The sequence below is a fragment of the Ictidomys tridecemlineatus genome, unplaced genomic scaffold (genome assembly GCF_052094955.1).
Source record: "Ictidomys tridecemlineatus isolate mIctTri1 unplaced genomic scaffold, mIctTri1.hap1 Scaffold_348, whole genome shotgun sequence".
In the NCBI taxonomy this organism is placed as follows: Eukaryota; Metazoa; Chordata; class Mammalia; order Rodentia; family Sciuridae; genus Ictidomys; species Ictidomys tridecemlineatus.
In genome coordinates, this window is record NW_027522412.1 from 272,581 (window position 1) to 330,183 (window position 57,603).

Below are 57,603 nucleotides of genomic sequence, written 5' to 3' on the forward strand. Positions count from 1 at the left end.
TCCCAGCTACGTCACTCACCTGTTATGACCCCAGGCAGTCGCCTTCTCTCCAGATGTCTCAGATTCCACATCTGTAGAATGGATCTGCTATTCTGACACTCTCTACTTTGCAAAGTTATCTACCTTGGGGATATAAAAAGCTGTATCAGACACAGGGGCAAAGGTTTAAGTAAAATAAAGCCCAATTATAGAAGGTATGGTTGAGGCTGGTAAGATTCTTCCTTTTGGGGAGGGTTCCCAGGGTGTTTAACCACTGAGCCACATCCCTCAGCCTTTTTGTATTTTGAGACAGGGTCTTGCTAAGTTGCTCATGGCCTCACTAAATTGTTGAGGTTGGCTTTCAACCTGCGATCCTCCTGCTTTAGCCTCCCAAGCTCCTGGGATTACAGACATGTGCCACTGCACCCAGCAAGGCAGGTAAGATTCTTATTTGTCCTATAAGCAGTGGGAAATCATCTTAGCTTTTTAAGGAAGAAAATAACAAAAACCATGGTACAAAAGATGATGGCAGCAAATGACAAAGAATGAATAAATCTTAGTTCTCAATTCATGAAATATTGTAATGTTATCCCTGTTTCCCAGATGGTGAAACTGTTGAGAGATTAAATAATTCATCCAAAGTCACATGGCTGTGAAGGAAAAAAGAATCTTGAGCTTTGACTGGACAGATCCATGTAATGAGATGGATATGGGCTTGCTTCTTGATGCCCTTCCTCCTCAGTTTCTATTCAGGTGTCCAGTCCTTCTCCGCAGTCCCAGAGCCTGTGGGGAAGCGGCCTCTTGGAGAGGGGTAAGGAGCTCAGGCCCGAGCTCATCAGCATGGTCCATCCTTCTGTCACTTAATGGCTCAGGAATGAATATGTCACTCAATTAGGGCCCATGAATACAAACAGAGGCTTGCTGGGGGCTGCTGGGAAGTTTTCCTTCTTGTGTTTCTAAGATAAGTCCTGAAAAGAATCTTCTGTCTCCTCAAAATGGGACAGGGAAACGACAGCCCTGGAAATGGTTGCCAGCATTCTCACAACTATGAGGGAAGCCAGCTTCAGTAAGACACCAACACTGTGAAGGGCGAACAGCAGAGAGATGGAAAGAGACTGGGGAGAATGAATGAGTCCATCCTGTTAGTCCAGGTAACTGTCATGGGGGTCCTGTTGCCTAAACATGTCTGTAGGCTCTGTAGTGTCTGTCTCAGGCTCCTCATCTGAAAGTCACTCTGTCACACACCTTGGAAAACAAAAAGATAAAAAGCCTAATCCAGAAAAATCCTCACACGATACTCTTGCTGGCAAAGCCAGAGGAAACAAGAGAGACTATGGACAGAAGCAGACAGGCCAAGCTCCGCCTACTCAGCCTGCAATCCTCCTGGGCTGCATGTCCATCTGTGCACACATCACCTGTCGTGTCTCCGATCTCCAATGTCTACAAAATGCAGGACTCATGGTTCTCTTCTTTGGCTGCTCAGCCCTCTTACATATTTGGAATCCCACCTGGGTAAATATCTGATGAATACATTTCAAAAAAATCAAATAGAAGACAAATAGCAGTCTCTTCAAAATTCACGCAGTGGGTCAAGGTAACAAACACTGTTCTGTTAAAAAGGATCAAACACTTTATTCATCTATACATAACACTTATAAAAAGCAAGCAAAATCAGGATGTTTTCCTCAGCCATCCTTTCCACATTTTGTGCAGTTTTAGTGAACTGTAAATCACTGAATTCTTCAAGCCTGAAAGAGAAGAGAGGGTGAGAAAATGGAGGCTGTTGGGATGGATGTGCAGAGAGGTTCAGGGATGTTCTATGGAAGATTTTTCTAGAAGTGGGGCAGTGATGGGCAGACGGGGATGCTCCGAAGCTCAGGGAGTGAAAGGTTACCAAAGGTTATCGTGACTGGTAAGGGGGAAGTGATTCTGGTCTAGGTATCTATCTGTTGAAACAGTGATATGGATGCCAATAAAACCTGAGTCCTTGGGATAAGTGAAGTTTTGAGTTATGAGTGTGTTGTCAGCCTTTGGATTTGGTAGATCTCTTAAAAAGGAGAAAGACACAGATAAGAGCCTGTATGCAGCCAGCAGAGTAGTGCATGCCTGTAATCCCAGAACTTGTGAAGCGGAGGCAGGAGGATCCCAAGTTCAAGGCCAGCCTCAGCAATTTAGTGAAACCCTGTCTCAAAATAAAAAATAAGGGCTGGGAATGTAGCTCAGTGGTATGGCATTGGCCTAGGATGAATGATGTCCTAGGTTCAGTTCCTAGCACTGAAAAATAAAAATAAAATTAAAAGGCTCAGTGGTAAAGTGCCCCTGAGTTCAATCCCTAGTTATATATAGGAAAAAAAAAAAGTCTGTGATTGGGCATCCTTGCTCCTTCCCCCTCTCAGGCTTATATTCCAAGCACCTCAGCTTGCTGCTTTTGTGTCCCTGTGTATGCTGCCTACCTGCTGTTCCCACCACTTTCTGCCTAGTAGACTTGATACTTGCTTGAGGATTCCTACTCCAAGAAATGCCAAGATGGTCTCATGCACCTGTGCTTGCTCACCTCCCGAGTGGCACTTACCCCATTGTATAGTGCCTATCAAAGGACTTACCCGTCCCTCTGGCTAGATTGTGAGCTCCTTGAGGATGGGGACCTTGTCCGATAAATTTCTGCATCCCCATTGTATAGTACAACACTCTGAAGCACATAGTAGGTGCTCAATAAATGCTTTTGAAATGTCAGAACAAATGCACCTTATTCAGATAGGTAACCCTCTAGCACCCCTAGGTGACCCTCTAGCACCCCTAGCTGACCCTCTAGCACTCCTTGATGACTTAATCATAACTACATGATGAGACAGAAGAGCTGCTCTGGGGGGCGCTCAGGGCAAAGACATAAAATGGGATAAAATAAGTGGGAATGCTATTTGTCTGTCAGATCTGATAGGCTCCTACTCCAGGATGTTACCATGGACTTGACTTCCTTCATGTGGAGAGTGATATCATTCAGGGTGTATGTGGCCCAAAGAACCCAATAGTCTTTTTCACTTTTAGATGTACACAATGACCGTGCTGTGAGTCTGGAATGCACATCCCCAGCACTGTGCTTGTGAGCATGCTGACAAGGTAACAGGATTCATTCCAGACATGCCCGGTATTGGGGTTTGAGTGATCTCTTTAAAATACCTGGCTCTGCCTCCTGTATACTGCCTAGTCTGCTTAGAATCCGACATGTTTTTGAACTACATCTCCAGCTCTTTAAACAATTAAAAAACCATTTTTTTTCTTTTTTTTTTTGGAGTCAGGGTCTTGCTAAGTTCTTGAGGCTGGCCTCAAACTTGCGATCCTCTAGCCTTAGCCTCACAAGTCACTGGGATTACAGGCACATGGTGCTGTACCTGGCTCACTGAGAACCTTTGAAGGAGTTACTGTGGGCAGTGAAAGGGAGAAAGCCACAGGTACAGGTAAAATTATTAACAACTCTGGCTCCTGTGGCCTGGCCCATCTACCAGGTGACTACTTGTGAACTGACATAGGCCGACAAGAAGCTCACAGCTCCTTTCTCTGCTTCCACCCTTTTTAATTTTCTCCCTGGAGCAACCATTCTGGTAAACCTCACCCACTTGAGAACAGAGGCCGGTAACTTATTACATAAGGCGCTTTTTAAAATTACAGCCAGAACTAACCAGGAACTGGAGCAGAATGCAGGGAGTTAGCTGCACACTGCAAAGTTCAATGCAGCAACCCCAGGGCGCTGAGTCACGGCTCGAGGCAGATGCACAGACCATGATAATTCCCAGCTCACCTTCAGGAAGCTTAGTCACAGACTCCTTGGAGTTCAAACATTTAAGGTAAATACACAAAGCGGAGGAACGTCACCATGCAGCCATCTTCTGCTACTGGTGGACAGAAACCTCCTCGACTAAACACATTCTCTTCTGGGCTCTGCCAAACAGAGATTCTCAGAAGGACTGTAGCAGGGAAAGGGGTTATAAACAGTACTGGAACAGAAGTCCAGAGACCTGGGTTCTAGGCCCGGCTGGGCCAAGCTGCGTGGTGCGTGACGCTCGCTTGTTGGTCAATTACCTCTTCTGTAAAATGTTAGGGGCTCTAAAAAGGGGCCCGTAGGAAGCTTGGACCTCAGTTAGAACTCTCTGAAACTGCAGGGAAGTGCGCCATGTATGTGTTACATGTGCTTCTATGAGAGGGTTCAGAGTTTTAGACAGATTTGCAAAGGGATCCAACATTTGCAAAGGGTCAAAACCCAGCAGATTAGAAAAAAGGCCCTTTCTGCCTTAATGTTTTCATTTCAACAAAAGTGTTGGACTTAAACTCCCTGTATTTGAAATAGACTGAAATTTCCTAACAAAACACAAAAAAACTGCTAACCATAAAGAACAAAGTTGATAAACCGGACTAAGCAAAATTAAGAATTTCTTTTCACCAAAAGTTATCATTAATAGGGTGAAGTAATAATCCTCAGATTACCTATATAACATATATAGGACATGTAGGCTGTAGCTCGGTGGTACAACAAGTATTTGGCATGTGAGGCCCTGGGTTCAATCTCCAGCACCAGTAAACAAATAAATAAAGGACTTTTATCAAGACTATGTAGAAAATTCAGGAAGAAAAAGGCACACAACTCAATAGAAAAATGGGCCAAAGACTAGGCTAGATATTTCTCAAAAGAGGATATCCAAATAAGCATACAAAAAATGCCAAGGGCTGGGGTTATAGCTCAATGGGACAGCACCTGCCTATCTCATATGCGGCACTGGGTTTGACCTCAGCACCACATAAAAATAAATAAATAAAGGTATTGTGTCCTCCTACAAGTAAAATATATATACATATTAGAAACAAACAATGCTCAACTTCCTTCGTCATCAGAAAAATGTAAATTAAACCCCAAGATGGCACCAATACCTAGTTACTGGAAAGAACATACACTATCAAGTTCTAGCCAGTGGGTGCTGCAACAGGAACTCTGCTAGTGGGACTGTAAAGCTGGACAACTATTTGTTATTTATTAACACTGAACCTTCACATGCTCTGAGACCTAGAAATTCTCCTGGAGTATACTCCTGACCAAAATGCATGCGCATGCTCACTAGAAGATCAGTACAAAAGCATGCACAGCTGCACTATCTGACATAGTCCTAGACTGCAAACCGCCCAAGTGTCCATCAACAATAGGGTGGATGCACCGGGAAGACTGCAATGGGAATGAATGGACTCCTGCCACTCCCAACCACATGATGCGCCTGATGTTCTGAGGACTAATGAGAAATGAAGATGCAAAAGAGCACATATTCTCATAAAGCTCCAGAATGGGCAAAACAGAACCATGGCATTGAGAGTCAGGCTGGTGCAGAGCCTTGGGAAGCAGCGCCTGTGGGGGGGAGTGGGAGAGTCCTTGGGCACTCATGCTGCTGTGCACACTGGGCAAGCTGTTGGGGGTGTTGGCATGGATGGCGGGTGGTCTCTGACCTCACAGAGCTTACAATCCACAGGATCCTACTGAGCATGCATTAAGCTTGTTCTTTGTTTCTGCTTTCTTTCTAGAGAAAAGGGTAGTGATTTAGAAATTCTATGACTCCCCAGAACACTTTTAGATGGTCTCTGAGAGAAGAGAGCCTGGTGAGAGAGAAACTTGGCTCTGTCTTCTGCTCCTTGCTCAAAATGGTGCAATGTCCCCTTAGAAGCATCCATCCTCTGCAGTGAGATGCTCAGGCTAGTCATTACGATATGGATTAGTGCTGCAGAAGGAAGTTTTGCCTGGGAAGAACACAGAAATCTCCATCAACATAGGGTTCCTGAGGCATCTCTTATGCTGAGGTCCAGCCTACTTCAGTGACCTGCAGCAAAGTTAATGAACACGGAAGGCCTCTGTGTGACCTTAAGTGGAAGGGTCCCTGACAGACAAAATTTCCAGAAAACACTATGAGCCAGAGATATGACTAGGATGACTGGTCTCTATATTCCTATAATTCTATATTTAGATTTTTTAGGGAGCAAATCAGGAAGCCCCTTACACTCTTCCCATTAATTTCCAACCATAGCCAGACATACCTACAAAGAAAATTTCTCCTGAGGCAAAAGTACAACTTTTTCTAAGAACTTTCAGCACGGCATAGTGAGTGGTGTGCACCTATAACCCCAGTGCCTGGGAGTGTGAGGCAGAGGTGTTACAAGTTCCAGGCCAGTCTTGGCAACTTAGCAAGACCCTGTCTCAAAATAAGATCAAAAGGGTGAGGGGTGTAGCTGAGTGGAGAGAGTGTCAAGGTTCAATATATAGTACTGAAAAAAAAAAAAGCATTGGAAGAAAAAACTTTCATGTTTTTGTTTAAATTCGAAGTGAAAAAAAATTGGGAGAAACACTTTAGTTTTAAGAAATCAGAGAGGAAATGGTGACATTCTATTGTGTTTCAGGAAAGGGCTGGAGAGGATCAACTGAGGCATTCCAGAATCTCTTCAGGAACAAGACCAAACCTGCCTTGTTAATTCACTTGAATCTTTTGAAGCTGAAGTGGTAAAGAGGTATCTGACCCAGAAGTTAGTCTGACTGTCCAAAGCCAGATGGAAAACAAAGCAAGACTTTGAGAATCAGGCTCAGAGCCTCCTCCAGCTCAGAGAGCAGCCTCTACCATCCAAACCAGAACCTGAGTTGGGTCTGACCCCTCCTCTCCCTCTCTTCCTGTATTTTTTCATCACCAACTTGAGAAGTGACACCATCTGCTGCCACCATGACAGGCAGAGAGGCAGGTATGAGGAGGCCACAGTCTTTTATAGTATTGAGCTGTCTGGCTTCAGCTGCTGACCTGTGACCTTGATGAGAAAGACACTAGTCTACTAACAGCCTGGTCTAGGAGAAGTTGATATTATTTTCTAAACAAGAAACTCCCAGGAAAAAGAGGGGGAAAAAAACAATAGTGCTTAGCTTTGGAAGCATTTCTGTTCTCACACTGGAACATAGGTGTATCCAATGTTCAGGAAATTTTAAAAGAACTATGAGAGAGTGTCAAGCTATATGAGAATACACTACCATGTCCTCTAACAGAATATACTAGATGCATAATCCTCTGAGCTGGTTACAGATACCTGATTTCCATTTCTTTCTAGGAAGAGTGACATTTATATAGCATCCTAGATGCCTTTTTAGGCCTCGGAACTCCCTGTGAGTTGGGTATTGGTATCCCTGTTTCATGGGAGACAGGATCGTTAACATACCAAGGTTAAACAATGAAGAAACGAAAAAATAGAACCTCAAACTAACGTCTTCTAACCCCAAGCTTAGCCCCTTTGGTTAGCTGTCTCCCCAGGCTTACCGGAATTCTAGCTAAGAGGAAATCTTCCTTTCTACCCCTGTAGGGGTAGAGGCTTGCGAGGGAAGGAAGATGGGGACTACCTTAACGTCTTAAGATTTTCACAACCTAGTAAGACAGGCATAATTATTTCTGTGAAATTAGAAATCAGAAAAACTAAGCAAGTGGTTCAAGTCACAGAAGTCAAGATGTGAACGCTAGTCTCCAGGGTTCACAAGTCCCTGTCCCTGGCATTGCACTCAGCACCTCATCATAGCCCATGACTGCCATAAACAGAAACCACAGTACTACGTAGGGAAACCCACAGAATTTGAAGAGGTGCTCGCCATTCTCCAGTTTCTGCAGCCTCAGTGCCAGGTTACATACTCTCTGTTGCTCTACTTCCACGGTGCAATGTGGCATCCTTAGAAGTGAAAGAGAAGCAAATAAGTGCTCAGGGGAAGCAGCGTCCACACCCCCCCACCCCCCCACCCCCCCCACCCCCCACCCCCCCACCCCCCCCCACCCCCCCACCCACACACCTGGGCTGCAGGCTCTGCAATCCACTGCCCCCTGCTGGCAATGAGAAAGAATAAGCAAAAGAGGCTGGATCAGTCTCATTCCAGGCTGGAGGTATAAGAGATCATGATGATGATGGCACTTTTATTAGAGGAAAAAAATCACGCTTATTGAAAAAAAAAAAAACCCAGAGCCTGTAATGGTGGCACATGCCTGTAACCTCAGCAACTCAGGAAGCTGAGGCAGGAGGATTTCAAGTATGAGGCTAGCCTCAGCAACTTAGTAAGACCCTGTCTCAAAATAAAAAAATAAAAAGGGCTGGGGATGTGGCTCAGTGGGTAAGCATTCCTGGGTTCAATCCCCAGTACCAAACAAATACACCAAGAAACAAAAAACTCCAAACAAAAAACACCACACAGAATAGTATGACAGATCTCCACATTTCCCCACTCACTATAACAACATATCGGCTCAAGACTAATCTTGTGTCATTCACTCCTTATTCACTTCTCTTTATCATGCTTTATTTTGAGGCCAGGGCCAGGCACTGTGATATTTCATCCACAGATATTTTAGTATGTTATCTCTGGAAGAAAATGGTCTTTAAAAACCCCATAACCACATTATTAACACAACTAAAAACGTAACAATAATAATTCTAATATTCCTTATAGAATAGAAAGCCAAGATCAAGAAAACAAATCGTCAAGCCTCGAGAAGGATCATGGCAAGGGAGTGGCGATCATGCAAAGCCTTAATTAACAGCCTGAATCACTCAAGCAAACAAAAGCACCTCACCTGTAGTCTTGCCAGGATAAACCAGCAAGAACATAGATTAAATGATGATCTTACTTTGAATTGCAAAGTTTTGCACCCGCAAGTGGTAGGAAGATCCTTACTTCAAATCTTTCTAGAAGTTCAGGAGGGCGATGCTATGTCCTGAGGCCCAAATGTTGAATGGGCCCCCAGGCAGCTGGGCTGGAAGACACTGAAAGACCACACCAATGCCCAGGAGATCACAAATGCAGGGGGAAGGTGCAGGTGGAAAGATCACTCCCTTTCTGGGGCTACTTCAGTCCTATTTGCACCTAAGATTACCAGTTTCTATTAATACATCTGTATTCTCTAGATTTCGAGCTCCTGGAAGGCAGAACAGTACTGTGTTTGCTTCTATATCCAGAGTAGCTAGCACGTGAGAGATGATCAACATGAAGGAGGAAAGCCAATCGTTCCTTGGGAAGAATGGGGAGAAGAGCAAGTTCTCACACAGTACTTGTGGGACTATGAATCAATATGGTCACTTTGGAGGGAAAACATGGCAATATCTAAGGATATGTTCAAATGTTTAAGGCCATAACACAAGAACAGGATGTAAATAAAAAACAACAACAATAACAATAAAAGGGAACATTCAGAGAGTAAAAAAAGAGCTGGAAGTGAAAAATGTAAGAGCAGGGCTGGGGATGTGGCTCAGTGGTAAGGAGTTTGTCTGGCATGTGGGAGGCCCAGGTTCCATCCCAGCATCACACACACAAACAAGAAGGCAGAACAAAAACTCAACAGAAAGATTGGAAACTAAAGTTGAGAAAATCTCACCAGAAATTAGCAAAAAAGCAAAGAGGTAACACACAGGAGACAAAAGAAAGAAAACTCTGCTGGGCACAATGACGCACAACTATGACCTCAGCAGCTTGTGAGGCTGAGGCAGGAGAACCACAAATTCCAGGCCAGCCTCAGCAACTTAGCAAGGCCTTGTCTCTAAAAAAAAAAAAAAAGATAAATAAAAAGGGCTGGGGATGTGGCTCAGTGGTAGAGTGCCCCTGGGTTCAATCCCTACGACTGCAAAAAAGAAAATTCAAGTACTAGTCTGGGAGTCCAATATCTGAAGAAAAGGAGTTCTAGAAAGAGAATAAAAACAGATGGGAGGAAATCATAGAAAGATTCAAAGAATTTTTTCTTGTATTCTTATATTCTGAAGTTTCTAAACTGAAAGGACAATGATTACCCAATACAACAGACAAAAACAGAGTTATATCAAAGCACATCACTGAGAGATTTAAAAGCCTTGGGAAAAAAATAAAGACCTAATGGTCTTCCAGAAAGAACATGCATGCATCAAGGATTAAGAATCAATGGCTTTGCACTTCAACAGCATCTCGCAGTGAGAACATATGGCAGCAATGATCTCAGAATTCTAAAGACTAGAATTTCTAATTCTAAAGAGAGATGATTTTTAATTGATATCCAACTTAAGTATTAATTGTGTGTGAGGGTAGATAAAGAAATTTTCAGCCATGCATAGCCCCCAACTTTGTATCCTACGCACCCTTTCTCAGGAAATCACTGGATCATGTGCTTCACTTCATCAAAATGGGTACGTACACTAATAAAGCGAAAGACACAGTGACACTGAATTCCCACAAAAGACAAAAGGACAGGTGGAGACACTCTCCACTGCAGGGGAGGAAAAGATATCATGTGGCTCATAACAATGTTAAATGCCAGCTGGGTGTGGTGGGGCACATCTGTAATCCCCGCTCTCAGGAGGCTGAGGCAGGAGGATCATGAGGTTGAGGTCAGCCTGGGTGACTTAAGGATGCCCTAAGCAACTCAGTGAGACCTTGTCTCAAAGTAAGAAATAAAAAGGGTTGGGGATGTGGTTCAGTGGTAAAGAGCCCCTTGGTATGATTCCTAGTACCCACCCCCATGAAAAAAAAGTTAAATGCTAAATGCTGACTTGGCGAAACTACAAGTATTTTAGGATGGAGACAACCAGAGAATAAGCATGGTGAGGGTGGATGCAGGAGTCGAATTCTGATCCCCCATAGTGAGACACCAACAGATTGGACCTGAAGATAAACACTGAAGGAGCAAGAGAAACTCATTATTCTCAGAAATGGTAATAAAACCAAAAATAACTCTAGAGACCTGGAATTATCTCTGAAGTGGGGGAAGAAGGGGCGGGAGTGCAGGGGACTGCTGTTTTACAATGTTCTGTATGTGGAACTGCGATAAATATAAAATCATAAGGAAAGAAGCCCTGCCAGGAAGGAGCTGTTGAAACATTTGACAGCACCTCAACTGGTGTGGCTTTTTTGGGCTACCAGATGACACTGCTCCTGGGCCTGTTTTTATGTTACTAAACATCTCAGTGTGTGACACTCAGAGTTCAGCCTTTCACCAATACTCAGGGAAAGTTAGTCGTATTTTGGTTTTAACCAGGAGCACTAAGGCCACTCAACCCAGCTGGTGTGTGAATTATGGCTTTTCTCTCCTTTCTTTTTCTGTAGGGTGCTGGGGATCAAGTCTGCAGTCTTATGCATGCTAGGCCAGCAGTCGCCCACGGAGCCACAATCCAGTCGCCGCCATATGTATTTCCTAAAGTTCTTACCAGCAGTAAAAATGCCTTTGGTACTCTGTCTTATACTGGAAGGTCTCACGATTGCTGAAAGCCCTGTGAGAAAAAAACAAACAGGACACCAAGAAAACCGAAAACAGATGTTAGTTATCTTAACAGTTTTAAAACCTGAAACTAAATATTCTTTCTAGTTATCTAGTAAAAGCAGCAAATCCAGCTCTTCTGCTGCCACAGAGTGGCAGTGAAAAGGGCATCAGGACTGAGGGTCAAGACCCTGGAGGGACCAGCTCTGGCACCGCCCAGCTCTGTGAGCTCGGAAAAATGACTGAACTGCTCTGGGCCCAGGCCAGCTCACCTTAAAACAAGAAACAGAGAGCAGGGAACCCTCAAAGGCCATTTTAGGAATTTCAGTCCACATAAGGTTTTTGGTTTTCAATTCCAAAATGTGAAAAGATCAAAATAAAACAAACAAACAAAAAAAACCCCAAGTTTTTTTTTTTGTGTGTGTGTGTGTAGTTTTTGTTTTTTTTAAATCTAGGAGAAAAATCTCCATCATGAAAACACATGTATTCAAGTGAGGAGCCACAGTACAAGTCTTCCATCCCTTCAAAGCAGCAGAGGTCAGACTGTTACTAGGACACGTTAAAACAAACAACAACAATGGGCCTCAGAACTTTGCAGCAGGGAACATAAAAATGTGTGCTCTGAAAACCTGGGCAGGTCCTGATGGAGAGCGAGAAGCCACCCAGGACAGCAGTGTTCAGCACTGTGATTGAGAATTACATCTAGCAGGGAGGCCTACACCTGGGAGGGGCTCACTAAAAGCTTAATAAATGATAAGAGGAGAAGGCACTCATTTGAGAGACATTCTCAATTTGTAATTATTTCTTTACTGGCCGACCTCGTAAATTACCTTTACCACCTCTGGGGAAGTGGATCTCTGTAGTTTCCGATTTTTTCTGACATTTGGGGAGGCCCTGGGGAAGATGCTGTGAAATGTGGGCCATGCCAGAAGGAACCTGCTGAACACAGACTGAGACACATCTAGTGGCTGGGGAGAGCAGTGTCCCAGCTGGTGTGATATTATGAAAACATTAAAAATGTCACCAGTCTCCTTCCTTCTTAGACCACCATGGAGAACACAGGCCCATCTTTTAAACAACTTCTAGAAGTTATGCTCTTGGAACGAAAAGCAGTGCGTCTTCTCCCTTTGACAGTGATTTGGGATATAGAAATCTGAAAAAAGGATTTCCACCACCTTATTTCAAGCCAATGAAAATGTAGATTGGGGGCTGGGGATGTGGCTCAAGTGGTAGCAAGCTCACCTGGCATGTGTGCGGACTGGGTTCGATCCTCAGCACCATATACAAAGAAAGATGTTGGGTCTACCGAGGACTAAAAAATAAATATTAAAAAGTTCTCTCTCTCTCTCTCCCTCTGTCTTTAAAAAAAAAAAAGGAAAAGAAAATGTAGATTGGGAAAAACCCCAAAGTGTTGGAGCTTTTCTTCTTCCCTGAGGCAATCTCTCTCTCAATCTCCTGGGGAAGAAGGAAGAAATAATACCTCTCCACTGCACACAAAGCCTGCTTTAACTGTAGCTAGCACGTCCTCGCTTCAAACACAAACATACCCAGCTGCACCACATCACCGCAGTCAGGATCATGAGCAAGTTGGAGTGAAGTTTCTTCCACATCTCTGTTTCTTCCTGGAGGATCCATAATGTGATTTATTCGTTGCTGTAAGGTTTTGGGCAATGTCATCAGCTGAGTGAATTGTCCTTCTGGGCTTTTATCTATCTGAGGTGGGGAGAAAGAGAGAGATGATGTCTATGGAAGTGCTTTGAATTCTATAAATATTCAGAGACACATGGCTTCTATTTAAAATAACAAAAGCAGGGATCTCATATTATGTGGGGCTCCCATGCATACATATGTAATTAAGTGTGTTTTTTTATTCTGTTAAAAATAAAGTAAAATCAAATCAAATCACACAAACAATAAGCACCCACACCTAACCTAGGCAGCATGCTAGGGAAACTCTCTTCTTTCTTAAACTCAATGTCTTCATGTTTAGAGTACCAAGTTCCTTCAAAAAGGATAATTCTTTTCCTATAATACTCCATTTTGACAAAAGAAAAGAAGAAAAGCCTCTTTTAAGGATGAGTTTCTGACTTTCAGTTAAAATTTCTATTTGTCTCTAGTAGTTACAAAAGGTGGGCTACAGGTAACAAATACCTATCAAACCAGGGCACTTAGATCATCTTCCCATGTTAAATGCAGCCTTGAGTTAACATCACTGGATCACACATTCAGTAATAGAGGGAAACATGTGAATTTGTGCTTCTTGTCCTTACAGCCTTTTACATACTACATTGGACTTCACAAATTGCAGGAATATACTGACAAGGAAGACTAATATTCACTTTTCATCCACTGGCACATAGTAGGTACTCAAAATATATTAGATGAATGAGGGAATGAATCAATATAACTTAGCTGTTGTCACTTGCTAAATAAGACTGAGCAATGTGAGTGGCTCTATTCCTAATGAGTTCTAAAGTACACTGTGAAAGATACATGAATAAAACATACAAAACTATGCATTAGACTCTTCCTGGAAACCACTGAATCAAAAGGTAGTCACAGGACTGTGACCAGACCAGCTTCACCGTTACACTTTACTGTGCTTCATGGAATCACATTTTTAAAAAGTCTACATGTAAACACTGCTTGCCTGCCAAGAGGAGAATCAGCAATGCTGCCGCAAGCAGCACAGCATGTAATTTTATTTAAAAAAAAATAATATATATATATATATATATATATATATATATATATATATATATATATATTCACTTGTAGATGGACACAATACCTTTATTTAATATACTGCTGAGGGATCGAACCCAGTGCCTCACACATGCCAGGCGAGCGCTCTATCACTAAGCCTCAAAATGCAGCCCCCACCACATTATTTTCTAAGTAGGAATTTCTGTTATATTCTTTTTTTTTTTAAAGAGAGAGCGAGAGAGCGAGAGAGCGAGAGAGAGAGAGAGAGAGGAGAGAGAGAGAGAGAGAGAGAGAATTTTTAATATTTATTTTTTAGTTCTCGGCGGACACAACATCTTTGTTGGTATGTGGTGCTGAGGATCGAACCCGGGCTGCACGCATGCCAGGCGAGCGCACTACCACTTGAGCCACATCCCCAGCCCTCTGTTATATTCTTTTAAAAAATGTTTGGGCCTTAACTTATTTAAGAGAATAGTTAAAAAACAAAAAACCTTGACAAATAAATGTATGAAATTTTAGATTCAGGTTTTCTAACTTTGATCAATTTTCTTAATAATTAGAATTCACTCATTCTATTATATTTTTCATTCAACAAACATTTATTTTATTATACTTTTTAAAAATATTTTTTTTAGTTGTAGATGGACACAATATCTTTTATTTATTTTTATGTGATGCTGAGGATTGAACCCATGAGATTTTTTAGCAAATCTGCCCAATCTGGACCTTACACAACTGGTGCCAGCGGCGGTCCTAGAAGGAGACTCCCAGCATGTAAGGCAAGTGCTCTACCACTGAGCTACAACCCTAACCCAACAAATATTTATTAAGTCTACATATATTAAATGCCTGAATTTTCTAGTTTTGTTTAAAAAAATATATGCAAAGAAGAAGGAAATACCATTAGTGGCTCCATTAAAGATACACAGGTGTTTTTTACAAAATCTAAATACCTCATATTTATTACTAGGATTGTTCTACATTCATAGGTTCCACCTTTATGTATCATTGGCTATACAGATGACAAAAAAATGTTCATATTTCTGTAGAATATCCTATAAATGATTTTTATAGATTCTTGTTTTGAAGCCATGTATTGAAATAGGTCAAAAGGATATTATATTTAAGTTATGCTTTGGCAATGAAATATAGATTCTAGGAATTTTAGAAATGCCAAAATGGCTTGAGTAATATGAGGAATTAGAAAATAGTGTTTGCCAATGCTTTCTCTTGAGGAAAAGAATGCACTGGAATTTTTATTTGAAATCGTATTTAAAGAAAAATTACTAGGTGACATGTTCAAGTAAATTAGTAAAATGATTATTTTTATTTTTAGATTCTCATTAAAGTGTGAAAGTGAAAGCAGTTAAATTGTGAAAGTCAAAATACATTTTAAAAGTAGATATAAAAAGGCTACATATTATATGATTCCATTTATATGAAGTGTCCATTATATGAAGAGTAGGCCAATCCATAGAGACAGAAAGTAGATTAATGGTTGCCTGGGGGAGATGAAAGCTGGGGATTACTAATGGGTATGGGTTTCTGTACAGAGTGATGGAAATGTCCTAAAATTAGACTGTAGTGATGGCTGCATAACTCTGTGAATATAATAAAGGCCAATGAATTGTGTACAACTATAATCCCAGTGACTCAGGAGGCTAAGGCAGGAAGATCTCAAGTTCTAGGCCATCCTGGACAACTTAGCAAGACCCTGTCTCAGAATAAAAAAATAAAAAAGGGTGGTGGGTATGGCTCAGTGGTACAGTGCCTCTGGATTCAATTTTATGTTACATAAAAAATACATCAATAAAACTCATATTTAAAAAAAAAGTAGACAGAGTCCTGTGATGGTAGACACTGTGGCCCACCACCCGGATCTGAGGTGGACCAAGGTACTGGGAAAGTCAGCCAAGTCCCCCTCCCGGAGTCCTTCTTAGAACTGTCTCCAGCCAAAGGGAGTTGCCTGTATCCAATAACTGGACAATGCCAGAGTACAAAGCCTAGCCTCTGGGTCAAGTTGGGACAACTCTGAGGGGCCCTCTGGCTCCCAAGCACCACCGCAGGACCAGAAGCCTTTTTTAGCAAATCTACCCAATCTGGACCTTACACAACTGGTGCCAGGGGTGGTCCTCGCAGGCAGACTCCAAGATGGAATTCTGGAGCTGCTATGGAGCAGAAGACCAAGTGGAAGTCTGTGAAGTTGACACTCTTTCTGTTGGCCAAAAGAGTAAAGAAAAAATAAAACATCACCCTGGGAGAGATGGTAGTGATTAGTACCAGCTGCAGCCCTCTAGGATGTGGTGGCTAATTTTGTGTTTCCTTGGGCTGGGCTGTAGCGTTCAGCTGCTGAGTTCAACACCAGTGTAGATGTTGAGTGGAAGGTATTTTTAAGATGCAAATAACATTTAAATCAGTCAACTTTGAGAGGGGTTGAATACCCTCTGTGATTATGGATAGTCCTCATCCAATCAGTTGAAGGACTTAAGAGAAAAGGCTAAAGTCTCTCTCCCAACCCCAGGAATTCTGCTTCTAGACTCAAGGCTGCAAGGCTGACTCCTCCCTGGGTCTCAAAACTCAAAACTTGCCAGACCTCATCAGGCACAGTAGCATATGCCTATAATTATGGTGACTTGAGAGGCTGAGGCCAGCCATCAACAATGTCAGGAGACCCTGTCTCAAAATAAAATAACAAAGGCTGGGGATGTAGCTAAGGGGCAGAGCATCCCTGGGTTCAATTCCCAGTAATGAAAAAAAGAAATCACTGGATCCCACAACTCATGAGCCAATCTCTTAAAATCAATCTCTCTCTCTCTCTCTCTCTACACACACACACACACACACACACACACACATTCATATTCTCTCTCTCTCTCTCTCTCTCTCTCTCTCTCTCTCTCTCTCGATCTCTCTCTCTCTCTGTTGGTTCTGTTTCTCTGGAGAATCCTGACAAACACAAGGATTGATGGACCACCATTATATCCCCATTAAGTGTGGCCCTTATAGGGGCTGGGGATGTGGCTCAAGCGGTAGCGTGATCACCTGGCATGCGTGTGGCCCGGGTTCGATCCTCAGCACCACATACCAACAAAGATGTTGTGTCCGCCGAGAACTAAAAAAAAATAAATATTAAAAATTCTCTCTTTCTCTCTCTCTCTCTCCCTCTCTCCCCTCTCTCACTCTCTCTTTAAAAAAAAAAAGTGTGGCCCTTATAAAACCAAATAGAGCCTGGTGGGTTTCAGCAGACTCTGTTACAAACTCAAGCAAGTAGGAACCCCAACAACATCTGCTGTGCCAGATGTGGTAAATCTTCTAAAAGCAGATCAATAAAACTATGGGAATGCCTTTGGGATCACAGACATAGTGAATGAGCGCACTTTTCTCCATCTCAATTAGGTCAGAGGATGAGAATCAGCTCTCCCTCATGGGACAGAAAATAGTACACTTTATGGTTTGCCTCACAGCTAGAAATCCCCCCCCCTCTGTTATACTTGAAGGAAGCTAGTTTATTTAGACATTCGGTATATCACCATGTTGATCTAGATCACTGACATAACGTGTCACCTGGTGAGCTATAAGGAACAGGTACACCGGAGGCCTTGGCAGATAGATTCATTCCAGAGGATCTGAGATACTGATGAAGATTCCCAGAGCCTACCACCTAGGTGAGATTTTTAGAGGTCAAATAATCTTTTTTTTTCTTTTTGGTATTGGGAATTGAACCCAGGGGCACTTAACCCAGAGCCACATCTCCAGCCCTTTTTATATTTTATTTAGAGATAGGGCCTCACTAATTTCCTGAGGCTGGCTTTGAACTCACCATCCTCCTGCCTCAGCTTTGTAAACCACTGGGATTACAGGTATGTGTCACCGTGCCTGGCAGGTCAAGTAGTCTTGATCCCTAAATGCTGGGACATCTTCTCTAGAGAAGAGATTAACTTATGGCATCTCATGTCTCTCACCATTAAGACAGAAGCACAGTGATGTGCTGGGCCTCCTTAGGTTCTAGAGGCAGAACAGAGAACAATGTTCAGACCCAATACCAAGAGAGAGGAGAGGATGACAGCTTTACCTTTCCTGTCCACAGAATCTAGCTAGTCCACTGCATGGGGCTCAGATTCATCAACATGGTGTACTGTGACAGAAATCATGGGGCTCACTTTAGAGAAAAGGAGGAGTGGAGGGACAGCAAGTGGGCACTGGATCACGGCTCCACTGTACTACCACCCAGTGGAACAATGGTTCTCAAAGGGGGACAATTTTTGCCCCACACAACAAATAATTTTCTGGCTTAAAATTTTAGCAGGTCGCATGAAAAGGTCTATGACAGATACCAAGGAACAGCTAAGGCACCAGCTTGGCAATGATACCCTGTGGGGATGGTGTAGTAGATGTCCCAAATTAATGACCACTGCATCATACCATTCCAATTGACAGAGACATAGGTCTGGGAACCGAGTGACCTGCTTAGCATCACCTCCAATGACCACCTGGGAATTAGTATGTCTCATCTTAAAACTCTAGATCTGTGGATTTAAAGGTCCCAGTTCTTAGAGGAGGATGGCTTCTCCCAAGACACAGCAAATATCTCACTAACTTAAAGTTAGGACTTCGATGGATCACTTTAGAATTCCGTGCTGAAAGTCCAGGAAATGAGGTACTTACATATCAACAGGAGTAAATGTCCCTGATCAGTAGGAGATAGGGTTGCACATACAGATCCCTTAGCATCCCTTGCCAAGATTTTTTTATATTTATTTTTTAGTTGTAGTTGGACACAATACCTTTTTATTTATTTATTTATTTATATTTTAAAAAGATATTTCCTTTTTGGGATGGGGTTGTGGCTCAGCAGTAGGGTGCTCGTCTAGCACGTGCAGGGTGCTGGGTTCGATCCTCAGCACCACACAAAAATAAAATAAAGATATAGTGTCCAACTGCAACTAAAACAAATTTTTATTTATTTTATAAATACCTTGGACACAAAACCAACTGAAAACTAGATCATACATCTGCTTCTGCAGATCACAGGGAGTTTGAATAAGCTTAGCTTTGTACTAAAGGAAATTCCAATCCTTTTCTTTTGCTCAGTTTTTAGAAAAGTTGGCATGTAGAAATATAACCCTTCACTGTCCTCTAGATGTCTCTCTGAAGAAATTCTACGGATACTGACATTTGGGGTCCTCTAATAAAATAGCCAAGTACTTGGAACATGATTCTATATGAAGCGCATCAGCTGGTATACCCTATCTGTCACAAGGAACTCTCAGTCTGCATTTTAGTGCCTCACTTTGTAAAAAGAGGCCAGAAAAAGCATCCAGATATTTGAGGAAGACCTCTAATATAATAGATGAGCGAATGAAAGGAACTAAGAAAGACAAATAAAGGGAGCAAGAAAAAAACTTCAAAATTATGATAAAGATCATTAAAGAATTGAGGAAGAGATGATGCATTAATAAAGCAAGAAAAAAGAATCTCAATGGGACCCGAAAATTCAGTAGAAAAGTTAAACAATCAATCTTGAAAGATTCTTCCAGAAAGCTGAACAGAAAAACCTGAGGAAACAGGAAAGAAAGGAAAAAAAAAATCAAAGCAGGAGTTCTACAAATAACAGGAATTCCCAAAAGAATAAACTAAGAAAGTGGGTATGAGGACATTATTTCAGAAACAATAGATTTCCTAAAACTAAACTTCATAATTTTCCAGATATAAAAGGCCCACCAAGTGCTCAAATAATAAATTTAAAACAGACGTGTACAAAAATAAAGGCAAGTCATCACAAAAGTTAAAAATAGTGGCTGAGTGTGGGGGCACATGCCTATAATCCCATGACTTGGGAGGCTGAGGCAGGGGGATCGCAAGCTCCAGGCCAGCCTTAGCAACTAAGTGAGGTCCTAAGCAACTTAGCAGGTCCCTGCCTCAAAATAATAAATAGCTCAGTGGTTCAAAGCCCCTGGGTTAAATCCCCAATACCAAAACAAATAAACAACAATAAAAGTCTGCAAAAAGGAAAATATCTTAACACTGTCAGAGAGATTAAAAGGGGTCATATACAAAGGATAGGCAATCTGAATACCACCAAATATTTAATGCAATACTGAAAGAAGAAATGAAGCTATGACTTAACCTTCTGAGGGAAAATGATTTCTACCCTAGAATTTGATATCTAGCCTATTACTGACTGAATGATCCATCAGTGAGAGAGATTTATCAGAGGTATCTGATCTCAAACACTTGCCGCTCTCACAATCTATGTGAAGAAGGAATTAACAGAACATGCTTCACCAGAATTATGAAGGAGGAAGACACAAGATCCAGAAGACAGAATAGCAAAGGACAGACTAACAAGGGAAATTCTCAGGGTGATCACAAAAAGAAGTTAGGTCCCTAATCCTAGAAAACAAGTAGCCTAGGAAGGGACAGAACAGAGGCCTCATGGAAGAATGTCCTCAAGGGGCTGGGGAGAAAACACTCAATGTACTTGATATAAGTAGATGAGTTTTATAGATCTCTGAGAGGTGGAGGATTTTTTTTTCTTTTTCCTGTGGTGGGATTGAACCTAGGGCCTTCCCCATGCTAGGCAAGCACAAGCACTCTACCAAATAAACCAAGCAAGCGGGAGGGGGGAGGCAATTAACTCCAGGAGAAACAAGTTGTACAGGAAAGGGAATTTCATAATACTGTATCTCAGCAATAAAAGAGAAGCTGTCAGAGCCCTGGGAGTGGTGCTCAGTGGCAGGGCACTTGCCTACAATGTGCAACATTTTGGGTTCCATCCCCAGCATGAGGGGATTGTCATAATGAAGTAAATGCTGAATATTAACTTAATGAATAGTTATAAAATAATTATAGTGGAACATGAGGGGGTGAGGTAAGAGGGGAAAAGTAAGAGTGAAACAGGAGAAAAATACTTGTGTGTGTTGATGGAGTAGTGTAAGAGTGAAAAAAAATCCTCGTTCTCACAGTAGGATGGCAAAAATAAAGTATAAAGCTGAAAACAGTCAAGAAAGAAGTCAAATCCTATTATTTAGAAGGGGGTGGTAAATATCACAGGAATCAGCTACAAAGCTGAAGAAGCTGCCTCTGGAGTAGGTAGAGAAAACAGGGAAGGGCAGAGCAGGGAACTGCTATTTTTTGTTACAAACCTCAAGGTACCACTTGGCTTTTAAACCAGGAGCAGATATTTTGATAAAAGTAAAAAATTTAAAAAGCAGAAAACAAAAATACTTTAACTTGAAGCAAGCATGGCAAAATCCGTTAAAATGAGCAATGATTGTTCTGGCATTTCACATTATCTGTTCTTTTCTTGTTTTAAAAAGAATTCCTGCCACACAGTGGTGGATAACTACAATTCAGCAACTCAGAGGGCTGGGGCAGGAGCATCACAAGGTCAATGGTAACCCAGTACCAAAAATAATAATAATTCCTGTTCCTTAAAGTTGTCTTTTCAGTTCAATTCCCAGTACCTCATGTAGCTGTTGCCTTAGGAGCGATGGAAGTTATTTCCCACCTACGGTTTACCTCCAGTCTGCCTTGCTGGGTTTTATACACCACTTGGGGATTCTCCTGTAGAATGCTGCTGTACAGCTCGCGGAAATGGGCCATGTTGGGCAGTACAATGTTCAACACTTTTGTCTTATCCTCTCCAATCACCATCCGAAAGTCACCTAGTTAAAACAGACAGAAAAATAAACTCCCATTTAGAATCCCCATTTGCATGTAGAACTGTAGCCCCCACACAGGGGGGCTGCTTCGGCCTGGCAGGATCTCTCACCCAGACACTTTGCTTCCTTAAAACTGTGAACAACTTACCCAAGGAAGAGAGGTACTTATTTAGAGCTTCTCAAATCACAAAGCCCTATAGACTAGTGAAAACACAGTTACCTAAGTACACAAGGTAATCATCAGGGAGAAGCTAGTTTCTTTTCTTTTTTTTTCCTAATGCAGAAGATTCTATACTTATAATCCTTTATCTTAAAAGCAATGCTCTGCTTGTGGCCATTCATGGAGACAGGAGCTGTGTATTAGCACTTGAGATTTGTCCTTGTCATTGCTCACTCATTGTGGATCTGTTTGCATTGGGGCTTCTGGGGAACTTTATGAATGTAATTAACCTTATTGCATTTGATGAGGGCAAGAGCAGTGAGTCTTAAAAATCCCAATAAGAAGAGGTTTATATTTAAGATGAAATTAAAGGCAGATATAATCTGAAAAGTTGCAAATGGTGAGAAATGAGGGTTATGTTTGCCTGTGACATGAAATGAGCTGAAACATCAATAACAAGCACAAAGAGCAACTTCTGAAACAAAATGCAAAGTGCCTGCCTCTGCTACTGACAATCATCAGAGAGACTCGGAGGAAAACAGAATGTTTGAGTGAATACCCAGTGGGCGAAGTGAATTCAAAAGAGGCTGGTAGGAGTTGGGGTGCAGCTCAGCGGTAGTGTGTGCTTAGCAATTGTGAGGCCCTGGGGTTCAATTCCCAGAACAAAAAAGAGAGAGAGAGAGAGAAAGAAAAAAAAAAGGAAACTGGACTCTCCCAGGTTAAGCACAGTGAGAAAAAATATGGCTGAAACCTTTCTTGGACAGAGAGCTAAGTGCCAGGGAGGTGGCAAGTAAGGGCAGATGCCCCAGATTCTGAGAAGCCCCTGGGACTAGTAGGATGGTATAATTTGTTATCCAAACTAGGTCATTTTAGAGGATGAAGAGAGCACTACAGACAATTACACCAGAACAAGTATTAACTGTCAAACCAGGGCACACTGGTTATCCTTGCCAATTTACTGTCTCTAGATGGGAGAAGAATTCAGAGACCTCTGCCTGCCACATGGATTTTTCTAGAGCCAACTGGTGTCTTATTTAAGGAAAAATAAAAATATAAAGAGGTCTGCCAATGGTCTGAATAGGATTTGTCCCCTCTGAAACTCATGTTGGAGTTTAATGTCTTTGGGGAGGTATTAAAAGGGAAGAAACTTGACTCTGGGGCTTAGAGGTGGGGCCTTTTAGAGATTAATGAGGATTAGATAGGTTGGTCAGGGTGGAGGCCCTGTGACTGAACACCGGCAGCCTCCCAGAAGACAGACATATGTAAGTTCCCTATCACTATGTGATGCCCTGCACCATGTGGGACTCTGCCAGCAGGGTCATCACCAGATGTGGTCTCTTGGCCTTGAACCAGAAGCATGACCTCAAATAAATCTCTCTTCTTTATAATTTATCCAGAGAGGCTGCATTTCAGTAAGAAATAAAATACACTGTTTTTTTAAGTTTCAAAGGTCCAACTTACACAATAATTTGGTAGAATGCAGCTGGGGATATAGGTTTCAGAAAACCAGAATTCTAAATACCCTGAGGAACTTGACCTTGGCATAGGCATTGACTCTTCAGGTGAAGGTGCAGAAGAGATCCCACCATAAGACACTGCCCAACTTTGAATGAATTTGTTATTTTGTTCCAATTTGACTGATTGATTATAGTGAGGGATAAAAAGCAGGGCCTCACTTCTGCTAGGCAAGTGCTGTATACCTGCTGCTACCCTATTTTAAAGGGACAGAGAGTACATAGTTAAAACCAAGGATCACTGCTAATGAGGGTGTTGAGAAACTGGTCCTTTTACATACTGCTGTTGACATCAGAAACTGCCAAAATCCTTGGAGGGCAATGAATCAAGAAACCCCAAGGCTGGTGAGCAAGCCTAGAGAAATAAGAGGTAATGTTTACTAAACATCTGGTACACATCAGGCACTGCTCCCCGGGCTGTTGTGCTGCCCCATTTCACCCATGTAGCTCTCCTCTCTGACAGACCATTCCTTCTCCAGTTAGTAGACAAGGCAACCGCCACAGAGATTAAGTACTTGCCTAAGACTTCCCAGGAAGTATGAACATATCAACAATAGGCTGAGGCTGGGCGCAGGGGCACACACCTGTAGTCCCAGTGGCTTGGGAGGCTGAGGCAGGTGTTCAAAGCCAGCCTCAGCAATCATGAGGTGCTAAGCAACTCAGTGAGACCCTCTCTCTAAAATTCAAAATAGGGCTGGGGATGTGGCTCAGTGGTCAAGTGACCCTGAATTAAATCCCTGGTAGCCCCTCCCCCTGAAAAAAATGGGCTGAGGACATAGCTCAGGGGTAGAGTGCTTGTCTGACATGGGTAAGACCCTGGGTTTGCTCTCCAGCACCACAAGAACAACAGAAACCCTGTTCGTTGAAGTGTTATTTGCACTGGAAGCAAGCCAAATGCACAATAGGGTAAATGGATAAGCTATGATGGTAAATCCATATCCTATCACGGAGCAACAGTGTACCACCATTAAAAATTACAGCCATCATATATAGCAACATGGAAAATGGTCGTATAATAATGTGGGTTGTATATAATGAGGGTTCAGAAGTACAACAAAAAAAATGCAAAAAAGAAAAACCATGAACAACTAGACAAAGGGATCTTATAAAGATGGGGGGTTACAGGGAAGCTCAGTGGCAGGGGGCCTGCCTCGCACGCACAGATGTGGGTCCATCCTCAGCACCATGCACACAAAAGAAGTTATTTTTGCTCTAATAAAATATACACTTATTCTGGGTTCTGGATATATGTTCTGTGCTATCTCTTAGCCTTAGCAAAGCTTCATAAAGTTGAAATGATTCCAGTTTTACAGATGAGGAGATTAAGGTTCAGAGATAAGGTGCCCAAGGTCCAAGTGTCTCTCAGTATCAGAGTAGTTAACATTTTAGGCAACCATTTCCTCTGACATTTTTCCTCACTTCTATAATGCTGATGTATTACTTCTAACATTTAAAAATAAATTCACAAGACATACAGGTGTGATGACAAATGTGAATGGAGATGTGGCTGGGTTAACTTCCAAATGTGCAAACCCTGATGCTTTTATTGAAAACTCCTATTAATCTTTGAAGGGATGAAATGTCATCAAACTCTAAATTTCACAGGGCTGCCCCTGAAATGAAAGATTACTTTGCACCACTGCTGAGTCCTAAATATCCATGTTAATCCTTTTCTTTCTATACTTTCCACACACACAAAGTTCTTAGAGTTTAGATAGTAGATGGATAAGCTATGATGGTAAATCCATATCCTATCATGGAGGAACAGTGTAACACCATTAAAAATTATAACCATCATATAAAACAACATGTACTCAATTGATTAAAATGTAAAAGCAAATGAATTCCAAACCTCTCCCTAAAGAACAACTGCATGCCATGACTATAGGACCTAGAGAACACCCTGGACTCTGAGAACAAGGACTAGGCTCGTTCAGTTCTGCAACCCTGGCCCCTCCTACACTGCCTGACACAGAGAAGGCACATGGATAAATGTCTGCTGAATTGAATTTCTCCAACTGCCGCACAGCAGAATCCCGAGCCCAGCCACAGGGGATGGTAGGTAAACGGGCTGATTACTTGTTTCTTCAGAACAAAGTGAATAAAATCATGGGCACAGTGTGAACCAGCATCTGATCATAAGAATCAATTTTCTTATCTTTAGAGATCTGTTTGCAACAGATTGAGAAAAACTGACTCTTAGCTTTTATTTTATCTTTATTGCTGGTTTTAACTCTTGAATGTTCTACCCAGAGAATTGCCAGAATAATTCAATAAGGCAAACAAAAGAATAATCTCTCTTTGGATTTGATGCTCAGAGATTTGTAAATCATCTATATCTCTGTGATCCAGGCATGCAACCAGCAGCCAGGGGCATAATTATGAACTTGAGGGTGGGAGAGGGGTGCACAGCACCAGGGAAAGATTCTTCCAAGGTTGGCAATGTCCCAGGGTGATTTGAGTCAAGTTATTTAGCTTTTCTGAGTCAATTTCCTTCTCTGTCAAATGGCTTTACAATCCTACTAATTCCACCACCTCACAGTTGCTTTCAGATTTACAGAGCTAATGTATTAGAGAATATTTTGTTAAGTAGTAAAGCAGATACTGCTGATAGTAAGATTTGTACATAGGATGGGCAAACTGGCACCGTGATGCACACCTGTAATCCCAGCAATTTAGGAGGCTGAGATAGGAGGACTCCAAGTTTGGGGCCAACTTGGGTAACTATGTGAGACACCATCCCCAAATAAAAAACGAAAAGGGCTGGAGATGTAGCTAGCTCAGTGGTAAAGAGCCTCTGGGTCCGGGGTTTAATCCCTGGTACCAAAACCAAAAAAGAAACACAGGATAGGCAAAGGATAGAAGAGAGAGGAAGCCCTGCATCTAAGATAACAATTATTGGTTAACTTTTCCTTTTTAAAAATTAGTCACAATATTGCTGTTTTAAAAATTAGTCACAATATTGCTGTTATTTCAGTTCACTGAACATCTGGGTGGCTACTAAGCCCCAAGAGCTGTGTTAGACACTGGAGATAACAATGATCTAGGCCCTACCTCAGGCAGCAAATGACACAATTTGTTCAGTGCAGGATTTTATGTGGTAGTTCAAGGACTGTAGCCCAAACTAGATAGTTTCTTTTTGCAGTTCTAAGGACTGAACCCACGGCCTTAAACATGATAGACAAGCATTCTACCACGGAACTAAATCCTCAGCTCTTTTAATTTTATATTTTGAGGCAGGGTATCATTAAGTTACTGAGAATTTGCGATCCTCCTGCCTCGACCTGCCTAGTCTATGAGATTACAGGTGTGCACCACTGCGTGCGCCTGGTGTGTCTGTCCTGATACCACAGTTATCTTGTTCTGAAGTGGTGTCTATGTGGCTTTGACAGGCACTTCCCTAATACAAATAACGTTGAGCATCTTTTCATGTGCTTATTGTCTATTTATATATTCTGTTTGACAAAATCCTCGCCTGTTTTTAACTTGGGTTATTTTTATTGTAATTGTTAGAATTCTTTATATAGGGGCTGGGGATGTGGCTCAAGCGGTAGCGCACTCGCCTGGCATGTGCGGGGCACTGGGTTCGATCCTCAGCACCACATAAAAATAAAGTGTCCATCAAACACTAAAAAAGTAAATATTAAAAAAAAAGAATTCTTTATATATTTTGATAATAGTTCCTTGTCAGATATATATTTATAAACATTTTTCCTACTTTGTTAGTTGCTTTTTACTTTCCTGATGATATTACTTGCAGCACAAGTTTTTAATTTTTATGTGGTCTTATTTTTTTTCTTTTATTGTTTCTGCTTTTGGTATACATTTTGGAATATATCTGAGAAATCATCTTTCTAATCTAAAGTCACTCTTTTAAGAGTTTTATCTCTTACATTTAACTGTTCTATCTATGATTCATTTTGAGTAATTTTGTGTGTGGTATGAGTTAGGGATCTAACTTCATTCTTTTGAAATAGGACAAAATAAGTACCTTGTATTTTAAAAAATGAGTAAAGCAAGCAATGACACATTCTTTTAAACCCAGGTACTTGGGAGCCTGAGGCAGGAGGATGCCAAGTTTGAGTCCAGCCTGGGCAACTTAGTGAGACCCTGTCTCAAAATAAAAAAAGAAAGCAAGGGCTGGGAATATAAACTCAGTGGTAGAACACCTGGTAATTTAATCCCCAGTACTGCTAATAAACCAAAAAATAAAAGAAACCTAAGGCAGTTTTTCTAAGAGCCAGCCTAATGCATTACTCAAAAGGCATTCTCAAAAATATCTCCATAGCTGCAGGAAAGACACTGTACTGCACCAACTCACACACAGAAGAGGGTGAGGTAAGAATAAACTACTGAAGTACTGTTATATAAATCTGAATTATTTTTCTTTTTTCTACTTTAGAGAGGTATAAAGTGAGACCCTGGGTTCAATCCCCAGCACCAACCTCCTCCAAATCCTGGAAACACAAACAAAGACAAAAATTCCTTTCCTCCCAAAGACAAATTAAACCAACCAATAAATAAAATGTATGTGTGTCAGACAGTGGAAAATGTTGTAGAGGAAAAAAGTAGGGGGCATGGAAAAACAACAGGCAATATTGGGGTAGCAAGGAAGACCTCAGATAATCCAGGATGGAAGCCTGTGGGAGCCCTGGGAGCCAGCAGGACCATGAGGAGAACTGTCCCAGCTGTGACCCAGCGCGTACCCTTCACGGAACAGTGGGGGGTGAGAGCAAGGGTTCTGGGATTAGACTCTCTGAATTCAAATCACAGACTGGCACTTACATGAGCTACAGCACCCTCAAACGAAAAATGGGAGCCATATAGGAATGAGCTTTCCCGTTGGAGGGAATGAATGAGTTGATACGTGTAAAGCACTAAGAGAATCCCGACACAGGAGTTACCAGGGAGTCAGACGTTACTCATGATCTGTGTCCTTTGGAAATGCTACCTTTTAAGAAATAATCAAGTATACACTGGTCACAGAGGTTCCAGCTGTGGCCTCAACCAAAGGTTAAGTCGGTCAAGGAGACAGCAGGCCTCCCAATCCTGATGTGGCCTCCTGAATCCTCTGAGTCCCCCTGCCCCCATGACCAGAGCACCCAGTGGCACTGCTGGCAAAGTTCTGGAAAGTATTACATCACAGAATAAATCTGTTCACTCCAGAGAAAAACATGTCTCCCTACTGGCTTTCACCAGAATCTAGGCATGAGGAAGTTTACTCCTGCTTTAGAGCGCGGGCGCACACACTGATTTTCCTCCCCCAAGAATCGACCGGCAACTCCCTCGCTGCTTTGCTTGTTCCTAGAAGTCAGCTTGCCTGTGTTCAGGCAATCTGGCATGGACAGCAGTCCATTCATTCTCTCCCTGGACAGTGCTAGGAGGTGTTTTTTCACTCCTTAAGGACCTTAAATGGACAGATGAACTAGGGCTGACAAGTTCCCATCCACCTAAATTTTCTAATTTGAACATTTTTTGTCAACATGTAACACGTTTTCTAATTCTGGCTGGGCTGGTGATATAGCACAGTGGTCAAGTTCTTGCCTAGCAAGTATGAGGCCAGGGTTTAATCTCCAGCACCATTCAATCAATCAATCAGTGGGTACGGTACACACACACCTGAAATTCTAGCTACTAAGGGAGGCTGAGGAAGAAGGATCACAAGTTCAAGGCCAGCCTCAGGAGCTTAGTGAGACCCTGGTCTCAAAATAAAAAAAATAAAAAGAACTGGGGATATAGCTCAGTGGTTAAGGGCCTCTGGATTCAAACCCAAATACCACAGTAAATAAACAAAACAGTAACAACCATTTTCTGAGCACTATCAATGAGATAAGATGCTAGGACTTTTATATATATTATCTCACTAAAAACTTCTTTATGAGATACTTATTTCTACCTTATAAATAAGAAAACGGGGGGCTTGGAAAGAGTCAAGCAACTTCAGAAAGCTGGTGGTAGGTCCACCATGTACTAGATGAGGGACGATGGTCAGGTAACCTCTCTGAGCATCAGTTTTCTCATCTGTAAGATGGGACAATAACACAGCAACCAAATCAAAAGGCTCTCATGAGGATTATTAAACTAGTTATCACATCCCAAATATCGAGGGTAGCTCCTGGCATACAATAGTGAGTGTGGCTTTCTCCAGCCATAGACTTAAGGTCATGGACCCTTCCCCTAGACGTCCCCTCGTCTTCTTGACATATGCTGTTTTTTCAGTTCACCACTGACTCACCGTGCCTGCACATGTTTACCAGTGTGAAGTTCCTTAGAGCAGAAGTTCTATCTTCAGCTCTTTGGGTATGAGTCGATGACTCATTTGATAAATGTTAAGCCAGGATCGTTACCTAAAATTAGTCATTTTTATAGTTTGCACTTACTTAAGAAAGCTCCAGGTGACTATTTCAAAGTCATTTGGTATTCTTTTCCTGTTTACTGAAGTGCTGACTTCTAAGAATAAGTGAAGGACTAGAAAGCTTTCTCGTCCCTAATTTTGCAGGCCTTCTTCCTCCACCTACTCCTTTCTCATCCATCATTTACAATAATGCTGCCATAAATAGGGGCCCCAGAGCAGTCAAAGTGACCTTTAAGTACTAAATAAAATGTACAGGTTATTATTATTCATAGTAATACCGACAGATCTTGACTCTGTCAGTAACTACTAGCAGGAACTTGTCCAATTATCGCAGAGAGGCACTATTTTCTCTATCCCTTCCTCTTCTCTTCTCCTGGAAGGAGAAATGTTGAACTTCACAGGCAAGGGACCCCATATAATCTCTCAACTGGGAAAAGATAGAAAATGTCAAAGTTGTAAATCAAAGAGAGGCTGGGTGGGTACTTTCAATACTGGAATATTCTGAGGTCCTGGGAGATTTGGATTTAACAAACGGTCAGAATTCTTTCAATTCAAGGATACTAGGTTCTCAGAAGCCTAGGAAAGACAGGAGGAAAATTGGCCTTTTGACACAATGCCTGAAGCAAGTCTCAAAGCTGTGAAAATGACCTACTCATGGGACCTACATCCTTTTCTACCCTTACCAGTCTAGTTCTAGCAAAACTCAGCTACAGATTTATAGCAACTTGAATGACACTTAAGAAAATCAAAGACTGGGGACATTGCTCAGTGGCTGAGCATGTGTTCAGCAAGCATGAAGTTTGGATTCAATTCCCAGGACTAAAAGAGTCAACAGACAGGTAAAAGTAGTTCCATTACTCTCTAGTCAATATTCAGAATTTATTAAAGAGAGCTTCCAGCCAGAATCCACCTTGCACTATGCAGATGTTATTACATGGGAGAAAAAAATAAGAGAGGTAACACTGTGGGCCCCAGAAAGCAGTCTCATCTTCTCTCAAAGTGTACCCATCACAAGAGGCTTCTTCTCTTTTTGAGGTGCTGGGGATTGAGCCAGGGCCTTGTGCATGCAAGACAAGCACTCTACCCACTGAGCTCTATCCCCAGCACCACAAAAGGCTTCTGTGATGCTTTTTTTCCACGTGGGAGTTTAGGGAGGGAACAACTCCAAAAATGGACTCTCTTTTCCCACTCACTGCATGCACGTGGACCCATTTATTCTGATAAGTAGTCACGCTATTCTTTGCCTCTTTTTTTTTGTCTTTTTGTTTTTTTGTAGATGAACAGCACACCTTTATTTTGTTTGTTTATATGTGGTGCTAAGGAGTGAACCCAGTGCCGCACATGCTAGGCAAGCACTCTACCACTGAGCCCCAGCCTCAGGCCTACTCTTTGTCTCTTGATGAAGGGCATGGATGCTGCCAGGTGAAGCTGGAAGCAAAAAAAGGTCAAGGTTACTTCACTTCTGTTCTTTCCAGTGTTGCAAATACAGCTGTGCTGTGCTAGATGCATTTTAAGAAGAAGAAAGAAGAATAAGACCTCTGAAGGCTCTTACAGCATTAAATTTCCATGAAATATTATCTGTGTTGAGATTTGGAGAATAAATAAGCTGTTTTGAGGACCGAGTTCTCTGACTTACACTTAAGAAACTGGGAAAGACATAATTGATTTAAGACAGTGGTTTTTAAACTTTTTAAGTAGCAGATAATTTTTCTTGTCAATGAAAGAAAAAAAAAATCTTTTTTGTTTAATGGTGCTGGGGATGGAACCCAGGGCCTTGTGTATGCTGGGCAAGGCCTCTGCCACTGAGCTACATCCTCAGTTTGTAACTGAGATCTTACACGGGACCTCACTGTATGAAACAGGCAAATGTGATGCTCCTCTGGCTGCAGCTTGGGTGAGGAACAAGGGGCCCCAACCTTTCAGCTCTCTCCTCACCCTTTATAGGACCTGTTCCCATCTCTGAGGAACACAACTGGGGGAAAGGGAAAGAAATCAACATTTAGACAAATTAACAAACAAATATATTAAATGAATGGGGAAGAAGGGAAAGCTTTTCCTTCCTGTGGAGTAAAAGGATTTGGAAAATCACTACTTTGGACCAATGCAGTAAAGACTGGTTTGAGCAAAACTCTTCCATGGGCGCTTAATTCAGGAGGGAAAGTTTGGTAAGAAGCAGGAAATTTCTGTGACCTTCATACAAACAGACTGCATATAAGGGAGGAAACACTGGTTACAAAGAGGCAAATGTTGCTGGTCTGTAGACTTCAGAAATGTGAATGTCATGTAAGAAAAGGAAAAGTGAGGTTAGCATGCATGAGGCCTGAGGCTCAGTCCCCACCACCAGACGATACAATAAAAACTAAGAGAGGTACAACTAAATTCAGTATATGATTTTTGACTAGGTCATGTACTTGAGAAAAAACATGTTATAATGGACATTATTGGAATGCCTGATATTTGGAATATGGATTATCAGTTTGATCAAAATTATCATCATCACCATCATCATCATGGGGACTAAACTCAAGGGTGCTTTACCACTAAGCTACATTCCCAGCCCTTTTTATTTTATTTTCAGATAGGGTACCACTAAATTGCTGAGACTTGCCTAGAACTTGAGATTCTCCTGCCTCAGCCTCTGAAATCACTGGGATTATAGATGTGGGCCACCTTGACCTGCTGCATCAGTATTAAATTTCCTGAATTTGGTAACTGTACTATGGTTATGGTCTAAATTGGACATGATATGTATGACCTCAAACACTTCAGGGAAAAACAACATCAACAACAACAACACAGTACATTTATATACAGAAAGAGCAATAGAAAGCAGGGTCCCGAGAGGAGCATCAGCATCACCCCAGAACTTTGTTAGAAATATAAGGTCTTAGGCCATTTCCCAAACCTACTAAATCAGCTGTCTGGGTTAAGGTCAATAATCTGTTTTTTAATTAATTTTTTATTTTGGCAGTACTAGGAATTGAATCTAGGGGTGTTTTACCACTGAGCTACACTCCCAACCCTTTTTATTTTTATTTTAAAATAGGGCCTAACTAAGTTGCTGAGGCTAGCCTCAAACTTGCAATCTCCTGCCCCAGTCTCCCAAATCACTGGAATTAAGGTATGCCCCACCACATTCTTTTTTTTTTCCAATAATCTTTTTAGTTGTAGATGGACACAATACCTTTATTTTATTTATTCATTTTTACATGGTGCTGAGGATCAAAAGCAGTGCCTCACACATGTTAGGCAAATGCACTACCACTGAGCCACAACTCCAGCCCTCCAGTTGTTTCAAGAAGCCCTCAGAGGCATACTGACTTTGAAAACCACTGGTACAGAGAGAATGAGAAAACATATAGTAAAATGTTAAAATTGGTGGATCAGGAAAATGGGTTTATGGGAATTTTCTGTTATTATTCTCAAAACCTTTCTGTAGATTTGCAATCATTTCAAAATAAAAATAAGCAACAGCAACAACCAAAAATCACCCTTGGATAATATCTAGAGGGGGGCTGGGATTGTGGCTCAGTGGTAGAGCACTCGTCTAGCACATGCGAGGCCCTGGGTTGGATCCTCAGCACCACATAAAAATAAATAAAGGCATTGTGTCCAACTACTTCTAAAAAATAAATATTAAAATAAAATCTGGAGGGTTGTGGAGAGAAGACGGGAGACACTGGATGTAGGCAGGCAAATCAGAAAGCTACTGCAGTAAGTGACACAGGAAGTGATAGAATTTACAAATAAGACCACTGCAGTCCCAGGGCAGGGTGAGGAGCAAGCTATTTGCATAGCGTTCAAATGACAAATCTCCTTCTTGAAAAAGGTTTGGACACACAGGACACTAACCAGAGTAGGAGAGTCCAGCGATCTCTATGAAGAGGTCTTCCTCAGAAAAGCTTTCGGGGAGCATGAGGAAAGCGGCAGTCACAGCGCTCTTCAGATTTTTATCAAGTGCTGACCTAAGGATGACGTTTTCATTCATTGCGATAATTTTCACCTGGAAAAGGCAAACATTCAGAAGAAAAATTTTAGAAAAGGAGTATTGCTCAAGCCACAGGTTGACACATATAGCTGGAACCATCCCAGATGCCGACCACTGAGGATCTTGGAATATTAGTTTGGTTGACATGAAATGATTACTATTCTAATAAGTAATCCCAGAATCTCCTCTTATGCCAAAATCAGAGAAATCTATCACATAGGAAGGGATCAGAATGCCAAAGAAAACAAAATTAATATTCTTTTTAAATGAGCAAACTCACCACAGGCTTTGAAAAAGAATAAACATCCTTTGGGAATATCAATATTTTTATTTTTTCATCTCAGTTTTTAAATTTTCTAGTGAGAGAAGGCATTTTCTTTACTCAGAACTCACCTCTCTTCTTGCCCACAAATAACCTAGGCAGTTCATGCTTTATGATTTTTAGATACACAGATTTGAAACTCGGTGAAGGAAAATGGAAAGAAAATTAGCTACAATTGAAAGATCGTGGGTTTTAAATATAGATCTGGGCTCAAATCCATGTACTTACAAACTGTGTGAGTTTGGGCAAATGACCTAACTTCTCAGAACTTAAGTCATCATCTATAAAATAGGGATAACAGATTTGTATCAAGGAATTGTCAAAGATTGAAAACAACAATAAATGTAAATGTTTGAGTTCGTGTTTTGCTAAATACAAAGCATTATTCTCCTAAATATATGTCAGAAGCAGTTGTCTTTGACTGTCTAAAATCCATGTCAGAAGCAGCTGTCTTTGACTGTCTCCAAATCCATTAAATACATTAGAGCTCCAGTCTGTTCTCAGAGTCTCGGTTTTTAAAAACAGTAAGGTAGGGCTGGGGATGTAGCTCAGTGGTACAGTGCTTGCTTTGCATGTGTAAGGCCCTGGGTTCCATCCCCAATTACTTACACACACACACAGACACATACACACAGACACATACACCACACACACACACAAAATGCACTCTAGTTAAGAGAATATGTTCAAGTCTCAGCTCCATCTCCTCCTAGCTGTGGTGATGGGCATTGCTCCTTATCAATAAAATGGGGTTAACAGACCAAATGAGATACGGTACATAATACATTAGCTGAAGTGAGCTTCCTTTGGTGTGCTACTTGGTACACAGGCAATGAATTTCTCTAAGCCAGGGGTTTTCATCTTTGCTAGCATTAACATCATGGGAGAGTTTATTAAAACACATAATAATGGGTCCAAACCCCAAAGCTTCTGATTCAGTTGCCCTGCAGGAAGGTTGAAAATGTATATTTCTAACAAGGTCCTAGAAAATGTTGAGGCTGTTTTGGGTTCAGGGACACCTTTCCCCCTGCCTTTTAAAATTTTTTTTTGGTGATTGAACTCTTGGGTGCCTAATCAATAAGCCACCTCCCCAGTCCCTTTTATTTTGAGACAGGATCTCACTAAGTTGCTGATGCTGGCCTCGAACTTGTGATCCTCCTGCCTCAGCCTCCTGAATTACTGGGATCACAGGCATGCACTAAAGTGCCCAGCCAGAGACCAAATTTTGAGAATACTTTTAGCTATTCTGCTTAGAAGGAGAATTACCAAATTGCTCTTCAGAATGGTTATATCAATTTATATTCCCACCATAATCTTTTTAAAACATCTGCTACTGACTGATTTTCTATACAAAGAAAAGAGTCTAGAAGTCCTTAATAAGGACTCATAGATATCTGAAATGTATCAACTGTCTCTAAACAACTTGGTGTTGTTGATAAATTTTCCTCCTTTAATAGAAAACAGGGCATATAAAATTGTTTTTTGCCAAATAATAATGCATTAAGATGGCATACAAAAGGCACACTCTAAGAAACTCCAAAATAAAGTTCTACTGGAAAGAGGAGAATGATGTTAGTTTTTTGTTGTTTAAAAAAAAAAAAAAAAGTGGTAGCACCATAAGACATAACTATAAATCAAGCTTAACAACCTAAATTCTAACTTTTGCCTTGTGTTATCCACCTTTTTTCTAAGGGAATATTTCCAACATCTATACCTCATATATGATAGGTAAGCCACTTGGTTCAATATCACCTCCTCCACCCTTATAATTATGAGAACTTAATAGACCTTAATTAAGCCTTTTGGCTTGGGTGAGTTTAGTATCTTTGCCATCATCTGCAGATTATAACACCAAGGAACAGCCCAGGAACAAGACTCGCCTAAGGTTGCACAATGAACCAATGGCAAAACCAGGGCCACACCCTTGCACTATGCAAATCAAGTTCTAAATATTTTGAGTTATCATCATGCATTCAGTTAGGGATGTATTCTGCTTGACTTATTTTGACAGAAGTTTAATAAAACAATTTTTTTTCAATGTGGAAATTGAACTGGGGGCTATAAATATGCTAGGCAAGTACTCAACCACTGAGTTGCATCTCCAGCTCCTGAAATTTTTAAAATCCTACAACACCTTAGAAGTAAAATTTGTATTCCATATGGAATCAGTGATCTAGGAAGGCAACTTACTCAACTTACTGGTGGAAAAACTGAGGGCTAGAGAAGTCAAATACCTTTCTCTAAGAAGTGACACAATGGACCAAGCGAGGTCCAGTCCCCTGATGTGTCCCCTGTGATACCATTCTGCTTCCATATTCCTACCCTTCAGTCTTCATCCTAATTCACCAGTCCTTATCATAATTATTCCCTCTCTCTCTCTCTCTCTCTCTCTCTCTCTCTCTCTCTCTCTGGCTATTACAGAAACCCAGTGAAATCAGAGGCTATTTTAAGGCGCTAAATACTCAAAGAGGCAAACAAAAGAATAAGTTTGGAAGATTTTCTCCTAGTTAACAGAATAACCAATTGTTCTCCAAGAAATCTGTTCTACTTAGGTTGGAAGAAAGCAGTCCAGTACTTAAGGTGAAGAGAGTGCAAATAAAAGCATCCTTACTCAAAGGGAAAACGTGAATTCTGAAGGCTCTGCTACTGTGCTGATCTGGTTCTTCAACGAAAGGTGAACTAGGAACTTGTCTCGGCAGCACTGTAATTTGTTGTTCAGAGTGAAAAGCCAGTGAACGCTTGGGGCACTGCCAGAGAGGCCTGGGAAAAGAAGAAAGTCCTCAGAGTTGTGAATAGCTGTTTGTACCTTACTGGGAATGCCCCGACCTGAACTGCATAGATAACATTAGCTCTAATGCCAGGGTGCAGATCTTGACTGCAGAGAGGAAGGGACAAAGCTCGGAGGGACTTTAAAAGGAGAGATTTGTGAGTACCTTTCAAGACAGAGAAAAAAAGAAAGCCACCCTCCATCTCTATAACAGTCACTGGGAAAGACTACTTGAATTGTGAAGAGTGAAGTTTCAGTTACAAAGAAGGCAACCCTACCTAGTGCTGAACTACTCAACCGTTGGCCAGAACTTTTTGATTCCAAATGGTCAGGAGGGGTGACTCTTCTAAATAGTCACTGCTTGAAAATGAAGAAGGGCAGAACACAAGAATGGGATCAAACCTTATCTATCTACTGGACTGGGGGATCTTCAAGGACAAATAATGTGGGGGGTCTTTTTTTTTTGGCATGCACAAAGAAGAACCTTAGTTGTCTTTTGAATAACTAAATGAATGGCTCAATCTTTGCATTTCAAAGGCTAGAAAACCAAAGGCTGGTTCACAGCAGGGAAGAGCCAAAACTAGTAAACCAGGTTTTCCAATTCCCAGTTCAGGGATCTTTTATACCAGGGGGATTTTTCCCATTTGAAATACATAAATAAATACAACTCTAATATGGTGATAGTTACAGGACTGTAAATATACTAAAAACCACTGAACTTTACACTTTAAATGATTGAATTATGGTATGTGAAGTATACCTTAATAAAGCTATTACAAAAAAACCAATGCTGCATTACTGGCTGGGGTGTAGCTCAGTGGTAGACACCTTGGCTAGCATGCCTGAGGCCCTGGGTTCCATCTCTAGAGCCCTGAAAGATAAAAAGAAACTTCAAACAAAATTATCTCTACAGGGCTAGGGTTGTGGCTCAGTGGTAGAGCACTTGCCTAGCATATGCAGGGCACTGGGTTCTATCCTCAGCACCATATAAAAATGAATAAATAAAATAAAGCTATAAAAAAATGTTAGGGCTATTGTTGTGGCTCAGGGGTAGAGTGCTCACTTAGCACGTGCAAGGCCCTGAGTTTGATCCTCAGCACCACATAAAAATAAATGAATAAAATAAAGGAATTGTGTCCAACTAAAACTGGAAACTAGATATTTTTTTTAAAAAATTTTAAATGTTACAAAATCATCTATACATGAAAAACAAGTGAAATACAAAAATCCCAAATTATGTCAAAGTAATTAGGGAACTGACTTTAACTTGCTTTAGTGTTTTTGTTTTTTTTTAACTTACAAAAGATTGTTCACATGTTCTATTAAGTAATTTAAATTCCATGGTTCTTCACTTAAAAAATATTTGCAGGGCTTGGGATGTAGTACAGTGGTGACTTGCTCAGCCACACACACACACACACACACACACACACACACACACACACACACACACACACACACATATAGCAAATGACTAAATGACTCAGAAACGTAAGTCTGTACTAGAAATCAAAACATGGTATCTCCTCAATTATAAGGTAAGTTGCTAGTAAAGTATAACAGAAATTTAATTTTAAATTCAATTTTTCCCAGAAATGTCCATCTTTTTAACTCCTGTATATTCCTTTTAAAGATTTAACTTGCAAGTAATTGAGGAATTCTATTTCAATTTGCAAAGTGCAAGACAATTTTGGAGTTTTAGACAATATAACAATGTAACTGCGTTTAAAACATAAAAACAAAGAATTCGTACTCTTTCTCATAATTCTTAAAATAACTACCCATTTTTCTTGTTGAAAATGCTACTATCCTTTCAACAGATTTGCTCAAGTTTGATTAATACTTGCTGCCATCTAGAGGGAAAAATGATTGCTGAAAGACTTACCACAGAGAAGTCCACTTAACTGTGATTTCCACAGGAGTGGAAAAAACTGGGGGCAGGAGCAGGAGGGAGTCACTTCACCTGTTTATCATTTTCACTTTTTAAAAAGATAAGTCTTTTTTTTTTGGTACTAGTGATAAAATCCAGGGGTGCTCTACCACTGAGATACACCTCCAGCCCTTTTTATTTTTTCTTTTGAGACAGGGTCTTACTAAATTGCTGAGGCTGGCCTCAAACTTGTGATCCTCCTGCCTCAGCCTCCCAGGTCCCTGGGATTCAGGTGTGAGCTACCATGGCAAGCTTTTATTTTATTCTCTAAATTAGGCAAGAAATGCATAGTTTTGTTTAAGGTAAATGTAGCTGCTACTCCTTGTCTTGGACTGCTTTTATTTTACAAGAACATATGACATTTAGATAAATTCTGAGATCAGGCCATAGGGTGTAGCTCAGCAGATCACATACTTAGCATGTGCAAGGCCCTGGGTTCGATCCCCAGAACAAAATCAAAACAACAAAACAAAACAAAAAGATAATTTCCAGTACTTACATTCTTAGATTTCAGGGCATCTCAGGTTTCTAACACCATTTTTTTTTTAATTTAAAAAATTCCAGGCATAAAGTATAGTACAGAGAATAACGCAATATTTTTGTATTTGATCTTATTTGATCTCAACATAACTGAGATAGCCAGGGATGAAGAGAAGGGAAATATCATTTTTCTGAATGGTTCTGAAGTATCAGGAATTTCAGAACCCTTGTCCACAGATGAAAATATCCCAAGGTGTGAGGGACTCTATCGGTGGCACAAGGTCACAAGATTAGTAAGGGTCACAACTGAGATCCTAACCTTAGCTCTCTTAGACTCTAACTAAAATGCCCATGTTCTTCCCAACATTAATACTCTGTTTCCAATTTTCAACGCTTTTGGGGCGTTGGCAGGGTAAGTACTATTATCCCTATTTTACACATGAATTGACTGACATTCAGAAAGATAAAACCAGGTGCCTGAGTTCGTATAAACTCCTAATAAGCAGTAGGAATTAATATGACCAAACACTTCTAATTCCATATTCATTTATCTTCCTATCAATAACATTTTTTAAAATATTTATTTATTTTTTAGTTATTGGCGGACACAACATCTTTGTATGTGGGGCTGGAGGATCGAACCCGGGCCGCACGCATGCCAGGTGAGCGCGCTACCGCTTGAGCCACATCCCCAGCCCCTATCAATAACATTTTTAAAATTATAAAACCCTTAGAAGTAAAATGAATATTTATATATTTTCAATTGCATTTATTTACTTAATTATGAGCTTTACCTGTTATCCAGTCTAAGAATGAGAAATTCATCTATAGATATTTGAAATTATTTCAGTAAGCTTATTGTTTCTGGATGTTTAAAAAATGTATGTATGGGCTGGGGGTGTGGCTCAGTGGTAGAGCACCTGCCTAGCATGTGTGAGGCCTTGGGTTCCATTTCTAGCACCACACATACAAAACAAAACAAAACAAAAAGCACCTGGCAAATTCTTTTGTTTGTCAGACACAGAAATTTTTTCTTTTTCTATTTGGGGCTATTTATGGATTATAGAGATTTGGTAAAGTATACTCCAAAAGGAAATTACAACCTTTCCTTTCTCCCTACTTAATCATCCCTGAAAAATTTTAAAATTTATGGTGAATATTCTTATTTTACAGTAATATAGTTATATTCCTTAGGTTTAATAAGAATCTGTTTCTTGGGCTGGGGCTGTAGCTCAGTGGCAGAGCACTTGCCTAGCATGTGTAAGGCACTGGGTTTGATCCTCAGCACCACATGAAAATTTAAAAAAGGTAAAAAAAAAAAAGAGTAAAATAAAGGCATTCTGTCCATCTACAACTAAAAAAAAAAAATTTTTTAAAGAATCTGTTTTACTTGGGTGGGGAAATATAGCTCAATGGTAGGGCACTTGCCTAGTATGTGCAAGACCCTAGGCTTGATCCTCAGCACTGCCAAATAATAATAATAATAACCATAATTATAAAATGATTTTACTGAAGGAAAATTTATAAGTGTACATATTTGAAAGATTTGGCTTGATAAATTTTTATACATGTGTATACATGTATAATATGCTCAAGTATTTCTGCATATTTTAATGAATTATACAATTTTTTCTGTTTTTTATTGGTGCATATTATTTATATAGAAGGGTGGGGGTTTCATTGTGGTATATACATATATAAATAAAGTGTAATTTGGTCAGTTTCACTTTCTAGCATCCCCCAATTCCCCTCCGCTTCTCTACTTCCTCTACCTTAGTGGTTGGTCTCCCTTCTATTTTCACTGAATTCTTTTTTCCTCCCAGTTTCATCCCTCCATCTTTCAGATATGAAAGAAAACATATCTCTAGTTTTCACATATGATACTGTGAGTCTGACTTATTTCACTCAAAATTATGATCTCTGGTTCCATCCAATTTCCTGCAAATGACAGAATTTGTTCTTTGTTGGGAAGAGTTTTATTCTTTCTGAATAAAATTCCATTTACACTACTAAATTTTAAGCCCAGGTTCAAAGCAAGAGCATCTTGACAGCCCATATACACAAATAAAGAAATTTTTCTGACACAGAACAAATGAACTATGACAGTAGAAATCTCTTATTTTTCCCCATAGCTCACTATAAAAGGAGGTAGGGGTTGCTGTTATGGGAGATACCTGAGAACAACCCATCTGCTATTTTTGGAGCCTAAGACCCTGGTCAGTATAATGAAAATTTTCCTTGGGAGGTGTATGAGATTGACAACTGTGACTAGTTAGCACAGTTCTTTCTTTTGCTGTACTGGGGATTGAATCCAGGGGCACTTTAACACTGAGCTACATCCCCAGCCCTTTTTATTTTTTATTTTGAGATTGGTTCTTGCTAAGGTGCTGCAGCTGGTCTTAAACTTGTGATCCTCCTGCCTCAACCTCCTGAGTTACTGGAATTCTAGATGTATGCCATTGCACCTGGCTCAAGTAGTTCTTAAAAAAGAAGCTTTCTCAGAAAATAGGCCATACTTTTGAAAAAAAGAAAAAAGATGATAGTTGCAAACACTTGTTAAAAGTTCAAGTTCCTTCCCACTTCTTTGTCCCTGTTCCTTTCTATCAAAGCCATGGAGAAGCCAAAACCCCACAGTCTCTTTCAGGAGCATCCCCAATGAGGTAAGAATATAGTGACAGGACATCACCACTGGCCTCAGGAGGATAAAACAGGGTCCAGAATACCATTCTCCCCTGGAATGACGGCCTGACTCATTCATTCACTCAACAGTTACTGACTGCTTTCTGTGTGACAGACATTGTCCTGTCTTTTTCGAGGAGACAACAGTGGACACGTAGTGCCCTGAGCTTCTAGAAGAGAAGATGAGGATGTACATAGTACAGACAGAGGTGCCACTAAGGCACTGGACACCTTCTCTGCCAACTCCCCAAATGGACTGACCCTGTACCTGAGGGGGACAATCTGTCTTTTACTCCCAGCATCTGACACCAAATGTGTGGGGCTTTTCTGTCACACCAACCAATTCTCCAACTTTTTGGACACCAGTTGTGTGTCCTACAATAGAATTTAATTTTGATATTATCTATCTCGAGCTATATAGAGAATCCTTAAGTTAGGGGCTCAATCCCACACAACTAAGTAGCTGTAAATTTCCACAATCCCTTCCTCTGGGTTGATAATTTGTTAGAAGGGCTCACAGAACTCAGGAAGGCTTACTTACTATTACCAGCTTATTCTAAAGTATCCAACTCAGGATCAGCTAAATAGAGTGATGCAGGGGTTGGGGATGTAGCTCAGTGGTAAAATACTTAACATGTGCAAGACCCTAGGTTTGATACCAAGCATATGAAGGAGGAGAAGGAGGAAGAGGAGGAGGAGGAGGGAGGAGAGATGAGGAAGGAATAAGTAGGGGGAAGGAGTATGAAGAAGAAAAGGAGGAGGGGGAAGAAGAAGAAGAGGAGGAGAAGGAAGGAAGGAGGAGAAGGAGAAGAGGAAGAGGAGGAGGAATAGTAGTAGTAGGAGGAGGAGGACAAGGTATCGTTGGGTGGGACTGGGAACTGAGCTCTGCGCCCACTCTAAAGACCCCATCCTCCCAGCACCTCAATGTGTTTGTTCATCAACATGGAAACTCTCAGAACTCTGTTACTGAGGGTTTTATGGGGGTCCCACTACCTAGGCATGATTGATTAATTCACTGCCATTGAGAGTAACTCAATCTCCAGCCGCTCACCCCTTCCAGAGGTGGGTGGAAAATGGGAGGTAGGGATGAAAGTTCCAGCCCATTAAGCACATTGGTGGTTTCTCTGGTAACCAGCCCCTATCCTGAAGCTATCTAGGGCCCATCAAGGGTCACCTGGGAAGGCTGGGGATGAGGCTTAGTGGTTTAGTGCTTACCTAGCATGCACATGCATGAGGCCCTGGGTTCAAGCCAGAAGGAAAAGAAAAACAAAAGAGTCCCCTCATTAGATGAACTCAGGTATGGTTGAAAGGGACTTGTTATTCCTAACACTTAGGAATTCTAAGGCTTTTAGGAGCTCTGTGCCACAAGCCAAAGACAAAAACCAACCATATATTTCTTATTATGTCACAATATCACAACATAATATCTGGACATTGGTAATGAATTATAAAGGTAATTCATTAAAGGTAGAAAGAGGAGGAATCTAATAGGCATTTCCATTTCCTAGAGTTCCATCTCATTGCAATCACAAGGATTAAAAGTCAAGTTAGGCTCAGAGACACCCTAATTATGGCAGCCTAAAAAAACACACACTCACCGGTTTTTGGAGGCGTCCAGCAATGTATAAGTTATTCCAGTTGAGGAGATCTTCAATTAGAATACTGGTGCTAATAACCCCATATTTGATAAGCTGAAAAAGGAAAGAAATGGGTGAAAAAAAAAGCCAAATATCAGCTTGTTTCTTATGCAAGTACAAAACATAAGGAAACACATCAAATTCTGGACCAGAGTAGGACCTTGATTTCCAAAGTCACTCAAAATGCCTTCCATGGAAATACCCACATCTCCACCAAAACTCTTTGAGAGGTTTAATGTCTAAAACAGATTTGGAACTCAGATATGGTTCAAGATACAGTTCAAAGTACAGGAGGTGAGGTGATCACAAACTTAGGTCCATGTGATGTTAAAGGCAGAATGGCTCTTAGACACCATTCTGCAAAAAAACCAAAACAAATAAAAAAAAAACTAGACCTTTCCAAATGTTTGAGAAATATTGTTTTAGTTCATGTTCTCCATCTGAGAAATAAAAAGCTGAGGCCCAGAAAGAATAAATTAAATACTCCAAATGGCAACAGTACTAATAGAGTTAAAACTAGGTCCTAGAGCCAGGCATAGTATGCACCTATAGACCCAGATATTTGGGAGGCTGAGGCAGGAGGATGGCTTGAGCCTGTAGTATGGGACCAGCCTAAACAATTCCGAGAGACCCTGTCACTTTCCAAAACAAAACAAGGCTGGGAATATACTCAGCAGTGCTTAACTAGCATGTATGTGGCCCTAGGTTTCATCTCTAGTACCACAAAAACAAACAAATAAACAAACTAGATCCTAGAATTTTAGTTCCCAATGTTCTTTTCATTGCAAAGTAACAGAAAGTTTCTTTAATTAAAAGTTTTAACTGATATCCTTTACCTAGTCAATTCCTCTATTGCTGTTGACTTTGAAAGGCTTATAGTTACAAAGCAACATCCCCAAATAAAACCTCTTTATCAGTGCTAAACACATGGAATTATGGTCAAGTCAATTTCCATAATAATTTGTATAAACCCTGAATGTAGATTTCCCAGGTTACAAAGTCCTATTTGTGTTAATAAATACCTTCAGATCCACTTTACTCAACTTTGGTATCCAAATAGCCTTCTCAGGCTGCACATATGTAAAAAGTATCTAAAGAATTTCAATTAAAATGTACAGTCCCCTTGGTATACAATTTTGCCTAAACCTTTAGTTACTGGAGCATGTAATACTGTTTGAAAGTTACTAATTAGAGATAGGCTCAGCATAACATTAATTATGGATAAAGAACACAGTTATGTGTTTTGCATGAATAAGTGGAAGTGGCAGGTTGGGCTTTTCCCTCCACTAGGCCACAGGACTGCAGAAACCATTCTTGCTACAGGCAAATAATAGCTGGGGGGCAGGAGGGGGGACAGTAGAAACAGCACAAGCCTAGAAATCAAGGAGCCTGTCACTAACTAGGGGCCTGACCTTACAGAAAGTGTTCTCTCTAAACCTTCATTTCCTCATCTGCAAAATGCAGGTGCAACTAGGTGTAGTGGTGCATAGCTGGAACCCCAGCTACTCAGAGGCTCAGGCAGGAGGATTATAAGGATGAGGCCAGTTTGAGCAACTCAGCAAGAAGCTGTTTCAAAATATAATTTAAAAAGGGGTGAGGAAGTTGCTCAGTGGTAGAGTGCCCCTGGGTTCATACCTTAGTACCATATAAAAGGAAAAAAAAATGCAAGGGAAGCAGGATAGGACCTCAACCAGAAAAGCACATAGACGGCCTTAAGGATTTACAAACATCACCAGTCAATCACAGCACATTCCTCAGCCAAGTTCAGATCCTTCTCAAGTCAGTATTCCAGTCTCCTGCCCTTTAACGCATGCTCCTTTGAGCAGTTACATGAGCATTACCAGACAGCTTGTAAAATATGCAGCATCTCAGGTTCCATACCAGATTACTCAATCAGAATCTGTACTTTAAAAGATCCCCACATTATTCATATGCCTATAAGTATGCTCCAAAAATCAGCAGGAGTGTCAATCTAGCAACTGAAGCCCATACCTCATTCTTAACCCAACTAATCTCCAGGAGGCAACTGAGTTAGATCCCCACTGGTCTTCACATTTTGGGGATCCACTTAGCTCTTGACAGTCCTCTTAAGATACTGACATGCTTCATCTGGTTTGCTTTTCATCTCGTTTGCTTTTTTTTTTTTTTTGGTAGTGCTAGTGCTATAGATCAAACTCAGGAACTCATACATGCTAGGCAAGCACTCTACCACTAAGCTACAACCCAAACCTCTGGGCTGTTTCTCATCTAAAAGATAGGCAAGAGTCTCTGATGTCAGACAATCCCTCTTTGGGGACCTTTGCTCTCTAACACCCCACTCTTGAATCCCATTCAGGTGTTAACACCAAGAGGTTCTTGTCTATTACTTGGCCTCACAGACTACCAGCCTCCCTTAATGCCCGCTTCACTTCCAATTTCTTCCTGGGGGTGTCTGTTATCTAGAAGAGATAAGACTGATCTCCACCCTGATCTTGAATAGGGCTGCCTATTCCTCACACTGACCAAACCAGGGTTCTCAAAGTATGGTTCCTAGACCTTTGGTTTCAGTGTCATTTGGAAGCTTGTTAGAAAAGCAAATTCTCCAGCTCCAGCTAGACCTACTGAATCAGAAACTCTGGGGGTGGATCCCTGCAATCTGTGTGTACAACAGATTAAAACTTGGGAACCACTTGGCAAAAAAAAAAAAAACAAGTAACATTCAATCACCTTCTCACATTGCAATCACAATGAAGGGGAGTTGAGGACTCCAGTGCCTGCTCTGTCCCTGGGTTCAGAACATCCAGCAGGAGTGTGACCCTTTCCCACCTGCACAAACATACATATTTCACTGGTGCTCTTTTAACAAAGGTTAATAATTAGCCAAGTTAAGACAAAGGCCCAACGAACGTCACTTACCCTACCATCACACATAATCAATGGATTGTAGTAAACTCCAGCGCCATAGTTATCCTGGACAGATATGATCATCTTGGGCCCTAAAACTTTTAGAAATGAGTAGTGGCTCCAATTCTTTTTCAGGTTTTCTGAATGCCATGCAATAGGGTCATCTACTGTGAACACAAAATCCAGCATTGCATTCTGTAAAGAAAAGAGAATGAGTTCATTAATTCCTGGAAAAGTGGCTAGATAGAGTGGAACCCTCCCAAATATTGTGCTATTATGATTAGCAGAAGATCTAGGGTCTCCAATCTCTGAAAGCAATGTGAGCTTTGTTTTAATACAAATACTAATTTAATGTGTACTATGTCAGCACTTTATATATAATACATACAGCAACTTACTTTATCTTCACAATAATTCTACAAAGTAGGTATGCAATTATTCCAATTTTATAGGAAAGGAAACCAATGTCCAGGATAAGCACTGTGCCTTGGTACACAAGGCTAATTAGCCACAGACCTAAGTAGCATGGTAATAAATTCTGTGTGCTGAATAATTGTGCTCATTACCTAACTGCAGTTAAATGTGTTCCACTTTTCTTCCAGATCAAAGATCACTTGGACAAACTCTACTAAGTAGTATGTAAAAGGAAATAAGTCATTCACAACTACTAATAAAGTACCTATGAGTTCTGATGGGTCCTAGGGTAGAAGAGCTCAGTCTACTGGAGGGAGTATACAACTTGACTTGATAGAGGAATGCACAATGTACTAATATCACTTAAGAGTGGGGGCAGATCCCCAATGGCTTAGGAGGCTGAGGCAGGAGGATTGCAGGTTCAAAGCCAGTTTCAGGAACTTAATGAGGTTATAAGCAACCTACTGAGACCCTGTCTCAAGATAAAAAATAAAAAGGGCTGAGGATGTGGCTTGATGGTTAAGTATCCTTGGGTTCAATCCATGGTACAAAAAAAAAAAAAAAAAAAAAAGATCCAAGAGAACAAGAAGTAGGAATGCTTCTAGGGAACTTAAGTAGGAGTCTTGAAAAAGGCATTCAAGGGAAACAGGGCTGGTAAAAGTACTTGGGGAAACATGAGGAAGGCACAGAGCCATGTACAGGAAACTACTTCTATGGGTAGGAGACAGTCAGGCATGTTCTGGACCTGCAGTTTGGTGCTACTGGAACAAAACATACTTATGTTGTGGGAGATAGGACCAGAGAGGCTGTTTGCCATGCTAGAAAACTTTCCTGCAGAAGAACTAACTTGAGAGTGGAGATAAAGGATGAGGGAAATCTGATAGGTAACCACTAAAAAATTCCAGGGGAGAAACAAAAAGGTTTGAGGCGAGGCACTTGGGGTAGAGACTGGTTTGGAGGAGATTTAGTATTAGAATATACAAGGTTTGTTAACTTGAATGTAGGGGATGAGAGTGAGGGTAAGGAAAGAATCTTTTTTTTTTTTTTTGGAGGGAAATCCAGTTCTACTCAAAGGAAAACCTTCACTGAAAAATGATGAAGAGTCTACAGGAGACTAAAGGATGCTCTGGGTTTCCCTCACTGTGATCCACAAACCACTGGTGATACTTAAGATGTGAGAAGACATGGGTAAACATTCTTAAATATCTATAATTATGTAAATGTATATTAGAAAAGTAATTAGATCATACTATAATTTCTCACACAACTTCATATGCTGCCAATTTAAAGAACAACATTGTAACAGCATAGATAGGAAATCCAGGCTGTAGATAGCCTCACCAGGAAGTGAATAGGCAAACTTTAACCAAAAGGCAAATTACAGCCAAGTATCTAAGTCCCTATTGCAATTTTCACACTGAATTCTGTAAATCACAATGAAAATTATATTGCTGTTGTGCTCAGCCAACTCTGAAGAGTAACAATGTTTAATCCCCACTAGACACTTGTTAAATATGCTGAGCATGAAGTGCATACACCGGCTAGCCACTAACTGTTGTCCTTAGTTACCTTCACGGTACCTGCCCTGGCCCTACAGACAATTCATCAATTTCCTTGAAATCAGAGGATTATTTTGTATTTTCTCCCACAGCAGCAGATAGGAGGAGCTCAAACGTGGCTTCGCATGAGAATCGAGCGACGTTTTTCAAATTCCTGAAGCCCAGCCCCATTCTAGACGAGTTAAATCAGGAATCTCAGGTAGAACCCAGCAATTCTTTTTTTTTTTTTTAAGCTCCCTAGAAAATTCCAACGTAGTATCCAGGTTGAAAACTGAATTCGAATTTAGCAACTGTTTTTCTTTCTTTCACCGTGCCTAGGCAACAGTTTTTCCCTTCACCTAACTGCAGCTCCCAAGTGGATTCCTAAATTATCCTTCAAAACTCAGCTCACGTTCTCGTTATACTAAGAACACTTCTGAACGATTTGCATCCTCCTAATTGACGCCTGGAGTGCGCAGCAGGCCACCCTAGGGGTCCGAAGGGAGAACAAGCAGAATCCTGGCAATGGGGTGGACCGCGGGGAAGCCACATGGGGAAGGTCCGGTCTCTGGGGCCGGGCTCACCTTCTGGTCTGAATTGGGACCCGCCTGGCGGTACACCCCGGAGCCATAGGCGAAAGCTCCTCGGGGAAGTGAGACAGGATCTTGCGGAAGGCCACCCCCGAGCTGTGCAGCGCCTGCAGCGCCATGGGTCAGAGGCTGACAGAAAACCGAAGACCCTTGGCAGAGCAGGGCGAAAGAACACAGTAGCAGGGACAAGTGGTTAAGGGTGAGGAAATGGAAGTGGGGACACCCGCTCAAACGTATGACGACTGAGTGGAGAGGTGGGACTTCAAACACTCGCACGCAGTTGGAGCGGTCGGTCTGTCAGAACCGAAGGTGAGAGGAGCGCCGTGTGAGGCTCAGGTGGGCGGCGGTCTCGCAGGCGCAGCTTCCTCTCCCGGCCCCGCCCCTCACGCACACGCGCTTCAAAGGCGCAAGAGACGGCGCGCGCCGGTGTGTGAGGACGCGGGAGCTCTGCAGAGTCCCCTGGTGGTCGGAGGAGCGCTCTGCAGGCCTGGCTTGAGGCTGCAACTTTAAGCAGGTCTGGGGGATGGGTGGGAGGTGCAGGTTCATGTCAGCTTACCTAAACTGCTCTTGTGTCTAAGGAATCTTCTGTAACTCTCTCCTCAAAGCCACAGTTTTAAGAAATGACTATAAAATCGTGTGTGTTGAAGGTTTTTTTCCTAATGAAGCAAAGCCTCATATATAGAATTAACTATTCAAAAGTACACACACAGTTCAGTGCTATTTGTTCTTTAACAATGTTGTGCAACCATCATTTCTTTATGATTTTAAATTGAAGGATTTTTTTGGGGGGGAGGTGGGCATTAGGGATTGAACCCAGGGGCATTTTGTCACTGAGTTACATCCCCAGCTCTTTTTAATTAAAAAAAATATATATATATATATATATATATATATATATATATTTATTTATTTATTTATTTTTGAGACAGGGTCTCACTAGGTTGCTAAGGCTATCCTTGAATTTGTGATCCTTATACCCAAGCCTCTTGAGTAGCTAGGATTACAAGCGTGTGCCACTGCGCCCAGCTTGAAGGAGATTTTGAAGGTTTAAAACACAAGTAAATTTTAAATTATGCCAAATTCCACCATCTGGAGATTAAAAGCTGTTAATATTTGGCTATGGTTTCTTCCTAATAAAACCCTTTTCAAATCCAATGAAGGATACGAAAGTGCTCCACAAATAGAAAAGGACTGCACACATGTCCTCTGATATTTGAGTTTAATTTTAAGGGCAGAGAAGACTCTCTGCCCATTTGTCTTGGGGATTGGTCTCACATCAGGCGAGATGTGGTTTCTGGATCAAACAGAACCTGAGGGTAGAAAAGATCTTAGAGGTCTCTTCTTCATTTACAATCACAGACATTTGCTCAAGATCACCTGGAGTTTCAGGATGCAGCTTGATACCCAGGACAGACACTTTATAGCTACTCATTCTGCTCCTATATATTCTGCATCTCAACAATGGGTCAAGCATGGTGGTGCACACCTGTAGACCCAGCTACTTAGAGGGCTGAAGCAGGAGGATTGATTGAGCCCAGAGATTTTGAGGCCAGCCTAGGCAATAAGGACCCCATTTCAAAAAGAGGAAAGAAGGAAAAAAAATGTTGCTGAGTTTAATCACTAATTTAAAAAAAAAGAAAAAAAACTGTCCCTGTTCTTCATTAACTCCTACCATTACCCTCCCTCAGTCCTGGTATGTGGAATCCAGCTTCATCTCAAAACTGTGCTTTCACTATTTTGAAAAATTTTCCCACCCAATACAATATCTCCGGGGCATTTCTCTGGGTCAGTCATGTAGATCTATCTCACTCCATTTGTTAGCAGGAAGCCATTCTAAAATATGCATATTGTTTAAATGTTTTCGTGTTGATGGATATAGATTATTTCTAGTTCTCCTCCTTCTGATGGGGCTAAGGATTGAACCAAGAGCTCCATGCATGCTAGACAAAGTGCTCTACCATTGAGTCCTATTTCTGATTTTTGCACATGCAAACAACGCTACAATGAACACCTGTTTATATGTTCTTATTTGTTCTTGTGTAAATATTACCATAAGATAGATCCCTAGAGATGGAATTGGTGAGTCAAAGTATCAGCATGTTGCTAAACTCCCCTCCAAAACAGTATCAATTCACAAACCCACCAATAGGGTTCATTTCAGCCTTTGATATAAAAGATTCTGCATTTTTTCTCCATTTTTCTCCCTTATCGGCTTTCACACCTAATTATCAGTCATTTTCACAAACACATCCCCTTCTGACAATGCTAAAAACACCAGCTGGAAAGTTCCATCCCATTTCTGTGTGCTTTTTTTTTTTTTTTTTTGCTTTTGCCCAGAAACAGGCAGAAGCGATGTAGCAGAGAACCCATTTGTATTCTTCAACAGAAATCTCCCTGCTCCTTACAGTTCATCCGCTCTCTTTTAAATTACCGTGGCTTGCTAAGTTAGAAGCTATTAAAAAGCCCTAGTGTTCTATATAATCACTTTAGGGTTCTGTTGGAAAGCTCAAGCCAATGAAATAAAAATGTTAGAGAGCTATTGCACAAGATAAATGCCACTTGATTTGAGTGATTGCTGGGCTTCATTCTTCTGATTTATCTAACAGTTGTCTGTATTCTTTAACAATGACCTTGACAGGCTGCGTTTCAACTAGAAGGTTCACCTCATCTAAAATGTTTTTTTTTTAAAGAAGCACTATAAAATGTATTTTGTGTGTGTGTGTGTGTGTGTGTGTGTGTGTGCGCGCGCCTTGGTTTTTCTTCTAATCAGTGTTTTAAAGGAACAACAGCAGAAAAAAAATGGAAGAAAAAATCCTGGATCTGTAATTCTTACAATTGAAGCCCTTGTTCACTGTATCTGCTGTTGGAGAAGGGGAGGTGTCTTGATAACTATCTTGTCAGAAGAGTCACCTCTGTCACATTTGTCCATTGTAGATGATTGACATGCACAGTGAGGCCAAATTGAGAGCATCTTACTCCATCTTTAGTGTTGGATGATGGGCTCTGAGGTATCACCTGGATTTGAATCCAAACCCCAGTACTTAATAGCTATATAACCTTGAACAAGACAATCTCTGTGCCTTCTTTTCCTCATCCTCCTTACCTGCCATTTGTAAAGTGGAGACAGTTACATATACCTGGCTCATGGCACTGAGTAAACAAAATAGTGTCTAAAAAGTACACAGAATGGCAGCTGACAGAGATTAAGCTGCCAATAAATGCTTTTTATCTTATTCTCCCTGCCCCACCATGTTGGTGACATGGCTCCCCAGGTGCCCAAACTATCAGAAACAGCAAAGAAACAGGTGAAGTGGCACCATCATCTTCCTCTGAGTCTTGTGAAATCAAGAAATGAAATCCACAGGTGTGGACTCCCTTTTGCCTAGAGAGGACCAAACCTTTCTCCCATTGTTAAAACTCTTTTAAGATTCAGTTATTTTTCCCATTGCTGAGTCTTAATACTGGACATGGGTCTTCTATGCTTAGACAAAGAAGAAACTCTGTTGTTTTTCCTGTAATGTTTGGTTGATTTATTTCATAGACTAAAATGATCAAAACTTCAGAGGGAAAGAGCAAATAGAAAGTTTGCCTCTATGGGTTCGAATCCTGGCTTAGTCAAGTTATTAGCTGTTATGATTTTGGACAAGCGACTCTGTGCCTCAGTTTCCACATGTATCAAGGGGGACAATTAAATATGTACCGCCCAGAGTTGCCATGACAACTAAAGTGGTTAACGTACATAAAGTACTTGGAATAATAATGACATGCAGTGGGTACTATGAATGAGTTGGCTAATATTGATATTATTACTCTGTGCTTCCAATTATCATTATTTTCCCATGTTCTGGGATTGATATATATATATATATATATATAAAATTTTTTTTTTTACTCTTCCTTATATTCAAGCAAGGTAGCAGCTGCCTACTTCATCTTGAAAAATTGGCCCTGAATTTTGAAATTAAATTGGCAAAAAAAAAACCCCAGTGACAGGAGAAAGAATTAATCACCATATGCCAAGCCTCTCTAACCACCTCAGTCTGCAGTGTGTCCCAAATTTGTAGCATATCCAAAAGTGGGTTTCATTGAACTATTATTTGAAAAAAAAAATTCATAGTTAACCGAGTTTGGCAAATTCTGGATTAAATAGAAACAAATGATTTCTTTGCTCTGGGATTTCTCCGAGCAGTAATATGTCAATATGTGAACCTTCTCAAGAAAAAATAAAACATGTAGCATTTTCCAATTTCCCGGAGTAGATTTCTCTCTTAACTTGCTCCCTTATCCCCTTCTCTCTTAACATGTTCTGGGACTGATACACTGTGGCATCTATTTGGGAAATGTTGGTGCCAGTCACTCTCTTGTCACAGAATTGTCTCCATGTCCCAAAATAATCAAGGCTAATTTCCACACATTTCTTTTGCCTGAAGGCACCAGGGCATCCTAAAGTCCAGGAAAGAAACTGTGCAGCTTCCTGATGCACAAATTACTGTTGTCAAAGGACAAGAGCACAACAGTTTATTTTAAAGGTCTTAATTGGTTTTATTTATTTTTTTATTTTTATTGAAGAGCCAGACAATACTTTGTCCCATAAAATAGTGCTCCAATGAGTCTAACATGCTGGAGCTAGATTTCTCTTACAGATCATATATATATTTTGTTAGATTAAACCTAGATTTTTTTCTTTTAATATTTATTTTTTAGTTGTAGTGGAACACAATACCTCTATTTCACTTATTTATTTTTATGTGGTGCTGAGGATCAAACCCGGGTCCCACCTGTGCTAGGCGAGCGCTCTACCCCTGAGACACAATCCCAGCCCTGGTATTGGTTTTCAATTTTCATTTTCCAGTTATTCACTGCTAGTATGTAAAAATTTTTGATTTTTTTTTTTTTTAGTTTGAGGTCATATGCTATAACTTGCTAGTTTTACTTCTTTTTATTTCCTGAAATTTGTGCAAATTCATCGCAAGGTTTTCTAGAACTTTGGCATTTGTGAATGGGACAATTTTCAGTGTCTATGACTTGTAATTCTTTGCTTGCCTCATTTCAGATTGAACCCAGGGCTTCAAGCATGCTAGGCAGGTGCTCTACCACTGAGCTGGATCTCAACCCTTTGGAGACAGGGCCTGGCCTCAAACTTGGGATAGTTCTGCTTCACTGAGATTACAGGAACTCACCCCCAGGACTTTTAACTTTAGATTTCCTGCTTTCAGACCCAGATTGAAACATCAGCTTTTCCTTGAGTCCTGAGCTTTCTGACTGCAGGTCTTGGGAATTGTCGGTGCTTAAGAGAGCATAAAAAAAATGCACCTGTCACATTAAAACCAGGAGTTTTGAGAGGAAACTCAATTCACTCCTTCTACTAGCAGGTGGGATGTGTCTCCACAAGCCTCTAAATAAAAACTACTACAGATTTCAATGGACTGCTGTGTTCTCGAGTGTTAAGCAGATCGCAGCATAACTTCTCCTTCTGCCTTTCTTATTTATAAACCAAGATAAACAAGCATGTAGAGGAACATCTAGAGATAAGCGGAAACAAAACAGAACTCTTATAACACAACATAGAACGCAAGGACAAATTTTCTCCAACTGGCTTTCCTCTTGAGGCTTATATAGCAGTTGTTATTGGTCCAAACTTATGCTAATGAGGATTTGAAAAAAGAACCAATGCTATTGGTTCAATTACTGCACTAACTCTATTGGTCAACAACCTTTCCCGTTGTTTTTTTTTTTCCCAGCGGTAGGTCAGGAAGGGGAGGTTGAGATTGTCAATAGGGTTGCTGGGCTGCATGGATCGGGCTTCTGTAGCAGGCACCCATGCTGTGCCCAAGAGTGGCTGCCTGAGGGTGACAGGTTGGCGATGCCTTGGCCCAAATTACCTCAGGACCGCCATGCCTACATGGGGTGGGGGTGTCCACTTGGCTGCAGGCTACTTGTGGTTTGTACTCCAACTCACTCAGACTGCCACATGGAAGAATTTCCCCAAAGAAAAGCAGTTAAGACATCTGCCTAGTACCTCAGAGGGGATCTGAGCTTATCTACTTAGAATGGTTTGCAGGCTGGGGATGTAGCTCAGTTGGTAAAGTGCTTGCCTTGCATGCACAAGGCCCTGGGTTTGATTCCCAGAGGGTGGGAAAAAAAAGAAAAGTCTGCTTTTGTGCGTTTTTGATGTTATTATTGTTGTGTTAGGAGTGGCTTATCCTGTAACTGGCGGGAGTCATTAACCATGCCTATATATCTGTGGTAAATGGTCAATACCCAGTTTTACCTAAGATACAAGACATAAAAGCAGTATTTATGAGGTCTACAGAGAGGATTTTTCTGTCTGCATTACTATAAGTCAAAGTCATACGATTTTGCGTACACTTTTCTAAGTGGTCAGGCAAATGTTTTTTGAGTAACAGAACCTTGAGGTTCACATTTCAAGAAGGTTTGTTTTAACACTTTCACAAGCAAAACTGGCTTGGAGATGAAATTCAATCCACTGCCTGTGCTGGCAGGTAGGCTATGCATAAGTTACAGACCTCCACAGAGAAGAATAACAGCTCCAAATTGCAAATAACATCTTCTAGTGTTGCAGGGAAGTAAAACAGCTTACTGTCAAACAGCTTACTGTCAATCTTTCATTATGGGTCTTAGCCCAAGAACCCAAACAAACGCCATAAACTAGGACAAGCATAAGCAGCCAATTTCTTGAAAACATAAACAAGAGTACACAAAAAGAAAAAAAGGAAACATCACAACTTGCGGAGCTAACTGTTTGGCACTGGGTGGTTTATATAGAACTTGAGTCACTGCTATTGGTCCAAACTTATGCTAATTAGGGTTTGAAAAAAGAACCAATGCCATTGCTCCAAAGTGATGCTAATTAGGGTTTGGAAAAAGTACTAGCCCTATTGGTCCACTCTTAAGCCCATTCATGTTTGCCTTATTTCCATGCTCTCTCCAGAAGCACGACTCAGTAGGTTCACTGCGCATGCTCAGTAGGGTGCACGGGTTGACTGACAGCTTCCACGCCCTCCCTCACCTCAGCACTGCCCCCTAGTGGGCTGTGCTTGTCAACCACGCTCCAACCAACTCGTCTGCAGGCATTTCGCTGCTCATCGCTCCGCTATGGCTTCTTGGCAGGGACGAGGAGGCTCCAATATTATCTGGTTCACTTTCTGGGTCTTTCAGTCTTTGGGGGATATAGTCTCTTTCCTTCCTTACCAGGCACAGCATGTCACCTACATTTAGGCAGAGTGGCTAGCCCATCATAGCTACCCTGTAGAGTCCTTCTAGTGGGGACAAACCCTAAGGGGAGGGAGGTGCACGTTATGTTATTGGGGAGAAGACTCTGCATTGTTTTCAAACAAGGAGAGGAGTTCATTCTTAAGGTGGGCCGGGCTGCTTATGCAGGCTCAGAGCGTCTACATCTGGATCAGATGTTCCCAATTTGTGTCAAGTCCAGTTTTTCTTCACAGTCAGGGCTGGCCCCTGGCATACAGATCTGCCTTGATTGAGCACTGGATCTTGGCCACTCTGACCATAAAGGACCTGGAGCTTGCTAGTCCTCGGCTCCCTGCCCTCTCGCTGCGGGGGGGGGGGGGTAAGAACCTCTTTGGACACTCTCAGGGGGTCCCTTTGGCTTTCACATGTGGCTTTCAATTGCTTATTGATCCAGAGGCTTTTCCTGATCTCTCTCTAAGGCATTAACCGTGATATTCAATAATCATCTATAGAGGTGAAATTGTGGTTCCCAAAAGATATGGCTATCCCAACTTCAGAGTGTGATCATAACCTGAAATAGGGTCTTTGCAGATGTAATCAAGGGTTATGAGATGAGATTTATGCGAGATTTAGAATATGCCCTACATCCAGTTACGGATGCCCTTACAAGAGAAGGGGATTGGGATTTGAGACCCAGAGACAGAGAAGGAAGAAAACCACATAAAGATGAAGGCAGAGATTGGAGTTTGAAGACCCAGACATTAACAGCAGCAGAGGAGACACAGAACAGATTCTCTCTCCCTCACGGTCTCCACCAGAAACACAACCAGATGTCATCTTGATTTTGGACTTCTAGCCTCCAAAACACATTTTTTTTTTCTTTTCTTTAAAACGGCCAAGTTTCTGGCCCATTGTTATGGTAGCGCTAGGAAAGTAATCCTCCATTCAATCCCACTGTCTCTATAGCAACCAGTTGCCCACACTTCTCAAAATGCCTCCCTTTCACCAATATATATGCCAGCCCAGCTCACCACAGCTGAACCTGTTAACAACTGAGCCCTGAGGCCCTGGGCCAGAGCTGTCAATGCTCCATCTACAATTAGTGAAGCATCTTTGCTAGTGAATGATCTCGTTCCAACCCTCATCTGTTGCCTGTTTCCTCAGAAACCTGATGCTGTCACAGGTTGTGTTCTCTGGGAGCAGTCACTGAGATGCAGTTTGGCAATGCAAGAGACTGATCAGAGATCAGTCGCTGGGAGAAGGGGTGGGAAGAAGCTGGATTGGGCAGAAGGAGAAGCCCAACACAAGAAAGCCTTGGCCAGCCCCATGACTGACACAGCAGTGGTCTTAAATGGGCTGTCCCTGAAGGACACGCTGCAGGAGCTGACCATGGGGACAAGTCCTTTCTTGAAAGGGCATCTGGGCAGTTCATCTCCGTGCTCACTAAATCATCATGAAGGTGAATGGGAGCACCCCCATCCCTCACTCAACCCATGAGGAAACAGGCTGAAGACGTTGTGCACTATT

At 41.3% G+C, this 57,603-nt stretch overlaps 1 protein-coding gene across 1 annotated transcript; it reads right to left on the reverse strand.

Moving 5' to 3' along the window:
* Positions 1 to 539: 539 nt before the first annotated feature.
* LOC101973078 (phosphatidate cytidylyltransferase, mitochondrial) lies at positions 540 to 49,251 on the reverse strand. Its single transcript, XM_078036377.1, is given in 11 exon segments — positions 540 to 1,727; positions 7,604 to 7,701; positions 7,820 to 7,853; positions 11,188 to 11,250; positions 12,785 to 12,950; positions 21,465 to 21,610; positions 33,489 to 33,639; positions 43,401 to 43,493; positions 46,335 to 46,517; positions 48,859 to 48,908; positions 48,911 to 49,251. Coding segments are annotated over 11 exon segments (1,134 nt in total). The 5' UTR covers positions 48,984 to 49,251; the 3' UTR covers positions 540 to 1,650.
* Between the last annotated feature and the right edge of the window lie 8,352 nt (positions 49,252 to 57,603).